Raw genomic sequence first — 60,948 nt, 5'->3', positions numbered from 1 at the left:
GTGAGCGACGGTGGCGACGACCTCTATGGCTCGGCGGGGGAGTTCTTCGGTCTCGGGTCGAGCCCAGGGGGACGGGCCGGACGCCAGTTTAGCCAGGGTGTCGACTCGCTGGTTCTCGCTCCTGGGAACATTCGACAGTTCAAAATGGGCGAACTTGGCGGCCAGGCTTCTTACCTGCGCTAGGTATTTCGCCATAGTCGGGTCCCGGGCCTCGTATTCGCCATCGAGCTGCCTAGCCACCAGCTGCGAGTCGGTGATGACGCGTATGTCGGTCACCTGCATTTCCAGTGCCAATTGGAGCCCCGCCAGGAGAGCCTCGTATTCTGCCTCGTTGTTGGTGGCTCTGAACCCGAAGCGGAAGGAGCGCTCGATCGAGCGGCCGTCAGGTGTTGTCAGTACCAGACCCGCGCCGGCGCCTTTCGCGTTGGCCGAGCCATCTACGTGGAGGGTCCAGGTATCGCGCAGCGGCTCGAGTTCTTCGCCGGTATTCGGCGTCAGCTCCGCAATGAAGTCTGCCACGGCTTGGGCTTTGATGGCGGTCCGAGGTATGTATCGTATGTCGTGCTCGCCGAGCTCCACTGCCCATTTGAGGAGACGCCCTGCAACATCGAATTTGGACAGGACAAGCCGAAGCGGCTGATCGGTTATTACCTCTATCGGGTGGGCCTGGAAGTAGGGGCGGAGTTTCCGCGCCGACAGGACGAGCGCCAGCGCCAGCTTTTCGATCGGCGGGTAGCGTTCTTCTGGCCCGCTCAGCATGTGGCTGACGTAGTAGACCGGTAGTTGGTCGCCGGAAATTTCTTTGACTAGAACCGAGCTGACCGCGTGCCGAGAGACGGCAAGGTAGAGACTCAGCTTCTCCCCTGGGGAGACCGAAGCGAGTCGAGGGAGGCTGGCCAGGTGTAGCTTCATCTGCTCGAAGGCCGTCTCGCATTCCGCCGTCCATTGGAAGTTCTTCGGATCCTTCAGGGCCCGGAAAAAAGAGTGGCAGCGATCTCCCGATCGGGAGAGGAAACGCGATAAAGCGACTAGCCTCCCGTTAAGGCGCTGCAGGTCTCTGATCGTCCGAGGAGGCCGCATGTCAATGATGGCCTGTATCTTTTCCGGGTTGGCGTCAATCCCTCTTTCGTGTACGATGAATCCGAGGAATTTTCCCGAGGTCACACCGAAGGCGCACTTGGTGGGGTTGAGACGCAGGCCGAACCTCCGCAGAGTGTCGAATGTTTCTGCCAGATCGGAGGGATGAGCCTCCGCCGTTCGGCTCTTTACGATCATGTCGTCGACATATACCTCCATGTTTCGTCCGATCTGGTGGGCGAACATCTTGTTCACCGTCCTCTGGTAGGTTGCCCCGGCGTTTTTTAACCCGAATGGCATAACTTTGTAAAAATATATCCCTTGCTCGGTGAGGAAGGCTGTATGTTTTTGATCTTCGGGTGCCATCCTGATCTGGTTGTACCCGGAGAAGGCGTCCATAAACGAGAGTCGGGCGTGGCCGGCCGTGGCGTCGACCAGCTGGTCGATCTTTGGCAGGGGGTAGCAATCTTTTGGGCAAGCATTGTTGAGACTGGTGTAGTCAACGCACATCCGCCAGCTTCCATTAGGTTTTTTGACAAGGACTACATTGGAGAGCCACTGTGGGTACCTTGCCTCTTCTATGAAACCGGCCGCCAGAAGCCGGTTTACTTCTTCTCGGATGGCCAGTTGCCGATCCGGGGCCTGCCGCCTGGGCCTCTGTTTCACCGGCCGGGCGTCGGACGAGATGTTCAGGTGGTGCAGCGCGACTTCCGGGTGGACTCCTGTTAGGTCGGCTGGCGTCCAAGCGAAGATGTCGGTGTTGACTCGCAAAAGGCCGACAAGCTGTTGTCGTTCCTTTTCGGGGAGTCCCAACCCGATTTTGACTGTTTGATCGGGCCTTCCTTCGACCAGTGGCAAGTCGACAGTGGCTTCCTTTGGCTCGGGGCGGGGGGTTGGTTTTTTTCCCTCCCAGGGGTCTTCCAGCGGGGATTGGATCCTTGCTCTCTTGTTTAATGACACAGCGGTCAAGTAGCAGCGCCTGGACTCCCAGGAGTTTCCCGCCACTTCCCCGACCCCATCATGGGTCGGGAACTTGATGGTTTGATAATAAGTTGAGACGACGGCTCGGGTCTTGTTGAGGGTTGGCCGTCCTAGGATGGCGTTGTATGCTGTGGGGAGGTCGACTACCAGAAAGGAGGTCATCACAGTTTTCGCCTTCGGGAAGGCTCCCAGGGTCAGAGGCAGGGTGATGACCCCTAGTGACGAGATTGAGGCGCCGGTGAACCCCGTGAGTGTTGAGCATACCGGCTTCATGCTCTCCTTTACCAGGCCGAGCTTTTGGAAGGCGTCCCAGTAAAGTATATCGGCCGAGCTCCCAGTGTCGACCATGATTCTTCTCACTTGCGCGTTGGCGATTCTGGCTGATATCACCAGTGCGTCATCATGCTCGGCCAGTTCAGATCCCTCGGTCGGGAAGGTGACTTCGGGACCTCTTTCGGGTCTGGAATCCTCTGCCCGGGAGGCCCTGGCGTATGCCCTTCCGCCCGCCGTGGAACTCCCTCCGGACGCCGGCCCGCCGGTTATGACATCTATGTGTCGCTCGATGGGGCCCTCCGGGCGTGGGGAGAGCTCCTTGTCTGGTCGGAGGTATGAACCGAGGTGTCCTCGGCGGATGAGCTCCTCAATTTGCCTTTTTAATTCTCGACACTCCTCGGTGTCGTGACCGGGCTGTCGGTGGAAACGGCAGTATTTGGAGCGGTCCGCGAGCTCGCGCGGACTCCTCATCGGGTAGGGGTCTTTGAGAAGGCCTTTCTCCTTAATATGGAGAAATATCTCGGTCCGAGAGGAGTTCAGGCCCGGGAGAGGGGACCTAGGTACCGCATCGTTGAGGCCACCGGCCCTGCGTCGGGAGGTGGCGGGCTGTTGCTGTTGGGACTGCTCTGGCTTGACCCTTTTGCGCTCGTCACGCTTCCCGACCATCCATGCCTCGGCAGCGATGTACTGGTTCGCACGCTGCAACATTTCGGGTATCGAAGTAGGGGGTCGCTCCACCAGAGACCAAAAGAATCGGGTAGGGCGCAGGCCCATCATGAATGCCTGCATAATCAAAGAAGGGTGAGCATCAGATAGCCCGCGGATTTGCGTGGTGAAGCGGTTCACAAAGTGAGAAAGGGGCTCATCCTCCCTCTGGTTGAGCCCCAGGAGCATCGCCACCGACGGTTTCGGCTTGGCATGAGCCAGGAAGTTAAGCTCAAAGTCCCTGGCCAGCTGGTCGAAAGAGGCAATGGTCGCGGTCTTCAGATTGCTGTACCACGCTCGGGCTGGGCCCCGCAGGGTTGTCGGGAACGCCCTGCACATCAGGGCATCGGACGTCCCGTATAGCGCCATTTGGGCGCGGAAAGCAGCCACGTGGTCCGCCGGATCGGTGGCACCTTCGTAAGCATCTAGTGACGGGAGCCGAAAATGCGGCGGGATGGCCTGCTCTTGAATCTCGGGGATGAAGGGGGACCCCTGGTGTTGTTCGGCCCCCGGGTCTCCCCCGGTCCGGCGAACCTCGCGCTGCACCTCGTCCAGCCGGCGGCCTACGAGGCGTAGCTGGGCCCACAGTTCCTCCGCTGAGTCTGAAAGTGGGGCTACGGGCGTCGGGTGCGCCGCTGGTTCCTCCGCTCCTCGGCTCCCGAGTCGGGTCGATCGGCGCGGAGGGGAAATGGGAGACTCGGGGAGCGGTGCGGCGTTTTGAGCGCCGGCGGGCCGTCGCCGTGGTGGGGGTAAGGTTGAGTGTGAAGACGTCGGGGGAGAGACCAGCGGGATGATGGTCTGCATTACTCCCGTAAGGGCCCGAACCTGGTGCGTGAGGTCGTAAAGGGCTTCGGGTGGCACGGGTGACGGGCCACCGGGATTGGCGACGGGAGGCGATAGGCCCGGATCGTTGAATAATCGCCAATAGCGCTCCGAGGTCGCGGCGGGGCGCTCGTCCCGAATTCCCTCCTGTTGGGGGTGCTCCTCCGTCGCGTCGGTCGTGTGCGACCGGATGGCTGGGGGTTCGTCGGAGTGAGCCTGCGGATCGCTTGACATTCGGACCGGCCCTCCTTCTAGCGCCATTATGTTAGTGTAAACACCTTTTTTTAGTTAGTATAAACACCATTTATTTCTTAGCCGTGACCCGGGAGGTCGTCTCGGCTCGTTCGGGGGTCCGAATGGCGGGGATCTTCCTGGGGCGGTACTCGTCTCCACCGGGATGGTCGGGTGCGGCCTCGGACTCGGGGCGATGCGGCGACTCTTCCCGAGCGGGGATCGCCGGCACGTCCCGGGCGGGAGACCTCGGCTTGATACCTGCACAATGGTCGGGTTCGCTCGACCCGACCCCTCCGACGGTCAAGTTAGAGAGATGCGATGGCGGTTGTTCGGGGAATTCAGCCCCTTACCTCTCCCTTCTGGCTTGGGGACGTTTATATGGGAACTCGGCATCCTCGGCTGCGCCATCCCGTCGGTCGGGGCCGTATCTCTGATGGCGTCCGACATCGTTGAGGACGTTGCGTATGGGAACGGGGGATCGCAGGGTATGGGCGAGCTTCAACCGCTACCCACTTCTGTCTCGTCCTACTGTGCTGGGTCAACTGAAGGGGCTGCGGGCTTCGTGAGGCTAACGTCCGGACACAGACTGTTGCCCTCGTTGCTCTCCCTGGGGCGCCGCGCCTGTCCACGTGCGGGGGAAGTCGCCGGGGGTGGGGTTTACCATTTTTTGCCATATCAGAAATAGTTTAGGATTACTATTAAAGCCACGGCTCAAACGAAAACAAGATGGCGTCAGGATCATACCTGGTTAGGAGCATCGAAGGAAAGGAAAGGAAATGGAGGAAAAGGCTGCTCGGATATATATGATGGTGTGCTTCATCCTCAGAAAGCATGTTACCTGCATCATGTCCTACTTGCACCACAAAAGGCGAGGAGGGATACGGTGCTTTCAGCAAATCAAGCAAATATAACTATGTTGTGATTCAGTACTCCTCAGTACCCACCACCATCATTAGCAAGGCTCAGCAATCAAGACAAGATTTCAGCAGGAAGCATTATTTATGTGGGCCTTAGTACTACTAATTTCTAGAGATAACTATGTTAAGCTCAACAAATAGGAGAGAACAATTGCATGAATCCCCAGAAAACTTGTCATATCTTTGTGAATGGACTACAAACAAGACTACACAGCTAACAGAGAGCAAGCAACACAGGAATTCCAAGCATAAATTCCAAAGAACCAATAACCAGACCATCTGATATACTTAGTTGATGGAAAATCCTTCTGATTACCTCAGAGCATCACCGGTCCATAGAATCTTGTCAAAATCTCCAATACACAGACTGAGGTTTCTCCTGCACCAAGAATAGAAAAACCTTCCAGTCAAGTGAAAATTCTGATCTAATTCAAGTGTTTTTTTCTTGCCTGCCATGTTCAAATACATAGCCTCTCTATACAGACCATCCTATATGGTTGATACAGGAAGTTCAGAGAATCTTGTGAGGGAGTTCTACCAAAATTTGACTGTGCTCACAGCTCTAAGAACTCTAGACCGATCAGCAATCAAGTAAGATAAAAGAACTTCCTGTTGAATATGAATAGATGTCAATGCGACAAGCATAATGCATGAGGAAGTCAACAGAAATTCCATGAGGGCTCGAGGGATAAGAACCGTCGACTATAAGAACTTGCACCTCGTTCCTGACCATCTGAACGTCTATGCACAATGGTATTCTAGAGGATACTTTGTAAACTCGCATCAGTTCCATCAATGGAGCATTTAGTCATTAGGCCTGTTGAACAAAAAATGTTAAGCTACTGCATCTAAACACAAAATCAAAATCACTCTTAACTGAGCAACCAAAAGTCCAAGACATAAATTAGATTCAATTCCGTAAGTAACAACTGGACCACAAAAGACCAAAAGAAAGTTTTCATTATATAGGATATTCCAAAATCAATTGTGACAGCTATTCTTTTTTCATCATTTGCTCAATTTTTTGGCATATAATCACACCCTATGATAGTGTCTCTTAGCATTATGTTTTTTTCCTGTTTAATTCACCAACTCATTAGCAAACATTTAAATGACCTTATACCATAAGAGACATAGATGCCCCTCCTAGAACACAACAGTCAAAGTATCCGGACTTACACAAAATTTAACACTTAGAACATTGAAAAGGATTTCATTCACTTTTAACTTTTTAAACAGTTAATTTACAACTATTGAGTACAAGGGCATAGATTCAGGAACTAGTTTTGTAGGGTCATGTATAGGCCATAGTAACTTTAAAAAGGTTACACCAAAATGAATTACCTCAAGTTAGAGAGACTATCTGCTAGAAGAGTGACAATCGATGCTATGCTAAAAGGTAAGTTTGTGTATGTATATAACATGACCTTAAATGGCATTCTGGAAGATATCTCAAAAAAAACAAAAATCCAATCACAAATCTTAATCATCTCCTATAAGAAAGTTCAGGAAGCTTCTCACTCATAAAAGCTAGCAGCTTCTGAATCCCAAAATTTTAAAAGATCAGAAGAATATATTAGATACGAAGTGCAGTCATTAGAATGGTATATGCATCCACAATGTGAAGGAAATGACAATGTTAAATCTATAATAAAATTTTAACCTCCAATCATAATACTCCATTCTTCATAAACAAAGAGGTTATCAACCATTTAAACAAAATTAAATGCATCTAAAAGGCCTAGATATCCTACAGTATATGAAACCTTTAAACAACACCATTTAAAGGTAAGCTATATGGTAACTTCAATATAATAGTTGATCATAAAATATATAGATGGTTAAAGATCTATACAACAAGTCATGACCAAGAATATATCAAATTTACAACAAAAGTCACTTAAATTAGCTAGTTGACCCAGCTAACCAATAATATACCAAATTTACAACAGAAGTCACTTGAAATAGTTAGTTGACTCAGCTAACCAAGAAAACACTAAATTTACAACAAAAGTCACTTCAAATAGTTAGTTGACAAATAAATCAGTGTAAATATGCAATGCAACATAACCTTGATGATCTTTAACGTCTCTTTGCTTGTCGATTCAAGTCTGTTCTTAAGAGTAAGGAGTGCCTCCTCTGCAGCCTATATATTATTAAAGTGGATATTAGGCAGAAACTAGAATGTCCAGATAAATATTTTGCAAACTGTGAGCATTGTGGATCTGAGGCAAATAAGATCAGACTGCAAACATTAAAGATTGTATGATGCAGATTGACAAACATATCCAATAAGTTCTAAAATATCACACATCAAATAATGCTATTTTAAATGGGTGTTGATATAGCTAAATCTTTTATCACAAGTTGAAGATGATTTATACAGATATTGTTGTGGGAAGACATTCCACTGGGTGAAAAACAAAGGATGACATGTAACAAACTAGAAGTTGAAACAAGATATGCAGGCCTTGGATCAAAACTGATTAGCATAAAACATGTTGGCCTACCCTTTCAGCAATCAGTCTGTACAAGTAACCCATCCATGACCGATTTCACTGTAGAGTGTAGACAATAAGAATTTGTGTATGACAGCAGAAATTGATATTGTGTGTCCAACGATATGTGACTCAAATTCAGATGCAAGATTACCTATAAGACAGAATGCTACAATTCGAAGACAAAATGACAAGCACAAAACAGTCGAGTGGCTTGATCAGCACTGCCCTCCTAATTTTAATATGAGAGGCAAATTAACAAAGTCATAGAGAAATATTTCTAAAATGATGGAAAAAGGGAAATTATCTTTTCAGGGCTCACAGTCCTAAAATATAGAGGAAAAGGAAACTAGACATGCATCCATGAAGATCAAGTACAAAAAGAAATGTGGACAAAAAGATGATAGGACCACCTGAAGCTTAGCCTCCTCTTTGCTTAAACCAACTCCCTTTCCCAAAATATTTCCAGCTAATTCAACCTATAAGATAGTAAGGTGCAAAATCATAATTATTTTCACAAAGAGTATGAAATGATCAGATATGCTTCATTGTTAACCCATAAAATGAAAAGAATAAGCATGTTATGAGAGCAAGAAACATAGAAGGTAAATGTAATAGTTATAAACAATTGAACTGAGACAGAGCTATATAACCTGAAAACAATACTCTCCCTTATTTGGCATCACAGAAGATGTTGTTTTTTCCTGGAATACTATAGTTTGTCCGTCCAAACACTAGAAATTAAATATGGAGCTTGCTCAGTTAAATGACTGTTCCAACATTAGTAACAAATTTCAAAGCATTACAGAAAAGCATATGTTCATTACTTGCTAGTTTTTTAATACCAGACAGGACAGAGAAGAATCTAAGTCAATACCCAATTTTTGTGATGTACTGGCAGGTAAGTGTTCTTTCTTGGCTGGCTCATTTTGAGGGCTGTCCGTATCATTTAAGAAGCCATTTTCATTCCCAAGAAAATGCTTATAAACACTTGTAACCATACCACCAGTAGCAGGCACAATAAAGGATGAATAGTCTCCTACAATTCCACAAGAAAAAAAAGGTAAATTAGATAGCCGATCTGTTATGGAACTCACATAAAAAGTTGTCCAGTTACAAAAAGCACTAAAAAACTTCAAGCGGCAACAAACTTTCCAAGAAGAAGCAGCAAAAGTAGTACTAAGCAAATAGTGAGATGATATATAAAAGGCTGGTTCAGCAGTAAAATATTACTAAAAAATGGGTCATCACTAATAACTTTGCTCAACTGATTCAGCATAAAATAAAGAAGTTAATGGATATTCAGTTGCCCATGAGACCAAAATGTTTAGGTTGAAGTTGATAGTAGTATACTCATCAGACCCTTATAAGTCAAATCTTAATCTTGCTCACTTTCGATGTGGGACTAATTAGGGGTGTTACAATCACGACCCGGGTCTGATGAGCCAACTGGCCAATAACTCCATTTTGGTCCTTTCAACCACGGACCAAAATGCTTAAGCAGGAGTTAACGTAGTACACTCATCAGGCCCATATAAGCCAATCATACTCATTGCCCACTTCCAATGTGGGACTAATGGAATGTTACAAGCTTTGTACCAGAAATCCACCTTCAAATATTTTCGAAACAATCAAATTTGATCTCATCAAAATTGTTTGACTCAAGGGGTAAGACATGACAGGCATTGATCAAGTGCACATTCAGCCAACCACACTTCAAAAAGGAGTTTTACAAAAAAAAAAAAACTCGGTAAACCTTCACTGTCTAGCTAATGTGTGTGGATATCCAATAATAGCTTGTCAGACAATTCACAGTCCAATGAGAAATTTAGGTTCCCCCACCAGGAAAGGCCTTGATAAATACAAAAAGGAGGAAAAGTTTGATATAGGTAAAGCAGTAACATGAACTAAAATATCCTAACTGTTCAAACTTTTAGGAAGCGAAATTCTTTTTTTTTTTTATTGAAGTGAAATTCTAGTGTCATAAATACCACACCAATCCATATATGAAATGACTTCTTAAATGAGTATGTTGCACACACTTTGTTAAGGTATGTTCACAGAACTCCATAAGTGTTACTTAGTCACAATACAGGGGAATTGTATACCGACCATGTGACGCTAGCCACATACATAATTGCAACTGCATCTATGGCCCAAGCACGGGACTATATGAGTCGACGTTGTGCCCCAGAAACCCGGATGGGCCAACCCATGCCGCGGGGGGCGTACGAGCGTGCCTTGGGAGGTACCGATGGTCACTATCAACCATTGTACTTCCGGGCGGGCCATCTTCGCATGTATAAATACCAATTCCCTATCCTAGGAGAAGGGGTGACAAAAAAAAGACATACCTGCACTCACAAACTTAACCATCAAAGGGGTCAGGTCGGGAACCTCCCCCCGATATTGACCTATTGTGTAGGATCCTGGCAAGATTGAGCGCAACGCTACTCCACCTCAGGACGCCATCGAAGATTCGATCGTAGCCCCCGAGCCGAGCTCCTCGGCCCGACCTCGCTCCCCCATCTTTCTTCCCCCTGAGAAGCCACATGGATGACCTTGCGCTTTCAAGATTGGACCAAGCAGTGCCGACTCTAGGCCACAGCATGGATAAAATCAAGGGTTAAACAATCCAAGTCGACTAGCTCCCAAAATGGATAAAATCACTCACCTCAACATAATGTTGCAAATCCTTACTGCCTCCATTTATGGACCTTAACTCAATCTGTCCAATACAAAAAGAAAAAGAAAAGTTAGATACAAGACGAAAATCCTTTGGGATTCAGCACAAGCAAATACCTTAAGAGTTACATCTCCTGCCTATTTCTTGCATTGTAGAAATGAACATGGATGCGGCAAGCCGGCAAGTAAACTTGGTTGTCCTGATTCACTATATAGATTTATGTTGCTTGCAGATGGTTGATTTACTGATATCTTGCCATCTTCATCAGAAGCAAATCAATTAAGGAAAAACACAAGAATGCACTAGAGTAGGCACTATAAATTAATTAAGATATCTTTTTATTTTTTTTTCAAAGCAAAGGTGATAGTGGAAATCTTCTCCCCCAATGGTGGCTTGACACATGGCAACACAACCAGCAGTGAGGGGGCAAGACCCAATCAACAGCTAGGCCACATGGACATTAGTCCAAAACAATAGTAAGATTCGAATATCTCACCTCTCTTGTGCACATGGGCCCAAATCATATTAAGCTGATTCGGACATCGCCGATTGATAGGGAATATTCTCGCACTAACTACAGTTCGCTAGTTGGCAGCCACCGTGGAGCTGACTGTGAACTCAACCTGGCAGGCGGCACCCTTCCACCTAGTCCCGTGCCGCATGGGACTATACGAGTCGACGTTGTGAACTAGAAACCCGGATGGGCCAACCCATGCCATAGGGGGCGTACGGGTCGATTGCCTGCGCGACCGTGCCTTAGGAGGTACCGGTGGTCACTATCAACCATTGTACTTCCGTGCTATTTTCGCATGTATAAATACCAATTCCCTATCCTAGGATAAAGGGAGACAAAAAAAAGAAACACCTACACTCACAAACCTAACCATCGAAGGGGTCGGGTTAGGAACCTCCCCCCGACATTGACCTATCGTGTAGGATCCTGACAGATTGAGCGCAACGTGACTCCACCTCAGGACGCCCTCAGAGATTCGATCATAGCCCCCGAGCCGACCTCCTCGGCCCGACCTCACTCCCCCATCTTTCTTCCCCATTAGAAGCCACATGGACGACCTTGCGCTTTCAAGATTGGACCAAGCAAAGCCGACTCTAGGCCACAACATAAAGGTGCACAACATCGATGATAGAGAATATTTTGACAGCCAATCACCACCTGCCAACTAATCACCTTGAGGATGCTGATACGGAAGAAAGGGCCCTAATCATCCTCCCCTTGTCGCCGACATGGGAGGTAATTATAGCTTCTCAGGCCTCATGGACAATAGTCCATGGGAGACCGTTTGGGCTTGTCCTCCCTTTTTGCCCTCGTGGGCAAGACACCAAGGGGGACGATGGGGTCGTTACAAGGTGCCCCCTCAATTGACCACCCTAGTGTTGGCCTAAGGGACACTTTTTTTTTAGAACACCCCATACCCCAAAAGGAACCTCGGACTGACTTGAGTATCAGAGGGATCGGGTCGGGAAACTTCTCCCGACATTAGTCTTTTTGTAGGAAGTGCCCGGGAAGTCGAACCCCTACCTCGGAGCCACTCCAAGTCCACCTCGGAGCCACCTCAAATACGTCCGGGCCACTTAGAGGGGACCTTGAACATTTCTACGCCTTCGAGTCTAGATCAAGCGGGCTGACTCAAACGTCGACGGTACTTTCCCTCGGCATTTTGGCGCTAGAGGAAGGGCCTGAATGTCGCAAGAACGTCCACCCGCTAACCCTCTCAACGAACGATCCAGTGAGGAGGCTTTACCTCTAACCCATAGCACCTGCCCTCCCTCCCCATGTAGATGCATCCACTTTTGCTTAAACACCAGGGCATTACTGGCGTCTATTCAATTACCCAGGTCTTTCACCTCGGGGACAAATATGGGCCACCTGATTGTTCCTGTCGAAGCATTCTTGAATCTCACTCACCAGGTATAGACGCTCACGGGCATGATACAGACTATCACTGTAACATCCCATTAGTTCCACATCGGAAGTGGGCAATGTGTATGATTAGCTTATAAGGGCCTGATGAGTGTACTGCGCTAACTCCCACTTAAGCATTTTGGTCCGTGGTTGAAGGACCAAAATGAAGTTATTGGCCAGTTGGCTCATCATACTCGGGTCGTGACATTTGGTATCAGAGCCGACCTAGCATTTGGGCAGGGTGAGAGGGCTCGAGTAGGAAAGGGCTACCCGTGGATGAAGTCGAGAACTCATCACGGCGTGGAGCCACCACTGAGTTAATCCTCACATGCACTATGCTAGGGTTCGATCTAGGATATGTCGGGCCTTAACGAGGACGTCAAGCTAATTGAGTTGGGGATATTGTAACATCCCATTAGTCCCACATCGGAAGTGGGCAATGTGTATGATTAGCTTATAAGGGCCTGATAAGTGTACTACGCTAACTCCCGCTTAAGCATTTTGGTCCGTGGTTGAAGGACCAAAATGGAGTTATTGGCCAGTTAGCTCATCAGACTCGGGTCGTGACAATCACCCCACTCCTGACCCAACTAACTCAACAAGCCACACCATTGTCCCAACCACTGTTGTCGTCCACACCTGTCGGGATTCCACTAACTGACCCAGTACCGACAGCTCAGGACTGTCCCAGGCCCGTTAAGCTACCGGCAGAAGGAGCACCCCGCTCCCAGATCGTGGATTTTAGCACGCCGCTGCATCAACGCACTGCCCTGCTCGAATCAGAGACCCAATCAACGGATTCAATGGACAACTCCTTGAGGACCCAACTGTGACAAATGGACCAACGCTTAAACGAGATGCGTCGAGAGTTCCAGCAATCCAAGGGGGAAGGTTCGATTGATCTCACCTCGGGTCGCTCCCCGTTCACCCAGAGCATCCAAGAGAAACTGAACTTGACAAATTTTTGCCTTTCATCACTAGAAGCCTTTTATGGCAACTCTAACCTAAAGGAACACACTGTCGCCTTTCGCGCTCAAATGCCTTTGTATGGCACCTCCGATGTTTTGATATCAAGGTCTGCCATACTGAATCGTATCGCCCGGTACGGACGGTACGTATCGGTCCGACAGACCAGCGGTACGCGGACCGCCCGGTACCGGTCCTACTGTAGCAGTGCAATGTAGCAGTACTACAGTGCTCGATGCATCTGAGTGTACTGCTCGGTACACCTGGGTGTATCGCTCAGTACACCGTACCGTACCGGTACCGAGCCCAGATCGAAATACCGGTACAGTATTGCAAACCTTGTTTGATATGCCGCATTGTCGCAAACTTAACTGGTTTTGCCCATCCGCAAAAGTCAGCCTCTTCGAAACCTGCCATGGTCCTTTAGGATCTACAAAAGAGAAAATGGGTTAAAGAAAGTACCTCAATCAGGATCCACAAGTAACCATCACAGAAAACACTTCGTAGCCAATGCAAATTACAAACGGACTTTACAAGCTCCGAACTAATTGAGACATTTTCCACCTTGCTCGGCGTTGCCATGAGATGCAGCTCTTCGCTCCCGGCGACCACCACCGCATCCTGCGCATGAAAGAATGAGCACCATAGGGATTCTTGCACAGAAAGAGGAGAAAAGAGAAGAAGGGACGAGGAGGGACCTTGCGTTCTCGGAAGCATGAGAGGTAGAGTCGGTTGAGGAGGGGATGATCGGCGTCGGACCTGGCTTGAAGCTTGCAGCGGAGGGCGAAAGGGGAGATGGTTTGGAGGACGGAGAGGGGAAGGCACCGCTCGCTGGGAAGGGAGAGGCAATCGACGCGTATCTCGGTGTTAGGGAACGGCGAGCTTTGGCCCTTACCGTCGCTGTTCTTGGCGGCCGGGAACACTTCGGCTTCTCCAAGGAACACGTCTCAATGGTAGACCTTGCAGCTGATCCCCGGTCGACGGCCCATCACGCCGCGCGACGTGAGCAAGTAGGGTTCCGCGCAAGGCTTATGAAGAAATGACCCCGAGAAGGACACCGGGATTCTCTCCTTCCACACGCCTTCCCAACCTCAATCGGTTCCGCTTGCTGCTGTCCGGGGTGGAGCACAACAACGTCCGGCGAAGATTGGAGAACTCCGTCGTCCGTCTGTCTTTATGGCCCAAAGACTCGTGTCGTGGGGGAAGTTTTCCCCTCACGGAGAAAATATCAAATAGAAAATATTACTCACCAACTTTTTGTCTCGGAGGTTCCATTGATATAACTATATTTTAATTTACTTGAATGAATGGGGAGGTTTTCGTCAATCTATACTGCCAACGTGGCTGTTCAAATATCATTTTTTTTTCATGCACCCTTGATTAAAAATTTAGAACTTCCAATATAGTAATATTATATTATTTTATATAAATATAATAAAAAATATTATATTGATAAATATTATATTATATATTAATATTTGATAGAAAATGGATCGTTAATTGACATGCGGTTGTCACGTGTGATCCAAATTATTATTCATCCGTATATAAAAATTTAAAATAAAAAAATATAAATTTTCTTCTGATTAATTACGACAAAGAAGATAAAAATAATTTAAACTCCTTTTTCTTGCTTTGACAAACAAGAAAATCATAAATTTTATATAAAAATTGTATCCTAAAATTGGAGAAGTAATTATCTTTTTTCTCTAACTATTTTAGTTCACATTTAGAAATATTTGAATATTAATTTGAACATCGGAGGAATCAGGTCGAAAAATCTCCTTCAACCATAGTTTTCGTATAGGTGATACCTCGAAGACAAAATACTTTGATCCCACAAACTCAACATCTCAATCTTAAATTCATCTCAAATTGATCTCAAAGTTACTTTAAAGTCATCTCAAATCCACTTCAAAACCATCTCGGAATCACTTCAAACACTCATACACATATATACACATATAGGTTCAGATCAATCGACCAAAACATCAATGATATTTTTTTAATAATATTTAAGTAATAATATAGATTTTTAAGATTAAATATTATCTGTATTATAGTAAATTTATGTAAAAGACTTTCATAATATTTTTTATTTTTATTTATTTATTTTTCTTTCTCATCATTTTTCCTGGTCGATACTTGTTCCTCCCATAGATTTTGTATTATAGCAATAAGGATGAGACATGTTGTCAAAAGATCCCCAAAGAAGAATGCTTGTTTTTTTTTTTTGAAATAAAGATTTATTTTATGTTGAAAAATTGTCATACAAATGATCTAACTGCGAGGGCCACCATCCAATAACAAAATTGGTTTATAAGCTGGGCAAATAGTGTAAGAGAATAAGTATCCTTAGTTGTTGTTTATATATATATAAAAAAATCACTTAATGACATTAACATTATTAGTGGCTAACAAAAAAATAGTTATTCAGAATATTATAAATATTCTATGGAGGTATCACTGGGTTATCCAAACAGTTAATGACTTAAGAAATAAGATCGAATTCAAGTTTTTTTTTTAGTTCTAGAAAAAGAATGATGATGTTGGATGTGTCGAAAATTGATGGTGTGATTGTTGATGATATCTTTGTCAACCCGATACGATTTTGGATTACGTGCATAAGAATCTGAAAATGATTGAGATGATGATTTGGATCTTCACAGAGAAACTGATTTACGTGAATATAATAAGAGTACTTAGACTCGATCGTAGATTGGGTTTTGTTTTATATACAATATTCTAAATTGATCATATTTTATAGGACCAGTACTTAATATCTTGAGCTATCAGTTTTGATCATCTACACAACTACCAATAACGCCTCCTGCCATTGAGCATAATGATCCGTGTTACAAACCAAAGTAAATTAGATGCGTCTGTGACAGTTCTCGACAAACAAATATCAATCCAGTGAATTTGAACTTGTTATTCAAAACAATATGTCAATATCAGATTCCTTACAGCTGATCAAAAGAGCATTTAATGAGATGCCTGAGAGACTGAAGCCACCCGAGAAGAACATTCAACCACCCAGCCAGATCTTCTTTCACCCACTTTAATTCAAAGCATCTCTTTTCAGTGGAGCATTTACAATTAAATGTATATATATATATATATATATATATATATATATATATATATATATATATATATATATATATATATATATATATATATATATATTGAAAGACAAAGTAACGAAGATTGGCAAACAAAAAGAGCAGCCAGACAAAAGGCCGAAGCATGATTTTATACCAAGGAGAAAAGATCAGAAATCGTAAATGCACCGAAGCTGGTCTGGTCAGGAAGGCTTCCATTCGCGGAATTCAGGTTACTTACAAGAGGATGAAGATTACATATGCTTGGTGAGTGAGAGAGAAAACATTTGCAGGTTAAAGGTGGAAGATTTGTCAGCATGCATGGTCACCGTCTCTGATAGTTGAGAACTTTGATGGAGGTGGCGTACGCAGTGAAGAACACAAAGGAGAAGGCAATCAAAACCACAGCGGTAATGCTCAACATGCCAGGGCCATAGCCGAGGGACTCCTCCAGGTATTGCTTCACGGTCCCATCAAAACCTGGACCAGCTATTCTGGTCTCAACATCACCCAATTGTGATGTGATGACGCCGCGAAGAGTCCACGCCACCGGGCATATGTAGTAAAACCAAAGCCACCACACGGGGAGGTTCTGAGACAGCCAAACAAAAACGACCAAAGTAAACAAATGCTGAAGGTGGTTATCAGTTATCAATCTAACCTTTGCCATGTAATTACATCCTTGAGAGAACTATCAGAGGTTAATGACCAAATACTCTAAAGCATAACCACTGGTTGGTTAGCCAAGCTATAAAACTATTCAGTGTCATAATCAAAGAAGTGCAGTTTGGTTGATACCAATTCCGATTGATCTTGTTTTGGAAAGAGAATTTAGAATTGACTAAACCAACATGTATGATCAATTAAGAGCTGCCAAGGTATGAGTGGAATAGGCCAATAAAAATAAAACCAAATGCAGGTAATCTTTATTTTTTCTTCTGTGTTTACATCAAGCCAAATGCCTGATATTTATATATTTTAATACATATTGGTAGGAACCTGATGCTTGATTCTAATCGCAATTTTTCTGAGTGGACGATGCAAGCTGACATTCCGATCTTCTCATCAATCATTAGATTTTGCTTTCAATAATTTAATGATATGAAAAGAAAATGAAGGTATTTGTTTACTGGCTACTTACAGCTTTGGGGATCAGAAAACCGGATAGTAGATTCCATAAGGAGTAACATGATGATGAAATAACTGCTGCTAGCTGTTGCGTAGGAGTCAAACCTACTGCCATCATTCCGTAGAAAGTGAAGTACATGAAAGTGAGGAACATGAACAAACAGTATAGGATAAACTTTACTGCAAGAAACAAATCAACCAGTGAGGGCCAAGCATCCAATATATGATTAAGTACTATTAAAATTGACAAACAGATGGGAAGTAAATGACAATTGGCAATTTTCTCCATTATAATTGTCAACCATGAAAGTTTGCCTGTGGCACTCAAATTATAAGGATAGGGATGTCATTTGAATCTTCTCAGTGTGCCAGTTCGTATAATAACCACAAACATTAACCATCATGGTTCATGAGAAGATTTATATAATTTTATCCACATCAAATTTATCTTTTATGATATAATATCCCTAAGCGCAATCGTTCAGTTCCATTATGACTCCTGTATTCAAACCCTCTTAAACTTGCCATGTGCAACCATAAAAAAAATATTCTAACGTATGACACTTAAAATATACAATATCCTTAAAATTTGAGTTTTGAGTAAAAGAGAATTGGATGATGTGACCTTGGATCAATCAAAATTTCTTTTTGTCATTGGATAAAAAATAAAAATCATTTAATTATATAGACAGATATTTAAATCACATTCTTTGACAACCTAAGCCAAGAGAAAATCCTAAATAAATGAGCATACAACAGACATTTAATTTATTCTTTTTTAAATTTATTTTGGAGAGAAATAGTTTTCTTTGCCACCACAAGTCAACTCATTAGTGCTAAATGAACCAAAGCATGTCTTCTACCATTAGTAGCTCTTGACGAAAAAAAACTTAGGATGGACATTTAGACATCAAATACTTTACTCTTGAAAAATTGAGTTCTTGTGCTGGTGCAGATCCCAGTAATTCTGAAACTTCCAACATTGTGGTCTGGTGTCAATCCTAAAAAGCATCAAGCAGTGCTGCCAAACAGCCAATTTTGAAGACTAAAGGTCCTGTAACTTGCAAGGTGGTCTCCACCATTTTGGACAATCAAACAAAGATATCAAAACTAATACTCCACTTGATTTCTATCCTATATCTAGATGCCTGCCAGCTGAGCTTCTACAATTCAGTATATGAAGCACAATTGTGTTCATTGGACAATCAAATGAAGAAATCAAAACCCCACTAGATTCTATCAGATATCTCGATGCTTGCCAGCTCAGCTCCTACAATTCAGTGTATGAAGCAATTGTGTTCTAAGATCCCATTGATGTCATACATAATGTATTTTAAACAAAAAAGAAAAAAAATGCCCAGAGTGTTCACTAAAGGTCTCATACTATCTCTGAGAACTCAGGATTATCCCAGAACCCTTTCAAAACCCGAGCAGAAAAATCAAAAGGTTCGTTGGTGGGGATGTCAGAAGGCTTTGAAAGGGAAACTTCAGAAAGCAGAACTTAGAAAAACAAGTTTGTGCCACAGGATTATCCCATTGATACCAGGTGGCTTTGACAGGGAAATGTCACAAAGCAAAACTTTGAGAAACAAGTCAATGTTCATGCCTGCATTATACTTGGAATCCCAGAAATCCAAATTATGATGTGTTCTAAAAGTAGTTAATTTAAAGTTATAACCTAATAAAGTTGGTTCCAACATCCTTCCAACAGAAAATGCTAAATTTTTGCTATCTGTAAGTCTAGTTTAAGAAGTGGAAAATTGTGAAGGCTAATCAAAAAAATATTCTTAAGAAAGTTCTAATTAAGAAAAGTGAAGACACCTAAGTCAATCAGGAAAAAAATAAAAAAAATAATATATGTACCAATAAGCAATATGAACAAGAGAGAGAGAGAGAGAGAGAGAGAGAGAGAGAGAGGCCCCATTGTACCTAAAGTCCTTTCGTAATTGATCATGAAAAAGGTGATAAGGCCAAAAATAATGGTTTGCAACAGGATGTATGGAATCTCTACAATACCCTGTAAATACAAGACATATGATATCATTATATTCTCAAGTAAAGATAACAATCTGCTTATGTATAAGAAACACAAACCTGTGCTGCTGCATATGGAAATGAGGCATACATTCTAGTTGCTCTTTCCCTATAGTAAACTGTCCTCTCAATAGAAATCACAGGTTGTATAGAGGATGCATTGTTGACTCCGAGGAATATGCAAGCTGAATAGAGGGATCCCATAACCAGAAACAAGTCTTGTACGGTATCTCTGAATAACATTAGAGCTAGTTGGTCATATGGTTTACTCGAATATTGCTATGTATGGAAGCATACGCTCAAAAATCTATATCCTCAATGCAGATTTGGTGAATGCTTGTTACCTTTTTGAGCCAGCATTCCAAAAGACTGTCCCAAATATCAATGCGGTAATTGCAGTGAAGAACATGCGCACAACACTATATCGGGGACTTCTCCAGTACACAAGAAATTGTTTCTTACAGCATACTTTAAATTGAGTCAGTTTATCTTGCGGAAACACTGAAAAGAATCTCAGAGGCTCTGTACCAGCAGCAGGGGTACTTAATTCCTGAATGAGAGCTTCAACTTCCCTGTAGCAAAAATCAATTGTGATATTATAAATATTCAAGACAAAGGGACCTTTTTTTTTATTTTTGCAAATGACAAGTTGTGAAGATGGGATATGATCCCAATAAACTGACAAAACATTTAAAAACTAAGCTAACCAATAATTTCAATAAATTTTTAGGATGAGGACTTGAAGTCTCAATTTGTATTAAGTTAATTGGGAAAAACACCACCAAGCTAGTCGGTCAGGGATAAAATTTATAGGACTTGGATTTAAACCCTCAAGCTAAGGTACGTCAACTGGACTAGGAAAGATGTGGCAAAAATCACCTGAATTTATCTGAGTTTTTATATACAGTAGCAAAGTCTAAACCAAGGCTTTCTTCACAAGCTGGTGTACTAATTTCCAGCATCCAAGTTGCAGGATTATAACCATCAAGGATAGGAGGAACTCCATGTATTCCCTGCATGGAGGATATAAATATGTAAATGATTCATTCAGCGGCAAAACTTGAAAATTTGATCTGGTTCAACAGATTCAGCAAAGCATGATTGATCCATCAATCACATCCAACAACACACATAATCTTATGCATACTTGGTTATTGGATTAACAGAAAAGACATCTGCAATGCAATATGCTGAAGTCAAACTGATATTAGAAGTATACAAACTGTAATACAGGGTAGGGAATGAGACAATTTAGAAGAGAGCCTATGATGTAGTATCCAAAGTACAAACACCTGACTTCGATAACCTATAATTATGGAAAGAGGACAACATAAAACACTAACGTGATTGACACCAAAGGTAAACCTCTTGAAAGGAGTTGGAATTTTCTAAATTTATTCAATATCTTTGAATACAGGACTTTTAAACTTCTGTAAAAAAAAATGACACAGGCAACTACACATGACCACATCTAGTTGTGTTGTGATAGACAATTTCACAACTCTGATATATATCTTAGGTGAAGAGCAACAACTTTGTTCTCTCATTCTGTACTATTCAGAAATCATTTTTCCTGAAGACTTTACATGTGCAAATGAATCTTAAACTATGCACGTCTCTTATAGAACTATTAGTTTATGGCCATTAGAAAAATAATATTCATAATCAACAAAGTCTGAGTAATCAACATTAAGTTCCAAGATAATCAAAGAGTGGTATACTTCAACTATAGATACCCATTTTATGATGGTAAAGGATGCCATGCACATCTAACTCCAAACTTTACAGCACTAAATTTTGCAGCAAATTATTTGTACCATAGAAAGAGGCTCATATGAATCTCCTGCCCCAATCCCCCTTCACAATCGGAATTGAAGAATAATAGAAATCCAATATGCAACTAAAATCTGTGCAGGCATGCTAATGAAGAAGTATACATGATTACATTTAATACCTACCTGAAAGTAGTTTATCATATCTTGAGAATTTCTACCAAGTGAGCCACCATATATGACAAGGCCTCCTCGCTTCATAAGAAGTAGCTGCATGGAGAAAAGAATGCGAAAAAAACTGAAGTTTAGCTTCATCAATTACAAAACAAGGTATTCAGAACAAAAGCATTATTACCTCATCAAATGCTTCAAATATATCAATACTTGGCTGGTGTATGGTGCAAACCACAGTTCTTCCGGTGTCAACTGTGTTTCGAACAGTACGCATGACAATTGCAGCAGCCCGTGCATCTAAGCCCGAAGTTGGCTCATCCATGAAGATAATAGAAGGATTTGCAACAAGCTCTACTGCAATTGTAAGGCGCTTTCTTTGTTCAGTTGATAAGCCACTACTCCCTGGTATGCCTACTAATGCATGCCGTAAAGTATCAAGTTCCACTAGCTTCATAACTTCCTCAACAAATGCCTGCATTTCAGGATAGTGATATATCAAAAGGATATTGAAATCAGTAAGAATAAAATTAAGGTGTAGGGACTAACACATCTGTTTTCTTGGCTGACTTCATTTGAAAGACGAAGACTTGATGAGAACCAGAGAGACTCCTCTACTGTTACTTGAGGAGAATGTATATCATTTTGTTCAACATATCCCGAGATTCTGGCAAAGGTTCTTTGGTCCTTTACATATCCAGAAATTCTTATATCACCTTCTATATATCCACCAGTCTTCCTACCAGCAAGCACGTCCATAAGTGTGGTCTTCCCAGCCCCACTAGAGCCGACCAAGGCTGTCAAGACACGTGGTCTAAATACCCCAGAAACATTGGATAACAACTGCAACCGTGTCTCAGGAACTCCTTGAGCTCTCATTGCCTGGAGTACAAAACCGATTAACTGTCAGAACACTGATTAGTCACATATAAAAGGATCTACTACGCATGATGTATCAACCTTTGGCATATCAACGAAATAATTGACATTGTGGAACGTCATAGATAATGGCTGAAATGGAAGAATCATTCCTTTATTGGAGGTATTTCCGTCAGCAGTTCTTTCTGATGCCTCTGGTTCATTACTTTCTGCACTTGACATAATAAACAAGGTATTTATGAAATTAATCTTCAAACAAAATTTAAATGGAGACTAGGTCTGCAAAGATGAATATTACAGCAACAGAGACTACCACTTGTTGCAGTTTGTGGGTGAGTGCCTTGACAACCTTCATCCTCCCCCTCTTGAGAATCAGATGAGACAACTGCTTGTGCCTTTCCCAGAGCTTCAATGACACCAACAAGTTAGAAATTGTACCACATACACAGCGACATTAGAAGAAAATACTATAAAGCATGACAAGGTAAAGATAGATCTATTAGCAGCAAATACTAATATGGGTGCTTAGACAAAAATTGGAGGCTTACGTTTAAGATATGCCATGGCAAGAATGAACAAAATGTTGAAAAGGATAGAATAAGCTAGCAAAATGCCTACTCCCACCCAATACCAGTATCTCTGGGTTGGTAGACCCTGTGACCGAAGTACATTGTTCCCAACTGTGTCTGTTCCATAAGAAGATTTCTGTCGTAAAAGAGAAACCAGTTTACAGGACCCAAAAATATGAGATTTACAGAGTATATCATCAGAAAAAAAATTAAAAATAAAATATACCTCTCTCCATCTGGAGTCTGTAAACTCGTTGACTGCAATTGCTCGTTGCCCATACGATAATGGTGAAATCCAGTAAACCCAAATCCACCATGGTTTGATTGAATCTGATATTGTAAATGAAGCTTCAGTAAGCATTAAAACCAAGAAAAAAGACGATGAATTTTGTCCTATGCTTCCTTCAGTCCACTGTACAGGTACGAGGGTCACATGAATGGTTAGAAGAAGAGGCCATAAGTATTCCATTCAGAATGTGGAAGAGTAGAAAGTAGGAAAACACTGTACAGGATCATCAAATTCTAACCTTTTGGGACAATAAATCCACCCAAAAGAAAGATGGCTAACAGTGCAAAAGATCCAAATGTGTTGGCCACAATGAAATCTCTTGCAATAGCAGCCATCAGGCGGAAGAGACCCAATGCCATTTGGTGTATGGAAAACAATAACAGCATGAAGCAGAAAAACCTACAACAATTAGTTATATTCACAGTACTAGTTCAGTTGAAAAAGATAACATGTAAGATGTTTGTAGATAATGAATGACAAAATATGAATCTGACCTATCAGCGCTTGGTGCAAACCCTACTGAGTAGTATACCACACAAGACCATACTACAGCTTCAATAATTGAGTATGGAATACGTAACAACCAGCTAGGAAGAGAAAAAGCCCAGGCTGGATAAAAAAGACTATCTCTCTGCTTATAGAAAACTGGAAGTCGGGTAATTGTTATTGGAAGCTCAGAAAATCCATTAAACATCATATGCACCAGTCCGAAAAACAAACAAGAAAGGTACAATCTGCCATTCATCTCATCAATGGGATGCAGTCTTGTACGGAGAAATACTGTACAAGTGATGAATCCAACAAATGCAACCTGCATCATATGCCTATCATTAATTTTGTTTAATAAAAATAAATAGTTACAAAACATCTTTAAGAAAAACTTACATAAAAGAAAGCAACAATTTATTTCCATAAAAGGATGGGAGGCCTTATGGATGCATCAATACATGTTTGAGAAATCTGACTGAAAGACACCAAGTACTAAAACCACAGGAGAATTTCTGTTTCATTTCAAGGCATCAAGATATGATGACTTTGAACTAATACCATACGATGTTTAATTGGTGCACCTAGAACACCTTGTTGAAAGAGAAGGCTATCTTGTTTATCTTAACAGCATCTTGTGTAACAGCAAGTTTGCTCCATTTAAACCTAGATGTCACATGAAAACTACTGCTTTCTTCTTTTTTCTATTTTTCATGTTGGGGGTAAGATAATCTGTATAGTGGATCTTCCTAGAGCTTGCACTGGTGGGAGCCATTATTCTAGAAATCGATAGCTGATAACAATCACAAAAAAAAAAAAAGAAGGGGCCTCGGTTTAAGGAGTTTATAGACACATTTACTTGATTTCATTTTACTCAGCTTAAACCAAATTGACAATTCACTCTAGTTAAGCTTGCCACAGTAGTTCTACTTCTTCAGTAAACAATGTATTTTTTCTACAAAAGAAGTGTGACAACTTTTGCATTTGCAGTGAACTCAGTACTGAAACAGACAAATATGCAGAACAATATGATTGTCAAAATCCTCCTTATAAATGCTCTTTACACCTCAAAAAAAAAAATTAAACTCATTACAGTATAATAGGAACCACAAGCAAACTTGCATCTAAAAATCAGACATAAGGCAAAGAACTTGAGGTTGTACCTGTCTGTATATTTCTAGATTTCTTAGATTATATCTGTTAGATACAATGGGACCAAATAAAGGCAGCTTGTTATAGCTACCTTATCATTGAAATGATGTTCAAATAAATCTTGTTGGATTCACATGGATCCAGACTATGTTGAGTTTGGAAGCTCACACTTACATGGTTATAGCTTACATTCAGATAGATCTATGTGAAGCACACGCAGCTTACGTCTAACAGAAAATTAATGCGTGCTTGAAAATATAACGTTAGCTGTACTCTAAGCAAAAACCCACTCTTAAACGAGAATTTTTTAAAAATATAATTCGGAGTGTTGATGAATTTACCCAGTGTCCTTATGTTCTTTTTTTTTTTCCTTCTCTCTTAACAGTCATATATGTCAAACAAGTACCATTTTTTAGAGTACAATTTTCAAAGTATAACATCACAAAGAGAAGAAAATCTATGCAAAAACTATGTGGTTAAAAAAGCTGAAAAGCATACTTGACATGTTCTAAAAATGTAGAGGAACCGATGCCGACTGATAAGCAATACTTCACGAGAAAAGCATGCTTTGAGGAGGTCCTGCTTTGATATAGCAAAATTTGTTCTTGCAAGAGCTGAAGGAAGAAACCCTTTATCGTCATTAGGGACCAAAAGATTGGATCGGACAGAACTTCCATATTCAGATTCTCTGAATATCTGAGCAATTCTTGAAGCGGGAACAAAAACATATGGTTTGGAATGATCAGACCAATACTGTTTTTGATCCTTTCTAGAGGTAACCTGTGAAAAAGTTCAATTAACTATAGGATTTTCAGTAGATATTCAGGGAATAAATAAAGATACATACCTCCTGGAGAAAATCCGCCACCCCTTTACGAGATGGCATAAAAAATCCTAGTGTTTCAAAGAACTCCAAAACTTTTTCTCTGGGCCCATGATATATGATATGTCCTTCAGCCAATAATATTAGATCATCAAAAAGATCAAATGTCTCAGGTGCAGGCTGAAGGAGAGACATAAGCACAGTGGCCTCCATTTGATGAACAAAGTTCAGCATGCATTTGACGATTTGATATGTTGTGGAGCTGTCAAGTCCTGTTGATATTTCATCCATGAAAAGGGTTTTTCTTGGTCCAACTATCATCTCTCCTGCATCGTAAATAGAACCAAGTATAAGGAATAATCAGCAACCAATCTGTCCAGTCCAGTGGCAAATGATGTCTCGCTTGACAATAGAAAGACTCAGGCGAGTTCTAATGTCAGCGGAATTCACACTTCTTTGAACAGAGGCTGTCTGAATGACTCCATGACATTGTAAATATATTTTTGTAAATTGTGAAAAGATTGTAGTTGTTATCTTTCTTGCCAACTACTGCTACATTGGAAAAAGGACCTTACATCTTCATCCAAGTTGGTAAAATTAAGACCTAATTTAAGTAAAAGGAACTCATATTTGTCTATATAGATTTATGTAAATAAGAATTGTCATTGTGTACCACCTGATTAGCATGGAATCTCTGAGTGCTTTTTTTGTTAACTAGAATCTGTTGGATATTTCATTCATTAAACCTGATTAGCATGGAATCTCTGAGTGCTTTCTAGTTAACTAGAATCTGTCGGACATTTCATTCATTAAATCTTCACATCAAAATATATCCACAAGCAAATGAGTGATTAACAAATTATACAAATTTGGTAGTTCAGTTGATTCAAAATCAAGTAGAGAAAAGGTCAAGAAACTATGTAATTCTGAAAATCATGACTTAATTAAACATCTAGATATTTAACATGAGCAAGATATATATTTCATAAAAATAGGATAAAAAAGGTAAAAATTCCTTTGACAATCATATTTGTTTCGGCTTAGATAACCATACAAGCACAAAGAGTTATTGGAGTAAGAAATACTAACATAAACTTGAACATATAGCAATAATTAACTGTAAGAAAAAAATCATGATATAGACTGCATGAAAAATCTATTGTACATAGTTGAGACAAGATGATAGATTTCGTAATGGTTTATTTATTTAGAGAAGGCACATCACAAAATCTCCATATTCGGATGTGCAAATGGATATAATAAAGGACACATTTTAGAAAGGAATCACTGGTGTGAGAACAATAGGGGTCATGACAAGCAATATCTTCACCACAGTATGGTTACATACAATGTTGGTGACCTTACATAGTTACACAAGTTGTACATGAGTACAAGGGGTGTCAAAGTTTTTTCCTTGGCATGTGTCATTTAGTGATTCAAATATTTTAATTGATATGAAAAGATGGTCCAACAGAGTAGAGAGCTAGAAAAGTTGCAGGCAGTTAAAATTAACCAATATTATTGTGACATACACTTATGACTGACACTATAATGAATAATTTAAGTCCATAGCAAAACCTGGAAAAGCAATCATTTTGAATTCTGTGGCAAGTATCTAAAATGTGGAGGAGACAAATTACCCTAACAGCTACTGCAATTAAAAAAAAAGTTAAATTTTAACCTGTTGTTACACGTTTTTTCTGACCACCTGAAACACCCCTGAACATATCACTACCGACCAGAGTATCTGCACAGACATCAATGCCGAGAACCTTCAAGGTATACTCAGTTGCAAGGTTGTTGTTTTCACCTTTTACTGAAGCAACCTGTTGATCCAATTTTACCAACAAAGTAAATTTGATAAAAGAATATATTGTAAATGGATTCTGATTTAAGCTGTTTAGCAAAAACAATAAATTGACCTTCATAAATGCATCAATTTCTGGAGTTGGACGGATGTTTTTCTCCTTTTCAAGCTTTTCTAAATCTTTCAAATGCTCTAAAGAATGAGCAAGAAAAAACAAGAAGAGATGAGTATTGCTTGCAGATAAGTCAGTATGTAAATGCATATGGACATATATCTGACTGGTCAGAGAACCAACTACATTTTAAAACCAGTAACAGCATGTACAATTGGATTTTGTCAATCTATGTTGAGCCTCCCAACATTAAAGAACCTAAACATATATTGAGGGATTACAGGTGACAAAACAAAATATAGAAAAGCCCAACCACTGGGCATGAGCCTTAGTTGTCTTTGGACAAATATATATAATTGAAAGAAATAAGTGCCATGGCTAGGGTGGACTGGTGGTAATATGGCACAGACAAGCATGTCCATTCAGCCTATGTCTTGAAAGATCACCAGGAACCACCAATATGAAATATAGAAGAAACATAAGCAGATTGCATGGTATGGCATGGGAAGAACTTTAAGGTTTGTCTAGTCTCCTGAACCAAGCAACTAGAAACTCAACAAACAAGACAAAACATACATATGATTTACTAAATATTTGTTTTAGTGAACAACTGAGTTGCCAAACAACAGAAAGCCTAGTGTATCAAATGACTCTTGTCAAGATAGGAGATACATTAGTACCTACACTTCTAGTTTAAGCCTACTTTTGCAGTGGGATGATCCATGAAAAGGCATGTTATGGAAACAAAAGCTAGTCTCTGCCTCCAGTAAACCATGCAGAGGTGAGATGTTCTCTATGTTTTTCTCCCAAAGCAAAAGCTCAGGACATGGTTTGCCTTACCGATCTGTACAGGTGCATCAACTAGCTATTGATATGGTGCGTACCGAGCTGTACCGAACATACATATGATACAATACAGTATGGTGAGCAGTACCTAGCTATTGACATCGATAGCAATCTCCTACCGGATCGGTGCGTACCGCCCATACTGAGCAGTACACTACAGTATGGTGACCATTGGCTCAAGGTTCAAAGTCAGCTTCAATCCTCCACATTCATTAAAATTATTTGTTCAATATAAAAGGAACCACATCATAAATGCTAGTCTTACTGATAAAAGCAAAGCCACTAGTTACAACTTACAATAGCTAATAAAATCTAGTCTCTACCTTGAGTAAACCATGCAGAGGTGGGATATTCTCTACGTTTTTCTCCCAAAGCAAAAGCTCAGGGTTCACAAAAGGAACCACATCATAAATGCTAGTGTTACTGATAAAAGCAAAGCTACTAGTTGCAACTTACAATAGCTAGTAGCACAATCCACACATCACCAAAAAGAAATGAAAAATCCCTACAAGTAGCAGAATCAATCAATCAAATTTAGCTATGGGAATATGATCTTGCCCACTTCAGTCCATCATATGAGAACGCCCACTTACCCTACGTCAGTCACTGGATCAGCTTTAAGTTAGGATGATTTGATTTCATTGGTGGGTAGAGTTGGTTTCATGCTCAATTGAAGAAAAGTTTTCTTAAACGATGCTCATTTTAGATAGTTCTACTCTAAAACTTCTTTGCTAGCTTTTTTTCACACAGGCAAGGATTATCTTACTTTACTAAACCTTGACTATGGTATATGATCAGGGAGACTCGAAGGTTTGGTTTATGAGCCCCCATCCACAGTCAAGGATGGAGATTAGTTTTAACTATATCAAAAGCATATAGTCGATCACCTATTAATAGATTTATATAAAAGATTGTATCAAATGGGAAATGAGGAATAATGAAGCAAAGTTTACATCAATTTTGCAGCGGACAGTGTAATGCTTTAATTAGTTAAAAATATCAATCTCCTATATTATGTAATTATGTGTCTCATGAAGAATGATATGTATACATATATATTTCATACAACGAAATCACCATTAGATTGTAGAATTTATCGTGGAAGATAAGCAATTGAATCTATCTGCAAGCATACAACTTAGTGACCAATTGGGAAAGTAGTTTCCAAAGTTTGAAAGATTCTAATGAATATTAGTTGTCAAAGGCTTTGAAGTATGGAGAAAAATGGATGGAAACATCACCACAGCTATTGTTAAATAGAAAAAGTATATAGTATTAACTATTAAGAAATTCTTTTAACAAAACAGGATCATAATATAATTACTCTTATCAAGTAGGCAAACTACCTGCCCAGTTGTTGCTCGCACCCTGACATCTTGCTGCAAAATCCAGGGTTTCTCGAACAGTCAACTCCCCTATATGATTATCTGTCTGGCTGATGTAGGCAGATGTTCGTTGCACAACGAATTTATCAAGCTGGCAACCGTTGTACTTCACATCTCCACTTCTCTGACAAGAAATAAAACAGGCTTATATTGTTTTTGCCTAAATTAGGACATGATTTGCAATTTACATCTTACAGAACATATCTAAAAGGGGGAAAAACCCATTTAAATTAGGCAAGTTCACATAGACAGTCCATAAAATTCTTGGTTAATGCAAGAAAACACAAACAGCATGTCATGCACCATATTGAAAGGAAGCTAGCCCCATTTAGTTAGCCAAACATCCTATAAATTACAATGGACACAGATGTGACCAAAAATGTGTGTGCACCTAGTGTGGATTTTATCTTCAAGTTCCAGAGGTTATGATCTTAAACCAGAAGAAGAATTGGAGTTAGCAATGAAGTTGCAAGAATTTGATCTTTAATGAAAAAGGATATATAATGAAGAGAGTTAAAATGAGAAGCAGCCATAACACTTACTTAAGTACAACAAGATGACTGAAATGACTTGCATTTCAGTACCATTGCCATGGAAATGGTGTTCGATCTCACTTCCTTATCTTAGATTATTTGCAGAAACATACTTTTAATCTGGAATGTTTTGTTCTAATTACTATCATCTAGTCTGATAGACTGGAGACAAACTTTCAGTCATCATTTCTAATATACAACCTCTTAAATCGGTATCTTGCTACAAAACATACACTAGGAAATTAATATGAAAAACATTATCAATTATCAATTTGTTCAAAAGAACCCCACAAGCATACCTCCAAGACATTTATTGTAAGAAATGTTCATTCCATATAAATTTGTTTGTAACATGGCCTTGTTTTCCACAAATTTGCATATAGTTGAACCAAATGGTTATCAAAATATTTTATAGCAACTTGACAACTTCACTATAGAACAAGACTATAGAGGAAACATTGAAATAAAATTTAAAGATGGATTGTGTTACAGTACATGGAAGTGTACCTTTAAATTCAAGGTTTGCCGTACCGGACTGTACCGCCCGGTATGGGCGGTACGTACCGGTCCGACAGGCCAACGGTACGCGGACCGCTCCGTACCGTACCGACACTGTAGCAGTGTACAGTGCTCGGTACACGTGAGTGTACCGCTCGGTACACCTGGGTGTACCGAGCGGTATACCGTACCGTACCGGTACCGAGCCCGGGTCGAAACGCCGGTACGGTACGGTACGGCGAACCTTGCCTTTAATAATAAGTTCAAAATGGTAAATGGGCAAGTGAAGACTGAATAGAGAGAGTGACTTGTACATCACATACCCAATGGGAAGGGAAATAAGATAAATTTTGTATTAGAATAATTTACCAATTAAAATGTTATGCGCAAGAATAAAACCGAATGAGAGCACTGCTGCAAAGTAATGGTGGAGATTCTTAAGTACTGTAAGTCACAAAATATTCTTAATGTGACTTATTTTTGGCCTCCAATTTATTTCCACAAAATCCAAATATAGCAAGTGCTTGTTACTTTGTTGCAATTATTTTCAAGGCTCTTCGCTGTTTGGCTGCATTCAATTTTAGTGTGCAACTTGGAAGTGAAAGAGCAAATCTGGTACAATATAACTCGTTGCACAGTTTTTTATCTTCTCTACTTGGAGAAGTACTACTTAATTTTTTTTTAGTATGATAGATTACTCAATATTGAATGACTTGACTCAAACAATTGTATGAGATAATTAAGCTAGCCATTTTCTCGAACAACATTCTGAATCCTTATCCACCATGGCAGAATCCTACAATATAGTTTCCCAAACATGAATGTATATATAAATCCTACAATATAGTTTCCTAAACTTCAGAAGATCGTCTATGTCTAATGTCACCTACTCTTGAGCATCAGTTGGTCAGCCTGCAGCTCTATCATTCAAGGGAATAGATAATTCTGTTCTGATCATGATAATGTCTAATATACCACTATCAGAAACAGTTTATTTAAAAAATTTGGGAAACCAGTTTTGTTAAATATAGTACAGAACATCATCATTGGCTCGAAATATAAGATCCAAAAAAACTCTAACTTAAAGTTCAAACCTATAGAAATGCTACAGCCTCACCGTGAAGACAAGCTTGCATGTCTAAACTATATGATTCAGCAAGCTCGTAAATGAGAGAGTAACTGAAAGAGAACCAGAGAAGCAAGGATAGCTGACAGAAGAAGTTGTCAATGATAGATAACCCAATGAAACAGGTAAAAAATATTTCCATCGAAGATTTAATAGCTGGCCTATTTCAGTTAAAATGCACATGCAAAATTTGATCTTTATGACAGTTAAGTTGAACGCTGAAAACAATTTCCTTTATCCCAAAAAAATAGGGAAATGGAAAGCGACTTATTGTGCAGCATACAACACGTGTTTTTCAGTAAACTAAATTATCTGGTAAGAAAAAATAGAAATTTTCAAAATAATCCACTTAGGTGCTTGCTATCACCTTAACCTATTACTTTTGAAGAATTTATGATGCAAGGAACCGGATGAATCAGTATACAGTTCCTCATGATGTTTCACTTAATGTCATTTTGAAACTGTACAGTAGATGCATTATGTCTCTATACAACATGGGTCACCATGCTGTGTAAGACATGGAGATAGAAAATTTTAATCAGATTAGAAGGAAAGATTATCACCTTTAAGTTAGAATCAAGTTTACCAGCTAGAGCCAAGTGTAGCGTGGTTTTGCCAGAACCAGGAGGTCCTAATAGCAGTGTCATTCTGCCAAAACAGCCAACAGACTAGTTAAACATGGACATAGAAATATCAGTTCACCACAAATTAACCAAAAACAATCCGAGTGTCACGTAGTTCATAGTCAGGCATGGTTTGATGATTATCATGGTAAAAAAGGCAGAGTAATATATTCTTACCTTCCTGGTTTTATGACACCGCTAACGTTGTCCAAAATGGTGAGAGTATGTTTTTTTGGTCGGAGTAATCCTAAGGAAGTAAAAACCCCCTGCATGGAAAGCAAAACAAATTGTTTGGTCGCTTGTAATAGATTGCAAGAAGCCAAATAGAACGTAAAATACGAAGGCAAATTAAGGAGAGATTACAAAAGTCCGTTAAGATGGCATGGCACTGTTGTTAAAAGAAGACCCAAGTGTTCTTTCACCAGATTTTGTGGATCCAAAAGAGTAAAGAATCGATAGTAGTTCATGCTCGAACAATAATATATCATGAATTTACTTATCTTTTCATCTATTTTTATGTTGAAAAAAATAAAAATAGAGCGACGTGTTCCAAGCACAGTTCGAATGTTCAAGAATTTAACTTCAATTTCTGATGATTTCGAAGCTATAACCAGTTTCTTTTGTTTTTAATTTACAAAACAAGAAGTATTAAGCTAAAAAAGAAACGCTACATTCGATTCACATTGTAAGCCCAAAACAACTATTCTATTGAGTTGTTGATGTCAAGTGAGATAGCAATGTACCTCAATAGCGTCGCGGACAAAGTTAGTCAGAGTAGGCAAAGCCCTGTGACCGGTGTATACTTCTGCAGAGACGGTGAGATTCTGGAACGTCACCTCCACTTTGGGAACGTCCAACCCTACACTGTTTCGTTTGAAGGGACGAAATCAATCAATCAAACCCGTCGTGATACATTTGGTAAACCAACTAAAATCTGCCTTGCAGTAAACTAGGCATTGATACACACGCCATCAGCAATGCACACAAACACACTTAATAATACTGCACTAAACGTGATATGACCGAGGCGTCAATGCCATCACATGTCAGAATCTACCCAAAAGAAGATGCGGGGGGAGAAGAGTTGCGATCTTGATCTTGCTCAAAGAAAGAAACCCGTGAAAGCAATTATAAGCCATTGATGGCAGGTGAAGGCAGGGCATGGCCAGATGGGGTGGGTGGTATACCTATCGAACCGGCCTTTGATGCCGGCAAGGAGATTGTAATTGTCCTGGTCGTTGGTGGCGAAAGCCTTATGCAGCACCCGCTCACGGGCGGCGCGGTCGAGCCGCCTGACGTCGACCAGCTCGAACGGAGGAGGCGTCGGCCCGTGGCGGGAGAAGGATCGGGAGTCCCGGCGCACGACGGCGAAATTGTGGCGCTTGACTGACGGCAGCCGCTCCACGGCCGCCCACATGAGCTCTTCCTCGTCCTCCGCCACAACCCGTTCCTCAAGCGCGGCGTCCAGTCCGGATCTCGGCTGCTCGAAGAGTTCGCCCGCCACCTCCATGTCAATCTCGAAGAACTCGCTACCGGTACTGGCGGCCATATCGCTTCGCTCCTCTCTCTTTCCCTCCTTTCGGATCGAGGTCGAAAGACGAGGAGGGGGAGGGGAGGACATTATATAAGGCGATGGGAATCTCAAACGGTGAGGCCGTTGGAATTCTGGGCGTTTCGGAAATCAGGGCGTGGAATGACCTAACTACCCCGCCGTGCATCCGCTTGCGGCAAGAAGGGGGGGGGGGGGGGGGGAGGAGACGGTCTTGTTGTTTCGGACTTCGGACTTCGGACGCGGGCGCAACGCACGCGTGCGCGCGCGCAGATCGGGCGAGCGAGCTCATCACAGCACGCACGATTGAATCAGGGGAACAACGCATCCCCGCCCGACGCGGTCAAATCACACGCGAGGTTCGCTGCTTCTTCTCCCAACGCGCAAATGATGTGAAGCGCGTCTCTCATCGCCCATTGTAGATTATATACGGGCAGCAAATTCTACGCCAGACTGCTCTGCATGGGAATGTTACCTTTGGGTACGTCTGACCCCATTTCGGTTCTCAAATTCTGGGACTTAAATCGTACAAGGATGAATCATTTTTTTTTAATATTTTTAATTAAAAAAAATTATAATAATGAAAAAAAATTATATACCTGATTTGATTTTCAAAATTAATTTAAAAAAAAAAAAATCAAGAAGCACAATTAAATCATTCAAATATGATTTTAATTCAATTTGAAACCCATAAATCACCAAATGGATTCAGTTTCGATTCCAATCATGATCAGAATTACTTGAAATGGATCCTTCTAAAATCTTATGTTACCTTTTATTTTAAATCAGATATTAAAAATATGAACAAGCATGACAAAATGAACTCCCACGAGATTTTTCTATACTATTACAGGAGGACGAGAGAAAAGGTGTTTGATTTTACAGGACTGGAATAACTTGTGGACTCCAAAATGGTCATGACCATATCAAGCAAACTTCAAAGCTGATGTCCTACGTAGAGATAAATATTTACAGTCTGCAAAAAAGTTGCCTATTGTGCCATAAATCAAAAACACGGGTGAACAAAATGCGGTCAAGCAAAAGACCAGATGGGGAACACAGAATCCTAAATTTAGGCAGTCTTTAGGGAGTAGAAGCCTCTTTCACCAGGCCAGCTTTTTGTATTTACCTTGGCATTTCTTGGCTTTGCGTTTTTTCCCATTGGAGTCACAGTCAGAATCACCACCACTGTCGCTGTCGAATTTCCCATTAGACTTCTTCTCATTCTTCCTAAATATGAACTGCTTTGGCCTCTTCTCTGGTTGCTTCTTCGCTTCCCAATCTTCCTGCCTTGCTTTCCAAATTAACAGAGTCCTGCAAGGTGAATTAATTTGAGCTGACAACTGTTGACATATTTCAAGTCAAGCAAAGATGGTGGCACCAAGGATATGCATGAATGCATCTTCCCTTGAGAAGGTAGGAGAGGGAAGAAGGAAGATGTATCAAAATGTTGCTCAGTTATGCACCACCCAAATGGAAGATCAGTGTTGAAGAAGGAAAGAAAAGCAACAAACCTTGAACTCCCCGATGCCAAAATATGATCTTGAGGATGAAGCTTGTTCACAGGGCTGATTGTTGTTACATCTGTGTCTATTACTTCAGCCACAAGCTTACCAGTACTCGTGTCTATAAAGTCAATAGGATGTAATGCAACCCCATCATAGTTCTCACTAATGTAACGACCAATAACCACAAGCGATTCAGAGGGATCCTAAACAACATTGCCATACTAAAAGAGTTAGAAGCATATGCAGCTCATATATGAAAAAAATAAATGCAATAATTGGCTTATTCCTATAAAACAAGATACAAAACAGGCAAATTGATCCCCTCTCTGAGCATAAGAAATCAAGGCATATTGAACCAGCTAAGCATTTGTAAAGTATGTACACCAGAAACAGAAAACAACCTTTGGATCCCACTCAGCTCGGAAAGGAGTCAAGTGACGATTAAAATCATGGCTGTGGACAATCTCTCTACTTGGGTATTCCAAATTGCCAAAAATTGAATCCCACACTCTAATGCGGTTGTCTTGAGATGTTGTCAAGATTTTGTTCCCGGTCAGCGGTGAGAAATATGCAGAGTTCACAACACGTCCATGAGCAAGACTGGCAAGGCAAGATTCAGTACCTAACCTTCTAGCATCCCAAATTCGAGCCTAGAGATCATACATGTAGGGAAGATTTATTGCTCTTTCGTTGTTATAAGAAATATAATAGAAGACCTGATCAGAAATTCATACTAAAACCAATCATAAAGAAATTTAGGGATGCAATAACATGAACTACAATACTCACAAAATGGTCATTGCCACAGCTTAGAAGAACATCTGGTTGTACAGGATTGCAGTGAAGCCCAACAACCTTGCTTCCTTTCTTATGTACTAAAATTGGTTCACCAATTTTCACATTTGACCGCACATCCAACCTTTTTGTATCAGAGGGAAACAAATAGACTTGTGTAAAGAAAAAATTATTTGCTACAAGAACACCTTTCTATTGGTATCAGAGGGAAAAAAATTATGTAATAAAGTTTCCCATCATGTAGCCTACTAGAGATAAACCATTATAAAAAAAGAAGAGCAGAATATAAAAGGATTTGGCTATAGGTACTCACAAGTAGAGGTATCCAAAATTATCTGCTACAAGTAAAACACCTTTCTCAGTATTGACATCCATACCATACAGCATCCTCCAACTAGCAGGGCCCTGAAAGTCAAAAATAATTCAGGCATACATCTCAATCCTTCCAAGAATTAAGTTATGCAAAGAAGGGTAGGAACATAGGAACCGCTAGGAAAAACTAGCAATAGCCAACAGTTGAATTTTCTAAGATGAATTCTCAAGTTTTGAAAAGTTTCTTGAACTATCACCTTCCCAATGCCATAAACTAAAGGATATAAGTGTACCTGTCGACTCTGATAATTCACAAGATGCTACTAGTTTATGACTTTCTTATATGTGAGATACTTGTTACCCATAATTTAGCTGAAACAGAAGTTCCAGATAGAAGGAATATCTTGGCTCTTTTATGTTGGAGGGAGTGCAAATACTAAGTCGAAAGCAGACAATTTTTCTAGTGTTCCAAGGTGATAAAATAATCTGACCACTCAAGTTGACACACATCACCAAAGTAATTTAACAGAAACACTGATTCATCTTCCTCGGAAGGATACATATCTCTGTAATGAATCAAGCCCACCATATTCAATCTTTCTCCTCTGTGCACTTAGTCTTCAACCATCACGGTTTGAGATGCATATGCATATGCATCACCCTAACCTATATTCTAAGTAAGATGCATATGCATCATCCAATATGGAGATGTTAGAATGTGGTTTAGGGGAGATTAATTTGAAAGATAATTGCACCTTCAAAAGATATATTATATTTTGGCTGGTGCTTCACAACAGACCATGCACAAGAGGGGCTCTCAGCAAAGGATGGATTAATATGCCATGATGTCTGTGTTCAACCTGGAAAGCAAATAGGTTGATCACCTATTACTTCGTTGTCAAGTAGACAGAATTTGGAGCTTTCTGGCAGAAGCTTGGGATAAGGCTTCTAGAGTTCCTGCACGAGATCTGGTGGTCTTGGAGAAAGCTGAAGATGGAACCTAAGCTGAGGAAAGGAAACAATATTCTGATAATTGCCATTACCTAGATGATATGGAGGGAACACAACAGATGTTGTTTTGATACTGGCATGTTTAATGAGACAACAAACGAGGATATCAAAAATTTTCCAGGATTGGAAGTTGACAGCTTCATGAGCTACATTGGTAGTCCTGTTGGAGGTGTTAAACATATTTGTAACTTGTCTATTTCTCTCTCTAAAAAAAAATTAGTTTCGAGTATCGCTGCCCTTTCTTGTCTTTTTTTGGTTTTTTTTCTTCTTTTATTTTCTCTTTTCCTCCTTGTCTTTGTATCTGCTTCCTATCTTTCTTACATTTTCTTCTTGTCTATGCATATTTCTTATATTAATCAATGGGTTAATCTAACTCATTCTACGCCTCAAAAATTGAAAAAAAAAAAAATCAGTTAAATCATCTCCTCTAAGCTAGCACCTCATATACACAACCAAGAGTTTCTGCAGAAATATTTCCTACTCTTCAGATAAATCTTAGCCTAGATAAGAAATTGATTGAGGTACCATGTTTGATGATATCTAACTTGTCAAGTTAATCATATCCAGAACCTACTTCACTTTCTAGACCAAATCTTGCTCCTCCTGTTATCAACAATAACAACAATAAAGCCATAAGTCCCAGCTATCTGGGGCTGGCTACATGGATCTGCTCCTCCAGTTATCTGCAGTAAAAATGCTTATAGACAAGTTCTAAAAACCATTTTGTAGATGGACGGGGTCGTCTTCTGTTCACCTTTTCTTTTCTGTTGTCACTAGCAAAAGTGCTCAATTCACGAAGCAGCATTTGCAAACAAGGGAAAACCCATAAACTTGATTTCACATGTCAAAAAAATTTAATAAATAATTTTCAAAATGCGAAAGGATCAGTCAATATAAGCTTTCCATACTCAGATGCTAGGTGTTAGACAATGTCTTCTAGCAACTGGAGCAGACTCGATCACTCACATGTAAGAAATCTACACTTCTGCTGAGTTATATCTTGACCTTATTTTTCAGACAGTGACAAGATAATACAAGACCATATGAAATAATTTAAAACAATAATTACCTAAAAAACTTAAATTAGATAGATTTTTTGCTTGTAGTATGAGTAAAATGAAAGCAGAATTGGCATCTGCAAAGAACAAAACACTAACAGTTTATAAGATAGCTTAAAGGTGTGTACTTAGCAAGCATGAAGCTGCTTCCACACAATTTCTTGATGAATCCTGAGATTATTTACAAGTCACAATAGCAGCCCAAAACAACTAACAGGTGGTGCTATGTGTTCAAGGGGTGAAAACATGCAATAGGCACATACATAGATACTAACTGTCAGAGGAATTAACACATACATTCCATCCATCTGGGTTAAGATCCAATAAGAGAGTACTGATTCCAGTCTCCATGTCAGTGCAACTGACGGTCCCATCTGAGGATGATGTATACGCCATTGCATCATTGCCTAGGCTAAACCTGGAGGAAGAAATCATCACTTTCTTGGATCCTGGTTTGAGAAACTATATAGATGCAAAAAATGAAGTGTGGTGAGATGTCTTACTTTATGTTGTTAACTATGCACGAGTGTATGGATCCATAAATTGTCCTTTCATGCTGCTTATCATAGTTCCAAATGCCAAGTTGCCCTTTCTTTCTCAAAGGAGAAAAGCAAAGAACAACGAGAAAATAGCTTATCAAATAATAAATAAAATGAAATACAAAAGCATTACATTCCAACTCAGGCAGCGAATTGAATAGCCATCAGATAGATTGCACACCTTATCTCCAGATAGAAGAATATTACTCTTTGTTGGATGAAATTCCAAGCATGTTACACGTCTACTGTGGAACCTAATTAATCCACAGTCTACTTGATCAGGGATCACATAGACTGGCTTGAACTGTAACAAAGATTGAAGAAACAAAATGTCATATCAATTTAATACACACTAAGTGACCAAGATGCAAAATGGTAAAAGACATAAGATAGATAATGAGATGTCCCAAAAGCAAGAAAAAGAGTATACTGCACCATGCATAGCTAAACATAAAAAGAAGCATACATTCAAATCTCAATGCTACATGTTCTGGCTTTTGCTTAGAAGCATACTCTCAAAATTTCGATTTGTGGACATGATTTCGTTTACCAATATGGTCTTGGTAACCAATTTTACGTTTTGCATCTCAGCAATGGAATATATCTTTTGAAATCAACAACTGATTCACACAGTTGTTGTGGAGTAGCCACTCAGTTATTCTACAGTGAACAACTACATAAACAAATATATTGTAATTCTTTTTTGGCAAAACGAAAATCTTCATCATCTAATTTTCTCACCTTTGGTATTTTAGCCTTAAGTTGCCGCATGAAGATATAATCCAACGGGGTCTTTGTGTTCCTTGCAGGGGCAGGAATCACACCGTGCTCCATAGCTACACGATGTGGACAAGACATGGTTGTGTGACCTACGATTTGCAATCGCATGCTATGTTAGTTTAATTCTGAAGAAGTAAATGAAAAGAGTGAGACTTCAAAGGAGAACAGAGCAGCAGCAGCAGCAGCAGTTTACCAGGCGTTTTGCAGAGAAAACAGGGTTTTCTGGGGCAATCGATGTAGGTGGCTCCCCTGAAACCAGCTTCGTGGCCCGATTGCTTACAAACCTGCAACAGTGCAAAAGTAAAACATATCACTCAAACTCGAATTCCAGCGCTACTAAGGCAAGAACAAGCCTGAACAGAAAGAAACCACAGCAAATAACGGAAACCTAGGCGAAAGGAAACAAAATAGGGCACCTTGCAAACCCTCTTGAGACTGATGGTGATGGGAGGCGGCTTCTTCCTCTTTCCCGGCGCGACCTCATCAGCCGTATCCTCCTCCACCTGAGCCTCCTCGGGGAAGTCCTCCTCCAGGTCATCTTCTCCGCCGGAGGACGAGGTTTCGCTCTCCTCGTCGGAGTCGGCTTCCCTCCGAAGGAAGCGAGGCCTCAAGGAAGAAGAAGCGAAGGGCATGAGGGTCGGTGCGGCTCCTAGCTGCAGGAGAGGCGGGCTTGTGGACACGACTTTTCCTTGAGCGTCGAAGCAAATGAGGTGGCGTGGAGCGGCCGGGCGGGAGAGAAGTTAACCCAAGCCATCAATCAACCGACGACGTCCACGATTGGATGCACCCGAAGTAATATACTTGGTTAGACCAGACCAGTAACCCCTCACGAATCTTGGCTCGATTCGAACAATGATGGATCATAGGACAAGAAACATTAAACGATGAGAAGGTAAAAGAACAACGGTGAGAAGAGGTTTGTCTTTCCTATGCCTAAATTAGTGACCTAAGATAGATAAGTAATATAACCCAAGGTGGATAAGTATCATCGTCGATGGTAAAAAAGTGATTCATTGATTATGTTAAAAGTGAGCTTTTATATCTAATAGCAAATAGAATGATATATTTTATTAAATATTTTTCGAAGGAATAATCTTTAACTATATATAATAATCTCAATTTGATATTTTATCTATGTAGGTAACAAGAGCGAAGATAGTCTATAATTATTATCTTGCGTTAATGACACTGAGGTGTTGTTACCTGGTAGGATGTTATATGCAAATAGTCTCTCCTGCGACAAACACAAGAGTTTCCGATCTTACCTTAAGTGGAGGTAAATCAACTAATCTAATGCTAATACGTAGTAGTCTCCTTATCTCTCACTATATTAATTATTTATTATGAATTAGTATGTCACATAAAGATCATAACCAAAATCGCATGGATTAAAATATATTTTAATCATAAATTATATGTATTATTATATTAATAATTTATTATCAGCCTATGTAAACTTTAACATATGTTAACTCAAATTTGAAAGAGATTTATATCTTATATTTTTTAAAATATAAAAATTATGTTAGATACTAATAAATTATAAAAAAAATTAAAAAGTGATGCATGCGTCATGTTGAAATGTACCTTAACCTAAAAGAAAATGATATTGTTTGGGAAAACTGTTGACACAGTGGGACAGAAAAAAGTGCCATCGCCGACGAATTCGCTTCGTCTTCCCGTAGGCAACTTTATGGCATCATTAACAACAAATAATCCCATAAACAGAATAATCTCACGTCACCTGTGTCAGCTCGGACATGGAACAGAGTGGACCACGGCAATCATTGGTTCGGACAGCGGGACGCGCGTCACTCCTGCTTCAATGGATAAATGTGCAGTGCCTCCACGCTGAAACCTGGCGGAGAAGACACAGATGAATTGCACCCATCAAGCAGAAACTAAATTATACTGCCATGCTAATTTACTACGGATAAAGACACAAATCAGCAGACAACAGAAGGGGATTGAAACCAGCTGAGATGAATACATATGCTGCAAGACTTGGATGTGTTGACAACAAACAATTAGGGATCAACTCAAACTAATCCACAGTTTTTATTGAACAGGAAAACCACAAAGCAATGAAGGACAACCTTTTCGATATGAAATGAATTTTGATGGGTATCATCTTACACCACTTTGATTCTTGCACACCAAGTTCCTACATTAAGTCAATCTACCATAAGCTAAACGCTAAACAGGTTAGTGAAGTCGGATGGATAAAGGACAACCTGCTGTTTGTCAGAGTCTTCAATAAATTAGGCACAAAACCTCAATATAATCCAAAGAAAGCATCGCGCTCCATGATACCTGAATTTTTATGGGCAACATAATTAACATTAAGCAAAATTGTCAAAAATATGACCATTGCAACAAAGATGAGCCATCCAAAAGATGAACACTTTGAGCAGCTTTATGCATGACCGCATGAACTAGATGATTGTCTTACCAATTTTATAATCCAGGCATCGAAATAACATGAGAATAATGAAATACAGCTTTAAACTGGTAAGAGAATTTATCTTATGGCAGTTCATGTTGAGTGGCATACAACTTGAAGAGACATTTAGCAGTTTCTTTCTCATGTCACCTGGATAACACCCAAGTTACCCATGCTTGTGCAAGCCCTTCTAATCTTCTAGATTTCAGAAAATTAATTGACAAAACTGATAGCATGAGTTAATTTTTAGCTCTTATTTTTTCCCTTGTCATTGTGCTTCTGTGTCTAGAAAAGTGACTACACATCACTCTTAATCATTTACCTAGCCATTAACTCCTATAGGGCCAAGACCTTCAAAAGCAAGTACTGCATACAATAAAAAGCAAGAAACAGAGACTTCCCAAGACATCAAGTGCACATGGAGCAAGAAACAGAAATAACTGGTAATCATCGCATCACCAATAAAAAGCAAGCACTGCATACAAATAAATATATTACCTGGGAAAACATAGAAAATATTACTGTAAGGTGAACCTTTCATTTGCATCTGTCTTCTCACAGTGTCCAGTGGATAACACATGAGCGTAGTAAGCGATGCTGAGATCAGAGCAGTTGTAAGAGATGTTTGTGGCCTCTTTTGGTATTTTTCTAGTAGTGACTTCTTCACTCTAGCAATTGCATAAAAATAACATGTCATAAGGGTTATGTCTCAAGGTGTTTTTCAGAATGCTACAAGGAAAATGAAATGTGTAACCTCACAAGTAAAAATGCAAAAGTTAACTGCAATGTAAGGCACTATCCCAGTAAGAGAAGGACCAAGACCACTGTAGAACAATGCTATCCCTTTTTCTCTAAGCATATTAAGAGCAACATGAATATATATATATATATATATTTATTTATTTATTTATATATAACAACAAACATCAAAAAGAATAAATATAACCAGGGACATGGTTCTACAGCCAGGTTCAACTGCAAGCCTCTTAGCCTTAGGACATCTAGTGGATAAGTTACCTATTTAAAAAGTACCAGAAGTTCACAACAAATCAATATTACTTAAACCCTTATGTGCCTAATGGCAAGAGGATAGTTGATCCAATCATATCAATCGTGGAACTTGATCACACACAGCCACTAGGAAAGAAACATACAAGCAAACAAGCACATGAATTGATTGTTTGTAAAAACTCACTAGTGTGGACGTCATCCCAGCACAAACCCCTGCAACAAGCCTCCCCACAACGGAAAGTTCCCCGTCATTCCTCCTAAGGAGTTTCTAGAACCAAATTGAAAAGTACATGGCTTGTCAAATATTGAGAACTCCAGCTAAATGTATAACACAGTAAGACAAAACACAGTCATGCAAAACTGTGTTAACATTGGAAACAAATTTCCCTACCTTGTAAACTTCATAAGAAAAGAGTTGAACAGCACTATATGGAATTATTCGGATCACCTGGAAGAGTTCAAGAATTATTTTGAATCTAGAGAACTATAAGGATAAACTTTTGATCTGGTAGCAAAGCAAGGAACCTGGGGTAGATTTCTTTTCCAATAGCCTTTAATTCCATCCTCCTTCCCTATTAATGTTATAGCCTGAAAGAAATAAACATTAAGATCAAACACAACTAGAAGCAACTGTCCTATGTTCCTGAGAAACTCATCTTTTATGAATCTACAACAAATCATAGAAAAAAAGAATTAGAAAACGATATTATTTTATGTCAAACATAGTGGAAGCATCTTCCTAAACCAATAAAACCAGTGAAAGACAAATCAAAAAAAGGAAAATCAACTACTGCAAACACTAACAGTAACAAGAAGCTCACACCCCAACTATTCAGGATAGCTACATGAATCCTTTTCTAATATTTAGCTTTATCAAGGCTGACATCACCAGACAATTTAATGCCATCATATACATTTTCTATTGCTTCTGACCAAGACTGCTTATGTCTTTCACTCCTCTCTGAGCATTTATAATCTGAATTGTCTACTTCAATTTGCCTGTCAATTGGACGTCAACCCTAAGCTCTGATAATCTACAATTTGCAATTTCACCTGCTTAATCATAAAATCATCTAAAACAAAAACAATATCCTAGCAGACCATGTTTTGCATTTTCTTTTAAAATTCTTATGAGACATGATAATTATAGATAAGTTCCACAAGGGTAATATACACCTACATCAAAACCACCATGATAGCCCTTTATTCATTTTTTTAGGTTTGTAAATTAGAAATTTTACAAGTCCGCTAGATCTAATTCTCCATTCTGGAGAAACTTACCTTGCCTTAACCAACTTCTATGTCTAATTGCTGGAATCATAATATCAAATTTGCCAGTTAGGTTACCAGATGTATGTCAAATTTAGCACCTAATCAAGGTTGACAGAATCAAGCTTGATTTGGTTTACATGGAGGTTAGGCGTGTCCTGTTTACTGTTTAGCTCCGCACTGTTCCACTGCCACTCTGCCCTAGGCTGTCCCCAGCGGCAGATGGCCCCCTCTTCCTCCTCCTCTAACTTCCAGTTTCTCTTTCCCACTGTTGGCTGTCACTACTAAAAGATGATCCTCTACCCTCCCCCCTTTTCTTTTTTTGTTGTTCCTTGAAGTCTATCTAAACTAATCGTCTTGAAGTTCTTAAATATCTGACAGTCCTGTCAACCATTTTGGAAACCAAACTAGTAGTTCAGCCACTTCTCTCGACCCAATAGTTATGTACAACTATTCGACTAAAGCCAGCAATTGTGTTTCAATTTCCCCTCATTTCACTTGTTCCCACAATCATGGCTTGCTGCCATCAAGATTTTTATAATCATCTTTTTAGTTATCACAAATGATCCAATGATAAATTCCAAGGTTCTTAGGCAATTCAAATTTCTGAAAATTATTCTTTTAGTACTTTAAGTAGCTGCTGGAGATGTCTCTCTCCATTTGCTTCACCAAGACAGTTAAACATGAAAGATAATAGGAAGAGAATTAGGGTAGGACACAAATGCAATCCTATTTAGGAGCAATAACAGAGGTGCTTACATCAACGAAACCAATAGCTTTCTTTCCAGTCACTTCTACGACCCGCAACCCATGAGTCTGCAATCAAATAATTGAGGGACATCAGGCATATTGTCATAGCTCCAACCAAATAATAATTTTGCGAGTTCAATAGAAATAGAACAGAATTAAAAGAAAGGTGTAATTGAGTCGTCCTGTTCGATTTGAGGTTCCCCAACAACAATGGCGAGAGGATGCCTCAATCAGCTGCTCCGGCAACGGGAACGCCTCCCTCCCACTCCCGTCCTCCTTCTCCCTCTCCCTGACGGGCGAAGCAATGCCGCCTTTGGACACGGACGCGAGTGCGGCCCGACGAGAAGGGAACCTCCTGGAGGCATCATGGAGGCCGGGAATGGACGCCACACCACCGCCGTCTGCTTCCTACCGCTCATTGCTGTCGGTCTCTTCGGCGGAGAGAAGAGGACCCGACGAGATACCTGAACAGGAAACGGTGCTCGATGCGAATTGGGTTGTATTTTTTGAATGTCCTTTTCCCACGTGTATAGGTCACTCAAGTAGCTCCTCTTTATTCCTTTCCTTTATTTAGTTAAATGACGTATGCATCCCTCATTACTCCCTCATTTCACTATTATTATTATTATTATTATTATTATTATTATTATTATTAATTGTATTATATTGAAAGAAGTCTATCAAAGTATTTAGATTCAGAAGCGAGGCTTGCTCATGGTTAATCTCTGGGTCATAAAGACAAACACCTTCAGTAATAACATCATCACGAGTACTGCTGGCTGACAGTAGCATACGCTCCCAAGCTCGAGTAACATGGTAAATAGCCAACTAGGAAAAGATGCCGCAGAACCACGAGCGGAGGAACCGCCCTGGAACACACGAGTCCTAAGCAACTCTCCGCTGCTGCTGTTGATGGGTCAGTGGAGATGCTGCGGCGGCCCGGGAGCAGGGGAAGGGTGCGGGTTGGGGCACTGGTAGCACTTGGCGAACAGGCCGAATGTGTCGACTTGCTTGATAAAGGTGGTCATACTGGCCCATCCGCCGATCCCGAAGCCCACCACCAGCACCCACACCACTACGAAGGCGTTCACCATGTACATCGCCGTCCAGCTCGGCAAGAAGAAGGGCAGCTTCTCCGCAGCATTCTGCAAGGGACAGTGAAGCGATGAGCACAGCTGTTCTTTGATCAGACCGGAAGGAAAGATAGAGGAGAGGAAACCAAGTAGTACCTGCCGTGCAGATGGTTTCTGGTAGGTGACCATGTGTGCCAAGGCGGGGATGATGTAGACGGTGAAGCTGACGAGGAGAGCGCCCACCGCGGAGTTGATGGGGCCAAAGAAGGGGAAGATGATGGCCAGGAACCAGATGGGGATGACGACGGGAAGCCGGGCAAGGGAGCGCAGGCAGATGCTCTTGGTGTCATGCATTCCGATCACCTTCTCCCACACGAAGTACAGCGGTGTGCAGGCGAAGCCGAAGGTGATGAACTGGTGGATCAGCATCAGGATGACGGCGGCGTCCCTCCACCTCGACTTGGGCAGCAGCGAGAAGGCGTTGGAGTGCGTCAGAAGCTGGTCGCCGAAGGCCCAGTAGGTGGCGGCCGCCGACGGCATCGTCAGGGTGAACACGTACAGCGTGGCCAGCAGATAGATGTACTTGAACTTCTGCGGTTTCCACATCGCGTGCATGATCTCCCTGCACACAAATATCGTAATGAAACCATGAGCAACTTACTGCAATATAAGAACATGGCTGGTACAGTGAACATCCTTAGAACAATTTCCAGAGGCAGTTTACTGCAGTCCAGAAGGCCAACCTGTGGACTCTTCAGCCATGTTCAGAAGAATCTTTTGAAGCTTGGTTTGACTGAAGACATAAATCTCATCGAAATGGCTTTAATTCTTGGTCGAGCAATGATGGGAGAAACACAGCATACTCGACCACCAAGTTCCCATGTTCCTCTAATCACAATCCCTTCTCTCACTCGATGCTTTCGTATAAGAAAGCAACAGCACCTCGTTTAATGCCTCCCATCATAGCCGCCGCTTTACCACTAAAAGATTCTTATAGTTAACTAATCTACTTCTTAAACAAGAAGGCTAAGCCATCAGTGGTCGCATTCATCATCTTAACTAGTGATCTCTCCAGCTGGTGACCACTTCGACGCTGGGAGATCGCATTGCCGTACCAAAAACCTAGTCACGCTTGGTAAAGCAACGGAAGTTGGTCCAGGAGTACTCCATTCGGGAGAAACGAAGAGAGGAAGTGGGGACAGGAAAGAACGGGGAATGATTCCCGTGTCCTCCCCGTTCACCCCCACCACCCTGCAAAAGCTGTCGCTGGGAGGGGCGATGCTTAGAAAAGGCGAGATGGGAAACCTCTGCTTCAGACTCAAAAGGAAAGAAAAGAAGGCGGTCGGGTGAAAAGTTGGGAAGTGGGATTTAACTAACGCGTCGGGAGAGCACTTCCATGTTTAAGCAGGCTTAACTACGCTTCCGGCTACCCACTTAGTGTTGGTGAATGTCAGTGAGCTTTGAGTGTCCGAGATGATGGCACTTACACGGTGACGGCGTGGCCCCCGAAGGTGTAGAGTATGTTGGTGGCGCCGGTGAAGTAAAGCACTAGCTTTGTCGGACCCGAGTGCGTCACCCCTTCCACCTGCATGATCCATCCGGAAAAGAGCATCATTGTCATCATTCCTTGTGCGATCTTAATTAAGTGGGCAATCAAATCACCCACCAATCAGATCCATAGCTAGAGTTCATCTGATCCTACGCTACTGTTCTCGTTGTGGATGACGTTACCTGCCCGTGGACGGCAGCGGCAATGGTGAGGTACCAAGCGGTGTAGGTGGTCATGCCGAGGCCGAGGAAGGACCATATCCTGTAGTTGTGGAAGGAGGGTATGAACACCGTCGTGGCGCAGCAGGCGCCGAATATGTACGTCCACGTCCTCTTGTCCAGCCGATCGTTGATGTAGTATATGTTGCTGCTCCATCACCAACATCAAGCAAGTAAATCTGGCATGCGTGGATGATCGAGCAATGCGTCTCGAACCGAAACAGGGGGAAAAAAGATACCTGGCACAGGCTATGAGCTGAATGACGGAGCCGAAGAGCAGGAAGGTGCAGTTGAAGGCGAGGCCGGCAGCCTTCCAGTACGGCCCCAACAGCCCATCCAGCACCTCGAACCACTGCACATGGGTGGAGGAGGAAGAAGTAGGGCACTTCCGTCATCTCAACGCTAATAACCATTAGTCAAAGGCGCAGAAGTAACAAGGGTCGAGGAGTGCGTTCGTGTGGGGAGAAGTAGTAGCTTTTAATGGGGAAAAGTAGCCAAGCCTAAAGATCATGGGAAGGAGCAGAAAAGATAGAGGAAGAGGAAGGAACCTGGATAACGTGATTCCTGAAGCTCACGTTCTCCTTCTCCTTGCGAGTGCGGTACTCGACGTAGAGGACGCTGATGAGATACGCCGTCCAGCTACCCATTATCCCGTAGAACAACTGGAGGATCACCCCCGACAGCATTCCCATCTGCGAGAACGAGTAGGGCAGCGTCAGCAGAACCTGGGCCACCTGCGACGTCGACGAGAACGCGATTAGAAGAGAACGGACCAGTAATCACCAAGATCTTCGGTTCCGATCGAAAAGAAGAGACGGCAGTACCTGGTTGGAGGCGCAGCTGAACCAGGCGTCCCAGACGGAGCCGCCGTGCCAGAGGAAGCTCTTCATGCTGAACCCGCGGGCCACCTCCTCGTCCTCCTTGCCGACCACGTCCTGCTCCAGCTCGTCCTTTGCGGTAGTACTGCTGCACATCACGATGGCTTCCTCTGCTTGCTTCTGCGGCAACATCTTCGCTGGCGGCGATCGGGTATCAGATCTGGAGAAATAGGAACATCGCGACACATCACCGTGGGAAATCGATACATAATGGCGAGTGCGACATGCATGCACGAGTGGAATCCGGCAACCAAAATAACAATGGAAAATCCAATAAGCAAAGAAGGAACCCCTTGACCCAAATCTGGCACTAAGTGTTGCCATTCTGGTCTCCTTCGTCAGAAAGATCTGCCGCCAAGGAACACATCTTTTCTGGCTAATCCATACAGACTGTGACGATCAATCAGCCCGTGCAAAAGACATGCATCTATCTGAACGTTGTCTATAGAAGTTGGAAGAGATGCGAACGAAGCGTGATTTCACTTCCCTTAACAGAAAAATGGAGTTGGGCGAATCATAAAGGCGAGCAGACTGTAAACAGAAAGAAAAAGGAAGAAGAGCGGAAGGTGGAGATAAATTGAATTCTACCTTTCTTTTCCTCTGCTGCTGGGGTCCTTTGTTCCTGCTCCGAGCAAGCTAGTCACTGGGAATCCTCAATGGAAGCGCCTGCACACTGACCTTTGCCGAGCTCTGCCCTTCACACTGCAACGAGAAGAGCCGACTCCTGCGCGTGAAAAGATTGAAAGGCGCCTTCAGCTGGACTCGCTAACTGGGAGGAAGAAGGGAGCGTCTTAACAGCGCTCAGAGCTCAATCGAGTGGGTGGTAATGATTAGTGGGCGTATTTGGACGCAGCGGCATGTGGAATACTTGGGCCCATGTGAGCACGTGCCCCACCACCTCCCTCCCCGACCTTTTCCGGGCCGGAGAAACCCTAATTAACACTGGTGTAAAGACTCTAATCGCATCATAGTTCACATGATTATGATGGATAACTGTGACTTCATCATCGTCCACTGCGGTGTTAATCATAACAAGCCGAATCTTCTCGATGGCAGGTGAAGGTGGTGGAGCCGCGGCCGCCACGCCACCGCAGATAGGACGGAGAACGCCTTTTGGAGTGGAGAGGAGAGAGGGAGACGTTACCGTGGGGCGTGTGGATTCGTGCGCGCTGCCCGTTTTCCGGCGTGCGATTGGAACGCTTGCACCGGTGGTGGCACTTTGCCGCCACTCTGCGCGATCAGACGGTGGTCGTGAGCTGTTCCCTACAATCAATCAACCGATCTTGTGATTGATCAAATGCCTTTTTGTTTTCTTTTCTAAATATGATCACGCACGCAATCGAAGGTAATTAAAGAACACGTAAGCTTTTATATATAATATATATTGGACTTCGATCTTGATATATAGCCACCAATCCAAACGGGATCTAATCGACTCGATCAACCAATATTTTGATATATTAATTGATCATTCGATACGAAAAATTGATAGTTTGACTTTGTTGGTCAAGTTATCAACACACCAATTAATTCTTAGCATGTTAATCAATTTTTAATTTTTTAGCTCAACATTCAAATTTTTATTCTTTAAAAAATTATATCTTTAATAGAAGTATGTTATGAATAAATTTATTTCATCATAAACCTAATAAATTTTTAGAAGTTATATTGAGATCCCTATGCTTATACTTATGAAAATAAATATTTTGATTAATTGATGTGAGGAGAAACAAAATTAAATATATTTTTTTAGTAAATATAAGAAACTTAATATAATTTTTAAAAGATATTTGACTCGTGATTAGACCTAATCAAATTATGAAATCAGTATTAATTCTTGTTGTGTATGAATTGAATTGTACGAAAATTAAATATTAAATCGAATCGAATCTGAGTTCTGATCTACTAATTATTCTTCGTAATACAAACGACAAAAGATGGAGAGAAATAGCACATCATCAAGTGCTCATCACCGAACGAGGCAGGCATGGTCTTCCGAGCCCTCCCATCACGCACACCCTCACTCGCTCCCTTTCTCTTCCTTTCTTCCCATCCCACTTGGATCAGGATTCCGGGAAACGAGGGAGGTGACGGGGACGACGGACCGACGTGATATTTCCCGCGAAATCTGAGAACAAAAGGGGTGTTATATTCCCGAGGAGCAGATGGCGGCAACCAGAGCAAGCAAAAGCTGAAGCCTCCGTCTGTGGGCATCCGATCCTCTTTGTCTTCTCCCTGCTTGCTTATCCTCTCCTCTTGCTCGTCTGCAATTGCTGCTGATACCGCTACTGCTACTGCTTTTTCTTTGGATTTCCACGTGCACTTCACTCTCACTTTCCTGGCTTTGTGCATCAATTAATGTATTTCTAAATTGTTAAGCATAATCGTTGATTCATAATTCATTATTATAATTTTCTTTATTTATTATAATTTAAATATTTTAAATTTTTATTTATTATAAATAAAAAATATTATTATTATTAAATATTTTTTATTTAATATCATTAAAATTCTTCATTATTGTTTCAGACGTTATAAATTTGAATTAATTTTTAAACTTTATGAATTGATAATAATAAATATTCTTGATAGAAAAATATGTATATAAATGAATATTTTGATTTCTGAGCTCAACATCTCTTTCAAGTCTAAAGAATTTATTACATCATTTAAAGTGAGAGTTTTGAGTTAGAAATACTAAAATTCAAGAAGAAATCGATACTTGACAACAATGGCCGGAGATACGTAATTTCATTTTTACATTAGTTTTCATGTGTTTCTATTATAATAATTCAGAAATATATTTTGGTATAAAAAAAATAAAAAACATAACGTGTAGATTAGGTTTTTCTTTTCTTTTTTAAATATATGAGTTGATCTAAGAATTTTAAAAATAAATATATTCGATGCGATTGTAAATCTTTAATACATCATTTAACTTTAGATCAAGTAATTCTAATATATTATTGATTTTAGACAAGAATCTTATGTATAATATAAATTCGGTGTTGATGTTTTTAAGTGTAAATTGGTAAGCACAATGATATAAATTTCACGGATAGAAAGAAAAACATAATGTGCAAATGGGTGTTTTTTTTCTACAGCAATAAATGATGAATATATGAGTCTTCATTTAATAAGACTTCGAGCGTTCAATCCGTGAGAAATATATCTAATATACCATTAACATTAGATTATACGAGCGTTTTATGTAATTTATAAACTTAGTGTTAATATTTTATGTGTAAAATATTAAACGTGATGATGCAAACAACACAAATAGATATATATATATATATATTTATTTATTTATTTATCTTTTCATTTGCTATGTATGACTATATGACAAAGTTTCGTTTGACATCAACCTTAAATACATAAACCTCAACCACTGCACATGATATTATGCCTGATATTTATATACACCGAATATATCTATAATTATTGATAATTGTTCTCCCTTGATACAAATTAATTAGCATAAATAATGTATATTTTATTTAAATTATTAACTTCCTATTTATGTAGTATGGTTAAGGAAATGGTTAAAATTAATTTTTTAAATTATGTGAACAAGATAATAATTTTATCAATCAATTAAATTATTAATTAATTTATTTAAAAATGAGTGATGTGATTTTTAAAAAGTAAATAGTATAAATTCTATTTTTGTGTACGAACCATCACAAATAAATATTACAATTATATCTTTATGTTAAAAGTAAAATAAAAATAAAAATTGTTTACATTTTGAGGATAGTTAATCTTCTCTTATAAAGGAGGATTACTCGAGGAGAGATAAGATCATCTTTTTTTTTTTTTTTTTTTTACATTCATGTTTTGAAAATTTTGACATTAGGATTATTAGAATTTTATGATGCATAATAATATTTTAATTTTAAAATTTTATGATTAATAAGTAATGATAATTGATCGTTGATGTTAATTTGACTTATAATGGTCTCTTAGACTCAAATAAATTATAAGATTGATTTAATTATTAAAATTTTTATTTTTAGATTAACATAATAGTTTTGATTCATTTAATTAGATATATTTATATTTTAAGAATTATGTGCGAATTTTTATGATTTAATTAATTTTAAATTTAAGATCATGAATTTAAATTATTTAATTCATAATTTTAAGTTATTATTTAATAATTAACAATATTAAAATTTAATTTGAGGTATGACTTAAGTTAAATTGATTAATTATATTAGCTCATGTGGTTAGGTATGACCCAACATATGTGATTAGGTATAACCCAACTCATATTGTTATATATGATCCAACTAATGTGGTTAGGTATAATTCAACTTATGTGATTAAGTGTGATCATATCTATGTGGTTAGAACCTACGAGACCAGGTACTGCTCAACTTATATGACCAAGTATAACTTTGCATAATGATCAAAGTATGGTTCAACTCATGTGACAGACACAACTCAGCCCATGTGGACAAATATGATATAACTTATGTTATTATATACAATACAACAAAGTACAACCTAACTCATATAGTCAAGCATGACTCACCCCATGTGGTTTGGTGTAGTGTAATCCACATAACTAGGCACAACCCAATCTGAAGCCAAGTGTGGCCCAATCGGTAAAGCTCAACCCAAGTTGTGAGTGAGATTCAATCTAACTCGTGAAGCTATGCTCATCCAATTCTATGATTGGTATTAGATACATTGTCGCTTCTCTATTCAGCCTATTATATCTCATATTTTTGAGATTCGATGAAACTAACAATTTTATCTAAATGTGTCATTTGGAAATAATTATTAGTTTTTTTTAATTAAGTTTATGAAATTAATGTGATTATATATATATATATATATATATATATATATGCTTATGGTCCACATTGAAAATACAATATATGAAAGAAGCTACTAGCCTATCATAATGTGGAGCCACCAATTGATATAGTCTAACAGATCATACATCAAGCATAATCCCTCATAATATTTTATCTGGATGGATGCATGAATGAATAAATATAAATAAATGTTCATGGTTATTTATGTATTTCTACTACTAACAAGTAGGTTAATTCTATTCAAAGATTAGTGAGCCATTAGACATAATAGTTAGATAGTTTATCCATCGGTTGTTGAGAGAAACATATCTCTATTTGGATTGATGAGAGATACTGCTCCATCTATTATTGGAGTGTGTTATGAGTTCTCTCCGTCTGTTATTGGGAGGAATCCATCCCATAGAGCTTATCTTTTCATCCATTGTTGGGAGAGTATATTATCGAGTGTAATGTATACTTTTGTTATTTGAGTATTATATATATTATCGAGATATATTGTATATGATTGATATATGATTTTATTTACTGTATAAGAATTATCATTAATTTTTTGATATATGAGTTTTCATAGTGAATTGATATGTTATTATTTTATATTAAATTATTGATATTTATATATATTTCATAAATATTAAAATTATTTTTATAATTTTTTAAAGGTTCTTACCAATATATATGATTATTGATGTGTTTTTATATAATATATATTTTTAGAATAATATATTACTTTGTAGTAGATCTAAAGCTTATGTGAAAGAGATTTTTCATCACATGTGACCAGATAAGATCATTTTTTAGTAAAAAAATATTTATTATTCTAAAGATAAGAATTTGAATATAAAAAAAAAGTCTTCTATAAATTATGAATATTGAAATAATAGTTTAGTTTTTATATATATGGGATGTGACATAAGTCGTCATCTATATCTTTCATAGCACGATTACATATCCTTGGCACATCATGTTGATGAACTATCAATATCTTTATCCGCAAAATAAGTTCTATAATGAGTATTAACTCAATATGTATAAACTTTCAATTTGACCTATTAAAGTGATATATGTAACCTTTTAAGATCAAATACATAAAATATTTTATTGTGAACTCACCTTTTGTTGGCCTCTTCATATTATCTCATAAAGGTATAATAAAAAGGTAAAATCTTCTATAAAATAATTTGGAATATACATACACATGAGTAAGCCATGCCTCCTACAGTAGACAATCATACTACAACCATGAACTCCCGTATCGTATATTATTATATTTATGTGTACTTTTATACCTCATTATATATACTAATGCATTAAACATGTCATAACGGATGTATTGAAACTTGCATAATATATTAATGGACTTTCATATTGTATTTTATTACATATACGTGCACTCATATATCATATCATATTCGTGAACTCATATATCATATCATGTAAATATATAAATATTTTATAATATATGCATCATCGACAACAATCTAATAAAGAGATAAATTTCTGATCTAAATATATTCAAGGATAATTTATAGGACATGTAATAGAATTCATAATACACTCATGAGTAATCACATCACATTTTATAATATATACATGTACTTCCATACTACATTATGTAATATATATTAACATAAATATTTCATAACAATTGTCAATCGAAACATACATAATAAAGAGATAAAATTCTAATTTAATTAGAACACATATGTGCAACAATAGTTTATAATATATGTCATAGGGAATGAACTTTCTCACTATATTTTATCATAAATATATGCATTCCCACATCACATGTATCTATAAGTGCATAAAATCATGATAACTCATCTTCTTACTACCTCTTTAATAACATATAATATGGTAACTTGATAAGTGCATACCAAAATGGTAAACATTTTTATGTATAATAAAGCGTAATACATATGTGCACAAGTAAGGTTAAACACATATGATAAAAAATCATAACACATTTATTAATTTTCACACCAAATGTCATAACATATACATTCATAAATTTCAATATCATATTTCATAACATATGGGTACATTATCACACTATACGTCATAACATATACATTTATTTCTACACCGCATGCTATAATATATACGTATATTCTCGCACCGCGCGTATGATAACATATACGTGCACTCCCACACCATATAATCGTAATGTATATAAGCATTCCCACACCATATATCATAATGTATACATGCACTCTCATATCACTATAGTACGTCATATTGTGTATATGCATTCTTATACTACACATAATAACGTTTGCATGCATATCATTCATTTTCATCAAAATTCATATTTTTTTCATGCTTTTACAATAAACACATTAACATCAAGCTTATATTCAACTCATGAAAATATTATATTTCAAAACATGTTTTTAAACATTCATTAAGCTCATATCCATCTTATCATTCAAGATACACTTTTAAAATATATTTTAGTTTACATAATATATATATGATCACTATTTTATAGTAAATTAAGCTTATGCTTACCTGATTGAACTTAAAAAAAGATTTTAATTAAAGAGCTACGATCATCAGGAATTAGGTGTGTTATAGAGCTGTAAACATATCAAATTGAAGCATAGTATCATGATATGCCCGAATTAAAACATTCACCTTAGTTATCATGTAACACCTAATGTAAATAATAATTAATAGCAAAACTTTGGTAGAATCCTCTTTGAATTAGGCTATACATGACATGTAAATTTATCTAAATTCTATCATCAATTTACTAACAATTCAACTTATAATCCATGACATAATTGTTACCGATCAACCAATTATATAGATTTGTGAAGTAATTTTATTTGATTATTATAGTTGACCAAACCATCTTAGATTATAATAAAATTTTATAAAAAACTTATAAGACATATAAAACTAAGCATGTATCAAATTTTAACTCAAAACAGAATTATTTCAAGGCTAAAGTACCTTCCTAAATTTAACTACCAACATATATTTTATTATACTAAAACTGGGTTAGGATTATTTGAGCTTATAAAACATATATGTATGAAAACTTAGGCACTACACAACTTAAGTTGAGGTATCGAAATCTCAAAGGTGTTAACTAGTTTGATCGATCAAGATTTTATAAAATCATTACAAGCTATTGATATAAAATCCTTACTCTTCTTGAAAACAAAATATATTTCTTTGTATCATTTATGAGACTAGTTACAATCATCGATGGTCGTATATGAGTCTTTCCACTCCCATTGTAGTTATATGGACCTAATGACAACCGATATATGGTTGCTTCTTGAAACTCGATGTGATAGAGCATGCTCTGGGAGGATCAAAACTCAAATATAATGAAAAGCCATCTTGCTAATTATTTTCTTGACTAGAGGGAGAGAGAGCAAGTCGAGGCGAACAACACCAAGAGAAAAACAAAAAGAACAAAGAGATGAGGAGTCCGAGTCAAACTAGTGAGGATAAATATACATCAGATTTAACATTAAATCAATAAAAAAAAAACTTAAGCTTTTAAGTTATAGGACAAACCTAATTTATGTAATATGACTCTCTAAATCTTTAACAATATAAGATTATTCACATAGTTTACTTTCCTTCATGAATATTTCCAACAAAGAGATGATGTGAAGAAATTAACGATATTTTTTTGTGTGGATAATATATTGAATTTTTATCGAGGGGTTGAACGAAATCACGTGTAACAAAGTTGGATGAATTAATTGGCTTCATTTTATTTTCGGATGTTGAGTGATTAAAGGGGCACGGAACGATCTTGAGGCGCCGCGGCCGTGGCAGCGTTGCGCCACCGATGACCGCTGGTTTGTGATGAACAAAGCAATTAGTGCTCCGCTCCCGCCGACCGGCGTAGTTGACGGAAGGCGCTCGGCCATGTGACTCGCACAGCACACGTCTCATGACTCCGCGGGCATCTCACATGGAGCGCCGCATGCGGCGGTCCACTTCGTTCCCCCTTCTTCCGTCGCTTGGACTCCTCGGTTTCCAACCCCGCCCCACCATCGACCGCGTGCATACATACATCTCCCTCCCCACCACTCCCTTCTCGTGCGCTGGCGGGCGGGTCCGCCGTGACGTGCGCCTTAGAGTCTACGCGTGCTTCTCTGCCGAAAGCAATACCTCAAACAGATGGTGGTGGATATCTTTACCTCGGCAAAATAAAGCACATCGACGCTCGGCATCCACATCTTATCCGAAACCGAAGGCTTCTGTACGAGTTTCTCCGGTTCGGGACGTCACACGCTCCAGGTTTATTATCTATGTAAAATAACGGCTCTCAGCTATTCGACCTATTGCCGCTGTGAGACTTCCACGCGGTCGTCGCGATGTTTCGTGCCATTTCTAGTGTTATTAATATTATTTTATTTCTTATAAATAACTGAGGTCAATCCACACCTCTCTTCCCATGCCGTGAACTAAAATAAGAGCAGGAAGGTCAAAACACGGAGATGGCCTTTTACGTTCGAGAACGTACGTCACGATGGTCGATGACGTGGATTGCAATGAGGGCTTCGATCGATAGATATTGCGGTCCACTGTGATCCAGGAAATATCCAACAGATAAAAGGACTCGACAGCGCGATGGGTAAAAGCGGTAGTACTCTGCAGCGTATAGGGGCCCGGGCTCGAGACCAATGCTTCCTCCAATCCCAGGGCCGGTAGGGGAAGTGGGAAAGAAGGAAAACATCCGAAAGCGCGCCGTTGTTTGGATAAGCTCTCCCCGCCGCCCATGTCGCCTCCTACAGTCATGTCTGCCTTCACCGACACGCCTTGGAGTATAAGAATTATTGCCTCTTCCGCGTCCTGCCGGCTTCCTTGTTCCGATCGTCATCCCTTATCCGCCATTTTATATCCGTGTTGTGTGTGTATATATATCTCCTCCCCACCATTTATGCTTTCAAGAATAGCATAAGCCTTTTCCACGTTTCTAACGCAGCTTTTGATCGATCGAGTTTTCCTCCTCCTCTTTCGTTGATACCTGAGAATTGGATGGCAGCGTCTGAGATATCGGCGAGGTCGTCGCCCGCGCCTTCCAATCCCAAGCCGTTCCCCTCGAAGTCGGCTGCTGCTCCTCGGGGACATGACGCCTCCGCCATCGTCGCTTACGAGCACTACCTCCGCCTCCCCGAGTTGGCCAAGCTTTGGAGCTCCAAGGACTTCCCCCAGTGGGCCGACGAGTCCATACTCAAGCCGGCCCTGCAGGGCCTGGAGATCACCTTCCGGTTCATCTCGCTCGCCCTGTCCGACCCCCGGCCCTACGCGAACCACCGGGAATGGAAGCGGAGGCTGGAGTCCCTCGCCGCGCGCCAGGTCGAGCTCATCGCTACCTTGTGCGAAGAGGATGGCGGCGCCCCCATCGCCGACCTCAGCTCGTGCAAGGGCCTTCTGTCACGGGACAAGAGCTCGCAGGAGGTGTGGAAGGTTCCCGGCACGACCAGCGTGGTGAGCCGCACGAGCGAGAAGAGCCTGCTGCCGCGGCTGGCGACGTGGGAGAAGTCGGAGGACGTGGCCTCCAAGATCCTGTTCCAGATCGAGAGCCAGATGCAGCGGTGCCGGTTCACTCTGGGGTTGGGCGAGCCCAACCTCGCAGGGAAGCCCACGATCGAGTACGATCTCGTCGTCCGCCCGTCCGACCTCCACGCCCTGAAGAGGAGCCCCGGCGGATCGAAGGACGCCAAGGACCACGAAGACCAGGCGCTCTGCACGATCCAACAGATCCTCGAGTCGTGGCTCTTCGCCGCCCGCGAGCTCTTGGCTCGGATCGAGCAGAGGATGGACGCCAAGGACTGGGTGCAGGCCGGGAGCGATTGCTGGCTGCTCGAGCGCGTGTGGAAGCTGCTGTCGGAGGTGGAGGACCTCCACCTTCTGATGGACCCGGACGACTTCCTCCGGCTGAAGAGCCAGCTGGGCATCAAGGCCACCTCCGGCTCGGAGGCGCTCTGCCTCCGCTCGACGGCGCTGCTCCAGGTGACGAGCTCCTGCAAGGACCTGAAGCGGACGGTGCCGTGGATCCTGGGGGTGGAGGCGGACCCTAACGGGGGGCCTCGGGTGCAGGACGCCGCGATGAGGCTGTTCCACAGCCGGCGGAGGGGCGAGGGCGACAACCTCGGGAAGATAAATCTGCTACAGGCGTTGCAGGCCGTGGAGGCGGCGTTGAAGAGGTTCTTCTTTGCTTACCGGCAAGTGGTGGCGGCGGTCATGGGGAGCCTGGAAACGAGCGGCAACCGAGCCGTGTACGCGCCGTCGGAGGCGTTGGATTCGCTGTCGCAGATGTTCTTGGAGCCACCCTATTTCCCGAGCTTGGATGCGGCCAAGACGTTTCTGGGAGACTTCTGGCAGAACGATCTCAGCCGGAGCGGTGGCAGCTCTTCCAACACAAAGTGGCACTGACAAGCGTTTGCATCTGGCCGACAAAGATGAGATTTTGGCTAAACATTGTAATGCAAGATAGAACAACAACAAGATGATGTTTTGTGGATTTTTCTCATTTCTTCATAAGTAGATCTGTAATTTATGGTACACTATGATTAATTGTTTTGCAATTTCACAGTTGGGTTAATCATGATGGTAGATGCCAATGACCAAGACAAATCATCTTCTAATGGAGCAAGATTCATCCACGAGTTGAGTGAAAGAGTTCCACAAGGACAATGACTATAACAAATCCTATCTCAATTTGCAGTCTTATGAGAAGCAAAATTTTAGATAAAATGCCGTTGACTTATTACTCCTGTTTATAATGTTCCAAATTATTGAGATTGATAAATAATTTTAAATTCCTAAAACCTCCGATTTTAGGTATTAAAAGATTTCTATGTGAAAGAAAAAAAAAATAAAAACTAAAGTTTATCTAACTATAAATACCACAGATATCTCTATATTTTGGTGGAAATCTGAAAACATGCTAGTAGCTTAAGACACAATATATCTTTTACAGG

At 40.5% G+C, this 60,948-nt stretch overlaps 4 protein-coding genes and 2 pseudogenes across 22 annotated transcripts; 1 reads left to right on the top strand and 5 right to left on the bottom strand.

Moving 5' to 3' along the window:
• Window positions 1–5,160: 5,160 nt before the first annotated feature.
• On the bottom strand, window positions 5,161–14,304 carry LOC135586981 (RNA polymerase II C-terminal domain phosphatase-like 1). 18 transcript variants are annotated; one of them, XR_010481390.1, is made up of 11 exons: window positions 13,779–14,304; window positions 10,310–13,701; window positions 10,182–10,235; window positions 9,862–10,104; window positions 8,385–8,546; window positions 8,161–8,241; window positions 7,921–7,986; window positions 7,662–7,739; window positions 7,520–7,567; window positions 7,081–7,155; window positions 5,161–5,826 (listed from the first exon to the last, which is right to left on the bottom strand). XR_010481390.1 is itself a non-coding variant. In XM_065091101.1 (11 exons), the coding sequence occupies exons 7-11, from the start codon at window positions 8,454–8,456 to the stop codon at window positions 5,821–5,823; spliced, it is 300 nt and encodes a 99-aa protein (XP_064947173.1). In that variant the 5' UTR covers window positions 8,457–8,546; window positions 9,862–10,104; window positions 10,182–10,235; window positions 10,310–10,452; window positions 13,453–13,510; window positions 13,645–13,701; window positions 13,779–14,304; the 3' UTR covers window positions 5,161–5,820. The 18 variants fall into 18 exon arrangements, 13 of the variants coding, with proteins under 13 accessions (XP_064947173.1, XP_064947172.1, XP_064947179.1 ...); XM_065091101.1 differs by lacking the exons at window positions 7,520–7,567; window positions 7,662–7,739 and having other exon boundaries at window positions 10,310–10,452; window positions 13,453–13,510; window positions 13,645–13,701; XM_065091100.1 differs by lacking the exons at window positions 7,520–7,567; window positions 7,662–7,739 and having other exon boundaries at window positions 10,310–10,452; window positions 13,543–13,701.
• Window positions 14,305–16,326: 2,022 nt separating this feature from the next.
• Window positions 16,327–34,079, bottom strand: LOC135596671 (ABC transporter G family member 51-like; annotated as a pseudogene).
• A 698-nt stretch (window positions 34,080–34,777) lies between these two features.
• On the bottom strand, window positions 34,778–40,736 carry LOC103972285 (DNA damage-binding protein 2). Its single transcript, XM_009386573.3, has 11 exons — window positions 40,386–40,736; window positions 40,163–40,253; window positions 39,931–40,058; window positions 39,371–39,493; window positions 39,154–39,242; window positions 38,948–39,068; window positions 36,583–36,674; window positions 36,264–36,393; window positions 35,876–36,124; window positions 35,481–35,677; window positions 34,778–35,280 (listed from the first exon to the last, which is right to left on the bottom strand). Exons 1-11 carry the CDS (start codon window positions 40,599–40,601, stop codon window positions 35,070–35,072), a joined length of 1,647 nt encoding a protein of 548 aa, XP_009384848.2. The 5' UTR covers window positions 40,602–40,736; the 3' UTR covers window positions 34,778–35,069.
• Window positions 40,737–41,718: 982 nt separating this feature from the next.
• On the bottom strand, window positions 41,719–45,861 carry LOC103972654 (thylakoid ADP,ATP carrier protein, chloroplastic-like; annotated as a pseudogene).
• A 296-nt stretch (window positions 45,862–46,157) lies between these two features.
• On the bottom strand, window positions 46,158–49,954 carry LOC135585129 (auxin transporter-like protein 2). Of its 2 annotated transcripts, none has more exons than XM_065091097.1 (8): window positions 49,749–49,954; window positions 49,107–49,647; window positions 48,831–49,016; window positions 48,522–48,634; window positions 48,247–48,430; window positions 48,003–48,100; window positions 46,672–47,137; window positions 46,158–46,587 (listed from the first exon to the last, which is right to left on the bottom strand). In XM_065091097.1, exons 2-8 carry the CDS (start codon window positions 49,482–49,484, stop codon window positions 46,360–46,362), a joined length of 1,653 nt encoding a protein of 550 aa, XP_064947169.1. In that variant the 5' UTR covers window positions 49,485–49,647; window positions 49,749–49,954; the 3' UTR covers window positions 46,158–46,359. The 2 variants fall into 2 exon arrangements, with proteins under 2 accessions (XP_064947169.1, XP_064947170.1); XM_065091098.1 differs by having other exon boundaries at window positions 49,107–49,320.
• Window positions 49,955–58,816: 8,862 nt separating this feature from the next.
• Window positions 58,817–60,557, top strand: LOC135597729 (nematode resistance protein-like HSPRO2). Its single transcript, XM_065091095.1, has one exon. It carries the CDS (start codon window positions 59,000–59,002, stop codon window positions 60,398–60,400), a length of 1,401 nt encoding a protein of 466 aa, XP_064947167.1. The 5' UTR covers window positions 58,817–58,999; the 3' UTR covers window positions 60,401–60,557.
• Window positions 60,558–60,948: the final 391 nt, after the last annotated feature.

This window comes from Musa acuminata, chromosome BXJ1-11 (genome assembly GCF_036884655.1).
Source record: "Musa acuminata AAA Group cultivar baxijiao chromosome BXJ1-11, Cavendish_Baxijiao_AAA, whole genome shotgun sequence".
Lineage (NCBI taxonomy): Eukaryota > Viridiplantae > Streptophyta > Magnoliopsida > Zingiberales > Musaceae > Musa > Musa acuminata.
This window is presented reverse-complemented; position numbering and strand designations above follow the sequence as displayed.

What these genes read in the sequence shown, in the direction of transcription:
- LOC135597729 (XM_065091095.1), top strand. Translation starts at nt 59,000, where the DNA reads ATGGCAGCGTCTGAGATATCGGCGAGGTCGTCGCCCGCGCCTTCCAAT.
- LOC135586981 (XM_065091099.1), bottom strand. Translation starts at nt 8,456, where the DNA reads ATGATACGGACAGCCCTCAAAATGAGCCAGCCAAGAAAGAACACTTAC. An exon ending in AGGGAGAGTATTGTTTTCAG is followed by an intron (nt 7,987 to 8,160) that starts GTTATATAGCTC and finishes ACTATCTTATAG; the next exon opens with GTTGAATTAGCTGGAAATAT. An exon ending in AAGAGGAGGCTAAGCTTCAG is followed by an intron (nt 7,156 to 7,920) that starts GTGGTCCTATCA and finishes AATAATATATAG; the next exon opens with GCTGCAGAGGAGGCACTCCT.
- LOC103972285 (XM_009386573.3), bottom strand. Translation starts at nt 40,601, where the DNA reads ATGCCCTTCGCTTCTTCTTCCTTGAGGCCTCGCTTCCTTCGGAGGGAA. An exon ending in GTCTCAAGAGGGTTTGCAAG is followed by an intron (nt 40,254 to 40,385) that starts GTGCCCTATTTT and finishes GCACTGTTGCAG; the next exon opens with GTTTGTAAGCAATCGGGCCA. An exon ending in GCTGTGGCAATGACCATTTT is followed by an intron (nt 36,125 to 36,263) that starts GTGAGTATTGTA and finishes TATGATCTCTAG; the next exon opens with GCTCGAATTTGGGATGCTAG.
- LOC135585129 (XM_065091097.1), bottom strand. Translation starts at nt 49,484, where the DNA reads ATGGCAACACTTAGTGCCAGATTTGGGTCAAGGGGTTCCTTCTTTGCT. An exon ending in CAGCTCATAGCCTGTGCCAG is followed by an intron (nt 48,431 to 48,521) that starts GTATCTTTTTTC and finishes GTGATGGAGCAG; the next exon opens with CAACATATACTACATCAACG. An exon ending in GGGGGCCACGCCGTCACCGT is followed by an intron (nt 47,138 to 48,002) that starts GTAAGTGCCATC and finishes ATTTGTGTGCAG; the next exon opens with GGAGATCATGCACGCGATGT.